This window comes from Balaenoptera ricei, chromosome 7 (genome assembly GCF_028023285.1).
Source record: "Balaenoptera ricei isolate mBalRic1 chromosome 7, mBalRic1.hap2, whole genome shotgun sequence".
NCBI classification, from domain to species: Eukaryota; Metazoa; Chordata; class Mammalia; order Artiodactyla; family Balaenopteridae; genus Balaenoptera; species Balaenoptera ricei.
Window position 1 is genome coordinate 35,407,073 of NC_082645.1, and position 72,089 is coordinate 35,479,161.

At 39.1% G+C, this 72,089-nt stretch overlaps 2 protein-coding genes, 1 long non-coding RNA gene and 1 pseudogene across 11 annotated transcripts in view; 2 read left to right on the forward strand and 2 right to left on the reverse strand.

Annotated features, from left to right (window-relative positions):
• The window catches only part of ZEB2 (zinc finger E-box binding homeobox 2), a 127,649-nt gene extending 126,961 nt beyond the window's left edge, over positions 1 to 688 (reverse strand). For 2 of the 4 annotated variants that reach the window (XM_059927793.1, XM_059927790.1), the window contains exon 1: positions 246 to 687. The gene's annotated coding sequence lies outside the window, so the exon portion shown is untranslated. Of the gene's footprint in view, positions 1 to 245 lie in introns of all 4 variants that reach the window. The other 2 variants (XM_059927791.1, XM_059927788.1) reach the window with 1 other exon arrangement.
• Positions 689 to 4,238: 3,550 nt separating this feature from the next.
• On the forward strand, positions 4,239 to 50,524 carry LOC132368477 (uncharacterized). Of its 6 annotated transcripts, XR_009504095.1 has the most exons (10): positions 4,857 to 4,903; positions 5,659 to 5,802; positions 8,183 to 8,260; positions 9,055 to 9,165; positions 12,692 to 12,879; positions 19,413 to 19,516; positions 40,304 to 40,480; positions 47,925 to 48,018; positions 48,878 to 49,015; positions 50,066 to 50,524. It is a non-coding gene; the product is annotated as an uncharacterized LOC132368477 (long non-coding RNA). The 6 variants fall into 6 exon arrangements; XR_009504093.1 differs by lacking the exons at positions 4,857 to 4,903; positions 5,659 to 5,802 and adding an exon at positions 4,239 to 4,540; XR_009504098.1 differs by lacking the exons at positions 4,857 to 4,903; positions 5,659 to 5,802 and adding an exon at positions 4,239 to 4,463.
• Positions 50,525 to 60,792: 10,268 nt separating this feature from the next.
• Positions 60,793 to 61,705, reverse strand: LOC132368476 (vacuolar-sorting protein SNF8). The gene has a single exon (XM_059927126.1). The coding sequence runs from the start codon at positions 61,668 to 61,670 to the stop codon at positions 60,894 to 60,896; it is 777 nt and encodes a 258-aa protein (XP_059783109.1). The 5' UTR covers positions 61,671 to 61,705; the 3' UTR covers positions 60,793 to 60,893.
• A 3,071-nt stretch (positions 61,706 to 64,776) lies between these two features.
• On the forward strand, positions 64,777 to 65,269 carry LOC132368425 (small ribosomal subunit protein uS12-like; annotated as a pseudogene).
• The last annotated feature ends 6,820 nt before the right edge of the window (positions 65,270 to 72,089 follow it).

Sequence of the window (72,089 nt, forward strand, 5' to 3'; positions counted from 1 at the left end):
GGGGGAGGAAAAAAGAGAAAAGGAAGGAGAGAGAGAGAGGGAGTGCAAGAGAAATCGAAGAAGTCACTCTTGGGAAAAGCTTGCCATAAAGGAGCTAAACCCACCTGAAATTCCTACCCACAGACACTCCTCCTCACTTCAGACTCACATCCCCACTTAAAAGGAGAAAATCGTAAAAGGAGGGTGGGGGATGACCATGCCGAAAAGGAATAAAAAGAGAGAAAAGGGGGAAAAAAAAAACCTACCTGCGAAGTCTTGTTTGTAGTTTTGGCCAGAAATGGTGAGAAGAAAAAGCATGAAGAAGCCGCGAAGTGTGGGGGAGAAAAAGGTGGAAGCGAAGAAACAGCTCCCGGAGCAAACTGTACAAAACCTCGCCAAGAGTGTCGGGAGGCAGGACCGTTATTCCTGCGGAGCAGGTTAGAACTGATCTCTTTCGGCCACTCCAGGAAACACAAACCTGGGGACGGACTGACGTGTTACGCCTCTTCTAATGACATTTTTTTCTTTTTCTTTTCTGTAGGAGAGAGAGAGACCCTGAAACACGCGCCACCTATCTTTGTGGGGAGGGATAATTGAAGCGCCCTGAGCGTGAGCATCATGTGAAAACGTGATCGCCAAGTTTCTCTCTGGGAAAGGATCTGGGATAGATTATACCTTGAAGTCTCCGCAAACGCTTTAGTGGAAGAAATGAAATTCCACCTCCCTCCCTTCCTCTCTCCCTCCCTCTCGCCTCCCTCCCTCCCTCCCTTCTCCACGCCCCCCCCCCCCCCCCCCCCCGTCAAGCCTTTGGCATCATTATCCTCATCACTAAATCCTACAGAGTACAGGGAGGAAAACGGTGCACACCATTCACAGAACTGGAGAACTCTACGGGGCGAAAGTTAAAGGGAAAGATCCCGGTTCCTCAATCCAGATCGCCTCTTCTTATACAGATGTCTCTAATGACCAGATTTGAGATGCACATTAAATTGTGTGGATTTCTCAGCACGGCTTCTGGAACTAAATTTTTTGCCCTTTCTCTTAATTTTTTTTTTCTTTTAAGATGCCAGAGCCAGAAAAAAAAAAAAAAATGCTGCATGTGAACTGCATTTTAGGGCGTGTGTGTTGCGGTGTGTGTGTGTGATGAATTTCTGGATTGGATCCCAATACTAAAAAGTGGTTTGGCATTTTTAAAAAGGGTCTCTAAGTAAATTAACATAGAGCGCTGAGTTGCTGAGTTGACCGATCTCTGAATCTCTCCACATCTCACGGAGACCTCACTACAAAGTGAGGGAGTGGGTGTAGGGAGGCAGGAGGAAAAGGAGAAAGGCCATAGAGGAACTTAGCAGCGAAGGAAGATCACCATATTAAACGGCATGGGGTCTAAGTTTTGGAGTATATATTTTTTGATATTGCAATTAAAGTAAAATTAAAAAGAAAAGACTCCACCTTTGCTCTGAAGGGATTGGTTATGTAAATATGGAAGGGATTTCCTGGAGAATACAGCTTTCTACTGTATGGTTAATTAAATAATCACTCAAAAGCTTCCAACGTGACGCTTCTGTCGTAATCCAATCAGGTTACATAGGTCCTAAACAAGAAAGATATTTTCCACATCTGGAAGTCAGCAATTTAGCAAGTACTGCACATTATTAACCAATTCAGAGCCCACTTCCCAGGGGAATTTTTTTTGAAGTTTAAGTGTTCTTAACCAATGCTCTGCTGTTTTGTTAATCAAAAAGCTGGTTTACACTGCACATAATTGGAACTAATATAGAAGTAAATAAAGACAGCCAAATTTGAGGATGCTGAGCACAGGCATTTATCGGAAAAGGAAGAAATCCCTTAGCCTCCAATGGTTCAGGCTCAATTTCTTAGAGAACTGTGAGGCTTTTTCTTCTTCTTCTTCTTCTTTTTTTTCTTTAAGAGTGAAAGTACTTGAGAACCTCAGAGCACAAATTAACTTTCAGTCCCACAGCCTTTGGGCTTCCTTGCAAAGGTAAAGGTGGAGGTGTCAAGAGGACTAAAGAACAGCCTCATGCCATTTTTTTCTGCTTTAATATTGTTAATATGTTACAGCCCCCTGTTTTCAGTCTGATGAAATCTGAAACAAATAAAACCCTGATCCAACACTAGACTTTTACTTATATGAAGATAAACTGCTTTGAACTGTGCTTTGAATGTGTGCCTAAAGCAAGACTTTGAATGCAAGAGTCATTGGCAATTGCACTCAAAGGAGGGAAAAGCCACCCATGGGTTACCACATCCACACTCCCAGAGGTGCACGGCTTTGTGTTTTGTATGTTTATTGGGGGGGGGGGGAGCAGTAGCCACCCAGCATGCCCACAACCAATTCTTCCTTTAGGATGCAAGGAAGTAAATTTTCACTCTTGGTACAGACTCACCTCTTTCCTACCTTAAGTATTTATTACAGTGAGAATCTTCTCCCCCACCCCATTCAGATAAATTACCTATAGAGGAGCATTCAAGACCATCAGTCTAAAATTTAATAATAAAAAAAGAAAATTAAAGATTTCCACCATGGGTCAGGCACATTCTCAGTTTTATGCTTTACATTGCTTTAATATTTCTATCTCTATAAATATATGACTTATCAAGTTCCTTCTCTGAGATTCATTTCTATTATTAATATCCTTTTTTTTTCTCTTCCCACTTTTCCCCACTTTTTTATTTAAAAAAAATCGAGTCCAGGTTTCTCTAGAAGTTTGCTTTTCAGCGTTTCCTCTCCCATTTCCAGGACAAAAGTGTCCCTTGCATGGAGTAATTCCAGGCAAGACCCCACCTCAGGACCCCAGGTAATCACTGGAGCTTACAGTCCAGACACACACTCACTGGCAAAACCTCAGGTCAAAGGATCCAATCAAACGGCTGACAAATCACTTCTCTTTATTATGTATATTAATGTCTGGTTACTTAGGATCTGACTTAAAAAAAAAAAAAAAGACAAGTATTTCCATGAAAAACACCTAATCATCTGATTACTCTGGGCTCAGTAATTGTTCAAGTGTCAGGAGACAGCCTCAACACTTAGCACTGGGAGTGCCGACGTGCAAGTATTTGAATTGGGGTAAAAAGCAATCTTCCAGGTTCCCATCAAGGTGGATATTTGGAGGGTGGCACGCGAAGCGTCCCCGCGAGGGGTGAGCGCGCCGGTGCGTTGCCCTCCGCCCCTGCCTGGCACGCCCCTGGCACTCCCCTCCCCATTTGACCGAGAGAGTTCACACCAAAGCAGAGGCGGTGGGATCGGAGGAAGCCAGAATATAAATTTGTACCGAACACTCTCTTAGTCCGAAGGCCAGGTCGGGGACAATGGGGATCGTGGGATCAGCGGGATGCAGGAGCGCAGGACGCAGGGAAAAGTCGAGAGAGGACTAGGAGCTGCTAGCTTTCGGCTCCTCACACAGCAAAGCAAGTCCTTGCAAATGAATCGCTCCTTCCCGGTCTTTCTTCCCCATTAGTAATCCATTTCGAGATTAGCGCAGACCAAGGGGATTAAAACAACAGATACATGCAAATGTGAAATAATATTGCAATCGACATTGAAGGGAGAAAAATAATTCTTTAGGGTTTCTTTGAGTAAAACAAACTGCCTCCCTCAGTATTCCCTCCACCCAGGCAGCGTATGAAGATGCACTTTTGTTTTCCAGTTCCCTCCAGCCAGGACCTGGTGCCTGTCCCCCCATTCACCTCTCAGTCTGTCAATTTCCTTAACTTTCACAGCCGCTCCCCCTTTCTCCCCTGCCCCCAGCTCCGCTTGCTGGCCCAGATGCCAGAAGAGATACAATGTTTCTGCCCTGAACACACAGCCTGTAGAAGGAATTCGAATTTGGCCACAGCTAATTTTTTTTTTTTAAAGCAAATTCTGTTTATTCTGTACCATGTGGAGAAAATAAAAAAAAGGAACCTATTCTCTTTTTGAAACGGAATTGATCTTTCATCTAGAGGAATTATTTCGACCCTGTGTTGTTACACAGAAGGTGGGAAACTTCTTCTAGAGTTGCAAGCAAAGGGTGATAAGGGGGACCCCTGCACTGGGGTGGGGGTGTGGACGGGGTGGGGGGCGGCAGGGGTCCAAGTCAAGCCAAACGGTTTTCTCACGTGCAAACTCGCAATCCAATCCATTCGGAGTTGAGCCTAGGATAGGAGGGGAAAGTCTATTAAAAAAAAAAAAAAAATCAGGAGCATCTCTCTGAGAAGCCCTTTCAAACAAAATCAAAACAGGACCAGAGAATCTCAGACCGTCTCTAATATCCCTGCTGCGAGGCCCGCGGGCTGTGGAATCTCGCACGTCACCTGGCCCCAGCAGGGCAGCCAGCTGAGAGTTCATTTTATTTTATTTTTATTTTATTTTTTGAAGTTAAGGCTGAATCTCGGCTTCAGTGCTTTTTGGCAACGTCTCCACTGACAGGAACCAGCAAACTTCAGGACTCAAATGAGCGTCTTAATTTATTGATGCAAAACAGGTCTGCTTGTCGCCCCCAGTTCTCGGCGCGCTCTGTCCCCCACGCCCCCAGCTTCGGTCCCTTCATTTGATCTCAGGGTAAGGCCCCCGCAGCACAGGCGGAGGAACACGTTGTGGGGGGGAGGGGTTCGGCCCCCGCCCACCGCCCCCCTCCCCCAGACCTATACCCGCCCGGGAACCCCGCGACCCCCGCCCCGCGGCCGGGTCAGCTGACCTGGCTCGCTCGCCGGCTCCCCGCCCGCCGCCTTGTTTCCGGTCCCCGGGGTCCGCGAGCTGCGCACGGAGCGGGAGCGGCCGCGGCCGCGAGGTGATGCTGGGGGCTGATTACCATGAGAAAGGCTGTGCCTGGAAAAGCCTCCTCCACGCGACTGTCAATCTCACTAAGGGGTGGGATGGGGGGGGACGGAAAGGGGCCCTGTAGGAGTCACCAGAAAACTTGGAGTAAGTTGGATGCGACGCAGGCCCGAGGAGGTGGCTTTCGCCTCAACTTGGAAGGCTGTGGCGTTAAGGGCGCGGACGCCAGCAGTCTCGCCAGGGAATTGAAAACCCCAAATCCTTCCTTCCCTCCTTTCCTCCCTCTTGCCCTCCTTTCAGCCCTCCCTGACCTTTATCCTTATTTTCTTGAAATTCTTTCCCAGTTGCCTTTCCTACATTATCCTTTCTTTCTATCTGATATCTCCCTTTTGCAAGCCCTTATTTTGTTTCCTAACATCTCCTCTTCTCTCTTGCTCTGATTCTTTTCTGCCTCCTTTATGTGTCCAGATTTATCATTTCGTTTTGAAAACACAATGTTTCATATGTAATTAATCTACCAGCAGGAGGTCAGGGACACCCTGACTAAAGTAACTCCCTTGGGTCATCAGAGAACAAGTTCGCCAGGTGTCAGTGAAAAGTAAAATAATAATAATAATAGTAATAAAATAAATATAAATCTATATCTCAGTGATCATAGTGGCTCCCTATTCTGAATTATCATATCGGCTCAAATTGACTTCCTTTTTTCTTAAAAGATATAATCTTCCTGGAAGAAAAATGAATAATACTTGTTCTAGGGAAATTCTATAGAATTAAAGCAATGTGAAAAATTTTCTCATTTATGGTGATATTTTAGCAGGGCTTAACAGACTTTAGAAATTACCATAGGTAATTTAAAGAAACTTAAACTGTGCTTTTTCTTTTAATGACTATTTGGAAAGTGTAAAAAATTCCTAAAGCACCCCTGCCCCACACGAATCAATTCAGAGAGAAACATCATGCCCTGTGTTCTGTACATGCTAAGCAAATTCACAGCTTGAGTTGCTGGGTTGTTTTCTTCGCCAGGTTGCCCTGTTGCCTAGCAGGTGAGTGAACACGGAGCTGCATATGTCATGAATGTGGCTATGGTTTTAGTTTTCCTTTTTTTTTTTCTGTCTTTCATTCATTTTGAGCATGTTGTTCTCCTATTAAAATTCAGAGTTTGCACTTGTTTGCAATTTGTTTACTTTGTTGGATTTTTAAAACTTGTTAGAAGTCAATTGAACATGTATATTAAGCCCTTTTTAGGCCAAGAAAAATAAAGATGCATTAGAAAGATGATTTTTATGCTTCATAATTATTAATTGACATTTTATGATGAATAATTAATCATTTGAATAATTTTGGTATCTCTGATCTGAACACATATTTGCATATCTAATGCTTGATTTTAACTGTGGTTTTTTTTTTTAATTCATTCTCTCAGGACGAAGAAACAAAGTAACATTTTAATGTAAAATTTCTCTCTGACACTTGGAAAAGTTTATTTATTGAGTAGTAGTATTCTTTCCAGATATCCATAAAACTTCTTAACAATTGTGAATCGTTTATGTAGCAGTCATATGCAAATATGTGACAGAACTACAATTAATGAGGAAAAACAATACCCTATGTAAAATCAAGTCACTCTCCTCCCCAAATGCAGAGATGTGCACTAATTATGCACCATTTTTTCTTATTGGAATTTGATCATTGAACTTTTTGGTTATGTCTATTTACACATGTCAAAAAGTGAAAATTGAGGTAATTGACAAATAATTCATACCTGAATTTAAGATAATTTTTTACTTTTACTTATTAATATATGGGCTGATTTAAAGTTATTTTAAAATGATCAAGCAAGCCTATCCCTGATATTTTTATACCCCTGTGTCAGTTGACGTCCAAAGAATCTATTTTGAATACTAACCCTGCAGGTTGCTACCTGTGTGATTACCGACAATCTACTCTAAATTTGTTTCCTTAGCTATGTTGTGGGTACACTAATAGTGCCCATTCTTTCGAGTTTTCTTGAGAACTAAATAAAGTAGTGCCTGAAACTTCACTATAGTGTAGCTTTATTATTGTAATGAAAGGTTGAAAAAATAACATGGAATATACGGATCAATTGAGGACAATTTAATTAATTTTGACTAGTTAAAAACAGCTATTTACCTTTTAGTATCATTCGTCATTTTTCTATTGAGAAGTGAGTGCTATGTTATTAAAGTGAAGAAATAAAACAGAAAGCATCATAGGATTTTTGGCTGGTTTACAGTTCTTTAGACCTCTTCAAAGAATTCGTAGCCACAGACATGAAAATAGTGTTTTTTTATTCTGTTAGTTAAGGAGTTAATTTGTCGTATTCAATATGGTCATAATTTGGTTATAAATATCAGATTTCTTTTAGTCCAAATGTATGAACTTGAAGTTTCTCATGTTCTTTAGTAACATATTGTCTTTGACTGTAAGGGTTAAATGTGCAGAAGCTCAGAAGCGGTCTTGAGTAAGACTTGTGAGAAAAAAAAAAGGGCAAACTTAACAAATTTGGAGACCAGGAATTTGGCTGTCAGAACAGTATTTGTTGTAAGACCATTCATAATGAGCTGAGTGAGCATTTCCTTTTGGAATTGTAGTTATCCTGGGGTTTGCACTAATTCTAAGTACCTATAGTGGGGGAGAAAATCAGTTTACTAATGGAAAATGAAATTCCTTAGTCTCTTAAACATCCAGAAGGCCAGATTTTCTTTTTGATGCAAAAGCGGAAAAGTCAATGCAAATGCTTATGGGAAAAAACTATTGCGATATTTAGTCCCAATACTGACTTCTTTTTCTTGTTGTTTTCCTTAAGACTCCTCAAAACACTTAAAGGGTCCCTTAATTGTTTCCTTTCTCAAAGGATCCATTCCATGCTTCTTTCACGTTGAAACTACCAAAAGGGCCATTTGGACATCAGCCTAGGGGCTCAGAGTGACCTGTACCTTTTTCTTTTTTTCCTTTGTAAAGGGCAATGGGACCAAAAACTGTTTGCACCTATAGATTGTTTAGTGACCTGGAAATAACTTCATGCTGCTTTGTGGTCTTCTTTAACAGTCCTTATTCTGTTAAAAGGTCAAATTATAAATCTTGGATGTTACTCAGTTCTAATTTTGCACCGTTCTAAAAGTGATTTTTTTTTTTTTTGCAGTCATGTTTCAGGTACTTAAATATAAAAACCTTACTCTCAAAAATTATTCTCTTCATGATAATCACAACTATGAAATAATAATAGCTAAGAAAAAAACCTGCTTTTCTAGGCCTGGCAGTGTAGATGTGACCTAGAGAGAATCAATGACTTTCTCCAGAATTCAAGTGTCTGGTACTTCACGGGCCTTTGAATCTGCCAGATCCATCCTCCCGGCAGACGCCACATACAGGTGACATCCAATGTCTTCTCACCTTTCGCAGACATCTTTCTGAACCACTTGTGCCCACCCACTCTGCACACTGCATTGTGACCCACTTCCAGACCTCCTGGATGACTTGGTTAGTACTTGTTTTTCCACGTGTGGCTTATTTTGCCTTTTGGATCTAGCACTTAGGCTCATTTTTCCAGTTACAGCATTGGCTCAGGTAGAATGGTTTCTCTGGCTTTGTAGCCTCTGGCTTCCCAGATAAAGTGTCTTTCCTAGTTCAGTCTTCTCACCAGGACCCTTGACTTAGGGACACTCCCATGGGCAAGTTCCTGCTCGCTCACATTGGCCCCAGTACTGGGCCTAAGCACAGGACAAGTTAGTGATGAAGGAGAGATCATGATACAGGCATATCTGGAAATTGTTTTTTTTCTTGTATAATTTTTAAATTGCTTGTTGACTGGGAACTGGACCTCAATGTGCTTGACACCAGATTCTTTACATTCTCCTCAATTACAGCATATTATAGTGACAAAGATATAGGCTTTGAAATTAGATGAACTGGATTTGACTCCCTGCTTTGTGAGTGCTAATTGTGTATTGAGGACAAGATATGAAGCCCCTGAGAACTTCATTTTTAAAATGAGCAAAAGAGGACTTAAATTTAAGCTGGCTGTGGTGAAAAAATATGACAATATATGTAAAATGTCTGCTACAGGGTAGGCATATCAATAAATAGGAATTCCTTCTCGTGAATTACCTGGAAAATACATGAAGTTAAATTACAGAAAACCAGAGTGAATGTAGCATGTATCTTAGATGATACTTATTTCATCATTTTTAATTATTTTAGTGCCATTTATTTAATTATTTTAATTACTTTATGATTTTATTAGGAATTGTTTAACTGGTTCTTGCATTTTACAGAAATCAATGCTTACTGAGAACAAAGTTGGAGAAGTAACATGGAATTTCTTAACTTGTAGCAGAAAAGGTGGAGTGCTCATGATTATAAGCATCACGATTCTAACCTCTGAGGTAAATAAATTTACTTTACAATTTCATTATGTATTTCACACTTCTGTTTACAATTGTAAGAAAAAATATTTTCCCACCTAATTCTCCTTATATGACCTGGCATAAGAGGAAGCACTCTGGCAGCCAGTTTGGTGTAGCCAAGAAGTGTCAAAGATCACTCATTCAAGGTAAAAAGAAGAGGCCCTTAATACTGTCCAAAGCTCTATACCTACTCTTAACTCAAACTTACGAAGTTTGAAGGAACTGAGAAGGGGGTAGAAGGGAAGGAATAGCACTGAGAAAGTTTGCCTGCAGTATCTTCTCCCCACCACTCCCCCAGGTTGAGTGCTGAAACATCTGCTTGAAAAAAAAAAGGTAAGAATATGTGTATACTAAAGACATTGCTACACTCTGCCGCCTGCAAATTCAGGAGTAGGGTTGTGTCAGCAGGCCCTGGCATGATCTACTGTGTATGTGACTTTTCTACCCTATGCCCTAGAAAGGAGGGTGTCAGGGGAGGACTGGCTTGTGGACACAGGGAGCACATTGTTCCAATGGTTCTGCTACAGTGCAAACCAGGCTTCTTTTTCTCTCTCTGGAAGTAACTTTGCTACACGCAAAAAAAAAAAAAATCGATTCCTATTAAGTTTTTCCTTGGCCACTGTGGAACCATAGGTATGGCTCCTGTGCAACGGGGTAATTTTTCTGGGTTGAGGGAGGCTGGCTTACCTATTGTTCTTGGCTCATGGCTAGCACCCTTCTAGACAAGAGAGACAGAACAAAGCTGAAAGTTCACAGACAATACGTGGCCTTTTAAAACAGGAATGGAAAACTAAAACCTTGTTCTTCTAAAGTTTAGTTTATCTATCTACTGTGTATTTGGAATTTCGTTTTAGAGAAATCAGCATGATCCTGAGCTATAGTATTACCTACCATCATTTAGCATTTATCTGGGATATTGAAAGCTTATTTACAATAATTTGCTGTAGTAGTTCTGTAGAGATGATCTCTATTGAGGTTTTGCTTCCATTGGTGAGGATTCTTGTGTAGTTGTGGAGTTCAAGGCTAGGTGAAATATGCTTGCGAAGGTCATTTGAAATCACATTGGACTTTGAATTGGGGGCAAAGTAATGCTTTTTATGATATTAAAGCAAAGTAACATCATTTGGAAATTTTTAAACCATTGCTTCATTTAGGATCTCTAAATAGTAATTTATTTGACGAAGGAAGGTGACCTCTCACCAATGTCTCTTTCCCAGTCCCCTGGACTAGTGCCTATTATATAGGAAATATTTGTTGTTGTGTGTGGAGTCTGCCATTCATTAAGAAGCTTTAAAGGGCTGTAAACTGATCTCCTGTTTCGCACTTGTAAAGGCCTGAGATAAGAATGAGGATAGTGGGAATTCCCTGGCGGTCCAGTGGTGCTTTCACTGTAGAGGGTGTGGGTTCAATCCCTGGTCGGGGAACTAAGATCCTGAAAGTCAAGCTGCCCGACTGAAAAGAATGTGAGGATAGATGAGCCTAGCAGGCAGGGACCATAGAACACTTAGACTGGCACAACCTCCTTTTCATCAAGTTATGTACCAGATTACATTATTAACACAAACTGTTTTATTCCCTTTCTTGTGTGTCAATTTTACACATGTTCTGAAAAAAAAATGAAGGAGCAAATGCAGAACTGTGTGTATATATTTGTCTTTCTCTTTAAATGGCTCTGATGAGTCTTTTCATGGTTTATTTTTAAGTAAATATATTAAAATTTAATAAGAGGTTTTCTCTGAAAAAGGAAAGAAATCATAAAGAAAAAATGGAGTAGATTAATAAAAGTATGGTTTGCTTAAGAAGGCAGGTGTGTAGTTGTAATTTAAGATAAATGATCCCCTCACCCTGTAATACCACACAATAGGTAAATAAAGAAAACAGAGACGATGGGGAATTTTGTTTTGTTTTTCCGTTGTTTTGGGCCATGCCTCGTGGCTTGTGGGATCTTAGTTCCTCGACCAGGTATTGAACCTGGGCCCTCGGCAGTAAAAGCGCTGAGTCCTAACCACCGGACCGCCAGGGAATTCCATCTCCTTCTTCAAATAGACAGGCTCCATCAGCCAGTGGGCTGGGTGTTTTTCCTGCCAGCAACTTCAGTTTCACGTAGACCAGTAACTGGTTGCCCAAAGATACTGAGGCAAAAAGTATTAAGTCCTGATTATAATACTTTCGCCTTCCCCTCTCTCTTCTTCCCTCTGCTTCAAGTCCTATTTCTCACTCAGGGCCCTTACCTCTTCTTATCTTTTCTTTCCATGCTTTCTATTCAGAGGAAAAACTACCTTTTAAAGATAGCCTTGTTCGTAACCTTCACAAGGCTTAGCTTTTAAATAATAAGATATGACCCTAGGATTTGAGATTTCCACTGTGCTGCAGAAAATTACCTGGAGGAAACAGAATGTTTACCTGAAATTCGTTATGAGGAAGGACAGTTCAATACTATTACTGTCTGCCCACTGCCTAGCATAGAGCTTGGAACATGAGAGGCACTGAATAATGTCTTTTGGATGAATGAATGCATGCATGCATGAATGCCATGTAAAAAAGCCAGACTTAAAACAACAGATGCCGTTTGTTCTTCATGGCAAATAAGAGTTAAAAGGCATTAATGTAGGTGCAAAAATCACTGTGGTCACAAACAGGATTTTGATATTATTTTTGAATTCTGAGTATAATATTTTACTTCCAAAATGAAATACCTAAATCATTTACCAAGCAATAGAGATATAACAGTCCCTCAGTCACTCACTTGCAAAGGAAATTTTCAATACAAATAAAATCATACATATTTATACTAGGGTAATTCAAAATAACTTCCTCACATAAGCACTGCTACGTTCAAATAAAATCTTGCCAACACTTCTGAGTACATTGCTTTAAAAAAAAAATGCTCCCTGTAGCGTCCGAACTATTTAAAAATTTTGCCAGCTTCTTCAACATACATCAGTTATCTCTCTTCAAATCACTGACAAGAATTTAAAAACTGCTTCATCAGAACAACTGTTACCCTTTCTCATACTCTAGTGAGAACCTGATCTTCTAAAAAGGACCATATTTACAGCTTCTTCTGAAATTTTGAAACCATTTGGCTGATATGTTTTTGCTACATTTTCTTTTCCTGATTTAATTACTGGGGACATTTGCATGAAAACAGGGGGATAGGGACATAAGATTTGTGTCTTATGAGTTCATCTGTTTCCGATGCTTATTCCCCACCTGAGATCAGTATCTATTTTATTACAATTGGGAGGCCAGGAACTAGATTGGAAAAGATGAAGAAGTTGTTGGAGATGAACTAAAGTTCAGAAATAGGGACTTAGGAGCTAAAGGATTGGTGGGTGATATGATAATGGATTTTCTTCTAGTTTACTTATTTACCCGCAGTCATCATGTCAGTCACACATGCTGTTCCACTGAAAAGATCAAAAAACTGGGGAACTGCACAGAACTGGTGGGTTGATTGATGCTTCTCTAAGAAAATGCCCAGGCAGTTACTACTCTGTCGTAGGGGTCGAGAGGCGTCAAAGAAAACAGTTTACGAGCTGAGACGAGGTCATGTATGAACTCTAGAGACGGCCACTGAAAGTTGTGAAGGAGACAAAGCAAAATGTCCCACTAATTTTGACCGCCTTCACGAGGAGAATCAGAGAAGACTATCGACGTGAATTCTGCGCATCTTCACCAGGAGATCCGTGGGTATGTAGAACTGTACATGTTCAAAACTGAAGCTGTAATCTTCTCCTAACTTCACTTTCTCCCATGTTCGCCAGCTTGCTAAAGGGCATCAATGTCCATCCAGTCTCCTGAGCCCAAACCCTGGGTTGACCTTTGACTCCTGTCTTTCTCTTAACTTCCATAGTGAATCACTAAGTGCTAACGACCTTACTTCCACAAGTTCCTCAAATGTGCTCAAATCCTCCCCACTTACATCCCTACCCTGTTTCAGCTACTCAGCATCTCTTTCCTGAAAGAGGAAATGCCCAGCTCCTAACGGACTTCCCATTTGTAGTCTTTCTTCCCTCATATCTATTCTTCATACCATCACCAGAGTGAGTGATTGATCTAGAACATAAATCTGACTGTGTCACTGCTGAGCATAAAAGCCATCAGCGATTCCCCATTACATACCAGCTGTGCATCTCCAACTCAGGTAACCCTAAGGATGTAACCCTAAGGATGGGTGTTTTAATATTTACAAAGAGTGTTTTGAAATAATACTACTTCAGCTTCAAGTTTGTTTCTTTCCCATAGTTTTGGGTAAAATTGAGGATCCAAGAAGCTGGGCCATGTTAATCTTGCCTGTCCCCAGGGTTTGAGTACCCTAGTGTGAGAAGCACAGTGCCAATGCGATAAACCACAAGTTCTTTAGAAAAGCACATGCGGTCCTCTTGGATGGAATGTTTTCTTTTCTTCATCCTCTTCTCCCACCACTCTTCAAATGGCACATTACACTTTTATAATATTGTTTGCATTTTCCCCTGAACAAACCATGCTGTTTCCAATGTTAGGGCCTTTACCTATACCGTTTACTCTACCAGGAATACTCCTTCCTGCTCCCTTTATTTGGCTGACTTCTCTGTTCATCCTTTAACTCAGCACACATGTCATCTCCTCCTGGCCCTTCTGTGTCCTCATAGCATTTAACACTCTGCACTGAGGTCCTTCCTTTATGTCTTCTTTCAACTGGAATAAGGCCTCCCTGAGGTCAGGGACACTGTCATCTTTGACTTTATACCCTATGATGGGCTGAATGTTGTGTCCCCCAAATTTAATTTATTAAAGCCCTAACCCCCAATGTGATGGTAATTGGAGGTGGGGCCTTTGGGAGGAAATTAGGTTTAGATGAGGTCATGAGGGTGGGGTACCCATGATGGGATTAGTGGTCTTGTAAGAAGAGGAACACAGAGATCATGCTCTCTCCTTGGGCATGCAACTGAAGAAAGGTTATGTGAGCACACAGCAAGAAGGTGGCTGTCCACGAGCCAGGAAGCCAATTCTCACTAGGAACTGAATCTGCTGGCACCTTGATCTTAGACTTCCCAGCTTTCAAACCCGTGAGAAATAAGTGTCTATTGTTTAAGTCACCCAGTCTATGGTATTTTGTTATAGCAGCCTTAGCTAAGTGTTCCCAACTCTTAGTAAGTATCTGGCAGATAGTGAACACTTAAGAATACTTTTTAAACTGAATATGAATGTCATGGTACAAACTAATTTTTATTACTGGACGAAGAACTCCAAGCACATGCTTTTTTTTTGTTTTTTTGTTTTCACATGCATGTTTTATTGATAATGCGTTTAGCCACCAGAAGACCTTCCATGCTTCATGTTAAGAGGAGACCCAAAAGATGGAAATTTCTCACTGCATTTTTGAATAACTTGCATTAGTTTAAACATGCATTTGCAAAAGTATTAAAATAACAAGACCTTTCACATGTAAACATTTTCAAATTTCAAAGCTTTTACATATGCATTATTTTACTTGATTCTTATAATAAACTTTCAAGGTTGGCAAATATTTTTATCCCTAATTTGGAAAAGCAGGAAATTAAGATTTTGATGGAGTAAGACAAAATAATCAAACCTATTTTGGGAGTCCCAAGAATGTTTCAGATATGGAAACATCTTTGGAAACTGGTAAAGGGCAAATCTTATTCTTATGTGACAGATGAGGAAATACGGTGTTGAAAGGACTGGCTCAGAGTCACATGGCACTACTGTCAAAGTAAAAATTGAACCCAGTGTCCTGTGACTCTGTTTGGTCCTGATACATACATATATATATATGTATTAGAAAGGAAGCCATGGTCTTAAGAGAACACTGGAAGGAATTTTTTTCTCTTCTTTTCCATAACTGGTCCGTTACTTTAGCACACAAAGACACCAAATCATAAACACAGTCATTCAGGAGAGTAGTTTGGAAGTGAAATTGGAAAATTAATTTGGCTTATTTGAGATAGGAGAGTAGGGGCAGCAGGGATCATATAGAGACTGAACATTTAAAAAATAATTTGTTCCCTTTGCCTTAAAGTCATAAACTTCTTAGTTTTAAGTAAACATAATGAAACTATCTGAATATATGTTACCTGCAATTTTCCGGAATTTTTTTCTGATAAATGTGAGTTCTAAGAAAATGTATATTTCTTAGAGTTCTGTTGTTGAATGAAGGGCTGCTTCCAGTGAGAGGCTGTCTTTCACTTCTCTTCACTCAGGATTTTATAAAGCAAATTTAGCGGATATTCTTTTGAAGGGAAAAAAATTTCTCAGAAGTTAAAATGGTAGATAAAAACATATTATTTGATATATTTGTGCTTTACAATATAAGTATGAAATAATGTAAATGTTCTGTCTAATGCATCAGTATTATTAGCCAATTAATAAATTCAAATATGTGATGAATCACGTCATTTCCTAAGCTAATGGATTGCTTGACAGTTGCATACATGTATCATATATGTGTTCATTGCAAATGCTTATTAATTTCTACTATGTGCTGGGCACCGTGCTAGGAATAAGGGTACAACAGTGATCAAGACAGACCTAATCCGGGACTTCCTTGGTGGTCCAGTGGTTAAGACTCTGCACTCCCGATGCAGGGGGTAATGGGTTCCATCCCTGGCCGGGGAACTAAGATCCCACATGCCACACAGCATGGCCAAAAAAAAAAATAATAATAATAATAGTAATAATAATAATAATGAAGAAAAAAAAGACAGACCTAATCCTCGCAGGCTGGCGGGGAGGACAGACTGTGTGTGATGAATGCCACTGGGAGCATAGAAGTCAGACCCATCTAGCCAAACGATGGCTACAAAATAAAGTGAAGGCGAGAGTAGATCTTCCTAATGCACAAAAGGTCAGGTCTTTAAAATCCATCAGCTACCACTGAAATTAGTTTAAATCACCTGTGACGTGTTTTAACTCTTCCAGGCTGGGCTAAAGGTATCTTGGGACCTTGGAGCAGGCTGGGAGGAAGAGGGGAGAAAGCCTAGTGTCAGAGCTTCAGGGAAGGAGACCGACGTTCCAATGACAATAGCTAGAGCGCTTTGGTGCCCAAAGCTCTCAGGAGAATGACCTCAGCATCCGGGGTTAATTCTGGTGGGGTGGTACTCTTCTTGCCAAGTATGAGGCAGTGTCTCTTCCTTTCTGGGGGTTCTGCTTCGGTTGTAATTGGACCCCAATCAGACCGATGTTGGGTCTCATGGACCAGCTCTGGCCCCTGACAGGAGGACATTATAGCAAGGGTTAGACAGGTTATCAGGGGAGTGGCCTCAAACTGGCGATCAGACCAGGGCACTTGTTTCAGGAGAGAACCAAATACAGGGACCACATCAGAAGGAACTGGGCATTTGGAGGCTGCTCCTTAGGGGGCTTTCGGGTTCCTGGATCCTCCCTAGGGGTCAGGCTCTGTGCAGCAGTCTCCCTCTCTCTTTCCTCAACACTCTCTTCCTGCCCCCACTGCCCCTCTCTTCGTCATCTATTTGTTTATATTCCAGTACTATATCTGTTATGCTCAAATGTTGACTAAGGCTTCTGTTTGCAACAACAGTTAATAGCTTTTGAATGTGGATTTGGCTTTCATTAGGAGAATATTATTTTCAGTAATTGTCAGTTCACTAGAATATAGGTAAGGCTTTGGAGTTTTGCTTTGAAAAGTATGATGCTTGAAGTTAAAACAAGTATAAACAAATAACATTAATATTTTGATTTATGTATTGATTTTCGTGGTTGTACATTTTTTAACCTAAAACAGAAAAAAAGATAACAAAACTATAAAGAAGTCTTTAGTTAATATATGAATTTGTTTCCTTAAGCGTCTTTACTCTTTACTTAAGATAACTAAGTAGCACACATACATTTGCTGTTACCATGTAATGGAATAGGTCTTTAGAAATGGACCCAAGTAGACATAAGCTCATCATTTGTTTATGTTTTTGCTCAACTTTATTTTTAAAAAAATTACATTAAAAATGGAGCTTTATTTTCTGTTTGAATTTAAGTTCTTTCTTTAACCTCTGTTTTAAGTCAGCTACTTACCACTTGGGCAAGTGATTTTGGCCAAGTCACTTAACTTCTTTGGGCCTTAGTTTCTACATCGATAAATATCAGATAATAGCACCAAGCTAATAGGATCATGAATTAGAGTGAACAAGACAGTGGGGATCCAAGTGCTTGTTAACTGTAAAGCGCTAATGCATGTGTTTGGTATTTATATTCAGATGCAGGTTATGCTTGCATCCTATAAATTAAAATTTGTTCTAAAACTCCACCAGTTCCTGAGGCAAGAAATGTGAAATGGCAACGACGAAAAGGGTCAGTGAAACTCTTGGCTTCTAACCAATCCTGTACAAAATCTTTCCTAACCACATATTTTAAAAGATGAGGAAAGATAAAGGAATGAAGAGAACTGCCCTTTTTCTCTAACCCTTAAAACATTTTTTCTTCCCAAGAAACTCAGTTATAGAAGCTTGAACCTAACTCAGTACTAAAGGTGGCCATTCAGAGGACTGTTTAGAATGTTGTATTAATGAAAGTGAGGTGCCATGAACATGTACTCTTATCAGACAGAGGTGGACATGATCAGAACAAGCTTGTTCACAAAGCCATTCCCTGTTGTTGGCCATGAGTCACAAAAATCTGATGTCTGGACATGAAATGAAATGCTTCCTTGAACCAAAGTTGAAATTTGTGTGTGTGTGTGTGTGTGTGTGTGTGTGTGTGTGTTTGTGTATTTAATATGTAAAGGAAGAATGAAATCAAGACATGAAACTCTTTCATTGACTCAAGTTTAGGGCCAAATTTTAATAACACAGCTGTCCGGATGTGAGACACTAACGAGAACATAAGGAATTCCTGGATAGAAAAGGGCTGGTTGGCCCAATGGCCTGTCTCCTTCAAGTTTATTGCAACACACCTCTCCGTGTTGTCAGCAAATCTTCCAACCCCTTTTGCCTACATAAACATGTCCCGCTGTCTCTTAAACTCATTTTTTCTTTATGTTTCACTCAATGGACTTACTCAGTAATTTGCAGTATTCTCCATATGCTGGGGGATCGCTGGATGAAGTAGTCTTACATTATCGCTACTTCTCAATTAATTACATAAAATACTCAAGAGTAAAATATTTTCAGCAGATAGCACTGGAAATTTGGAAGAAATCAACTGAAAAAACAAACTTACAATGCATTTAGAAAGAAACAACTGTTCTTTTGCTAATCTACGTTTTAATCTTAAAGATGTGAAGATGAAAGTGGAGAGTGATTAAGGTGGGCAAACATAAACACTTTCTTTTGCTGTATCAGCCTCATTAACAGATTTCTTAGAAAGAAGAAAATGCTAAGCTCAAATGATACAACAAAGAAAAGGACCTGATGTTTTATTTTGGTTTGGTTAAAGCCATATTCCAGATAATATTTTTATTTCCTTAATTATATCAATATTTCAGGCATAAATTTGACTTGAACTATTCAAAACATTGAATCGGTTCTCTGAATCAGTGTAGAAATGATTTTACATTAAAAACTTTTTTTTCCCCAAACTTTCTACATGCCTGAAGACCAATGAGCTTGGGGCAAGTTCTTCGGTTGACTGTGGGACCTTCTGATTGGAAAGTATCTTTGAAAACTTCCTTTAAGATTTGATCGGAGGGCAAGGAAGTGGAAATAACTAAAGGGTGCTGAGGAGAATAAATGATTAATGGTTTAGCTGAATATTTTACATTTTCATTTTTGAATGCCATTGTTTTAAAATTATTTCAACATAGGTGTGTTGATGTGTGTGTAGAGATTATACGTCGGTTTTAGTCTTTGGTTGATAAACACATAAGGTAACCATCTTGCCCTGGTTCGCCCTGGCATTTTCTGGTTTTAGCCCTGAAAGTCCCACTTCCTGTGAAATTTCTCAGCACCAAGCAAACAGGTAATTCACAAACACATATGAAAAAAATAAAAATAATTTGCTCCCAAGATTTGCTAAGCTTTTTGGTCTGCATACTCTTCAGACTGTGGGAACTCAAAAAGCAAAGTGCTACATTAGCATTAAGGATTTTGCTCTCTTGTTAAAACAGCCTACGCTCAGGTGTCAGCACCTTGGTGACTATGGTGAAAGATGATCCACTTGATTGTTTCTTTTAAATTGTTTCCAAGCTCAGATGCATGATAGCTTATTTAAAAAAAGAGCTGGAAAATATTTAAAAATCAAACCTATTTTCTTCCAAACTTTTCTCTTCCAAGTCCCTTGCTCTCCAGATGCGCTATAAGATACATCCTGCATCTAGCATGTTGAACGATCTCCAAAATCTCTGATGCCTAAGCCATGTCCTATTGTCCAGATTAAGGTAGGAAAAAATGATCTATGTTGACTTATTTTAATCTTCTGTGCCTCAATCAGAGGAATTCTGTAAGTATTTTGTGTAAGTATGTTGCTGATTTTAAATTTGTGGATGGTGACTTTTGAACTTTCTCAAGAAGGTCTCAATAAAGAACATGGCTGAATCCCCGTCTTAATGATTTTTAGCTTCAGCAAAGCCATTTACTGGATTCCCCTTCCTAACAACTGCTCTGCCAAGCATTGTATAAAATAGCATTCTTCATGGTTAGATGATCCTATGGAAGGTGAGCAAAAGATTTTAAACACAGAGGAATGTAACCAGCTACTCATTCAGAATTTCTCCATCTTTCACACGCATGCTGCGTCTCTGTGGTAGCATCTTGTTGTGTGCGTCTGCATGCATGTGCTTGCATGTGTAAACACATAGCATTTAGCTACAGAACATGTCACAGATTTCTTTCCTGGTCACCATGCTGCATGACTGATCCATTTCATATGATGTGTTTAGTATGGTTCATTGCCCACTGGTCTTATTATTTAACAATTTGCATTAAATTGAATTTTCTATTTACAGGTGTAAATGGAAATTTTGGCTCCTGAGAATTTATTATTTACTGGCTAGAATGTTCTTGCTTGAATTAGCTCTGCCAGTATTGGATTGTGTATACCTGGAATAAAGTTTGGGATATTTAATTAGAATATCATCGTAATAGGAACTTGTTATTTTTATGGCTAAGCTTGAGCTACTGAGGCCAGATCAGTACCATTAGTCTAGGAGACATTTACCATAATTCTCTAGAGTTTTTTTTTAAAACATGTATTTTTCTTGATGGATCAGAGGAAGTTAAATTAGTGGCAATGTGTATAAATTACTCAAAACTCAAAAAGCTTGAAACCTTTATCACCAGCTGTAACATTTTGTTGATAACTGGAAATTTCTCATTTTGAACTCTTTTAGCTTCCCAAAAGCTCAGGGCACTAACGCTTATTGACTGCATACTGTTTGCCAGGCTTTGACTATATGCTTTACCTATCTTGCTTCATTAAATCCTCAAAGTACAGTATCTTGTGAGGGGGGCATGGTGTTTATTCCCAATTTACAGGAAATGGATGCTTAAGAAAGATCACAAATTTGCTTGCACACATACCCAGTGAGTGATGGAATCACTCTGAAGCCTGCTTTCCAGGCCACTGCTATGTTCTGGGTCAACTACTCTCAACTCCATAGTGTTGCTCTCCTGCCACTGTCCTCACGTCCCAGCTCCCGCTCAACATCTCAGTGCTTCAGAACATGCTAGCACCATTCACTGCCTCAGGCTTTGGATGTGTTGTTCCATTCTTACCTTCTCTGCCTGACACACTCTTAATTTTGTTTATGTTTTCCTAAATCAGCTCCAGCATTGGAATGGTCACTAATTGAGACTATCCATAATGGATCTGGCAGAGTCTGTCCAAACACCTAGGACAGCGTGTGTGTGTTTTAATATTTTAATTTTTAGCTTCTCTCTCTCTCTCTTTTTAAAACAGCCTTATTGAGGTATAATTCACATACCATATAATTGACCCATTTAAAGCCAAGCCTACAATTCAATGGTTTTTAGTATATTCACAGATATGTGCAGCCATCACCCAAGTCAATTTAGAATATTTTCATCACTACAAAGAGAAATCTTGTACCCTTCAGCTATCATCCCTTTCCATCCACCCCTCCATTTCCCTCAGCCCTAATCAACCACAAATCTACTTTCTGTCTCCTTGGATTTTCCTCTTCTGGACATTTTATATAAATGGAATCACATCATACATGGTCTTTTGTCACTGGCTTCTTTCACGTAACATAATGTTTTCACAGTTCATCCCTGTTGTAGCATGCATCAATACTTCATTCCTTATCATGGCTAAATACTATTCCATTATGTGGATAGACCACCTTTGGCTTATCCATTCATCTATTGATGGACACTTAGGTTGTTTCCACCTTTTGGTGATTGTGAATAGTGCTGCTATGAACATGTGTGTATACAAGTTTTTGTTCAAAGACCTGTTTTCAGCTCTTTTGGGTATATACCTAGGAGTGAAATGGCTGGGTCTCAATTCTATGTCTCACTTTTTGAGGAACCGGCAAACTGTTTTCCATAGCTGTATTGTTTTATATTCCCATGAGCAATGCATGATGGTTCCAATTTCTCCACATCCTTGCCAACTACATGTTATTTTCTTTTTTTTTTTTTTAGCATCTTTATTGGAGTATAATTCCTTTACAATGCTGTATTAGTTTCTGCTTTATAACAAAGTGAATCAGTTGTACATATACATATGTTCCCATATCTCTTCCCTCTTGCGTCTCCCTCCCTCCCACCCTCCCTATCCCACCCCTCTAGGTGGTCACAAAGCACTGAGCTGATCTCCCTGTGCTATACGGCTGCTTCCCACTAGCTATCTAGTTTATGTTTGGTAGTGTATATATGTCCATGCCACTCTCTCACTTTGTCACAGCTTACCCTTCCCCCTCCCCATATCCTCAAGTCCATTCTCTAGTAGGTCTGTGTCTTTATTCCCGTCTTGCCCCTAGGTTCTTCATGACCTTTTTTTTTTTTTTTTTCTTAGATTCCATATATATGTGTTAGCATACAATGTTTGTTTTTCTCTTTCTGACTTACTTCACTCTGTATGACAGACTCTAGGTCCATCCACCTCAATTTCGTTTCTTTTTATGGCTGAGTAATATTCCATTGTATATATGTGCCACATCTTCTTTAGCCATTCATCTGTCAATGGACACTTAGGTTGCTTCCATGTCCTGGCTATTGTAAATAGAGCTACAATGAACATTTTGGTACATGACTCTTTTTGAATTATGGTTTTCTCAGGGTATATGCCCAGTAGTGGGATTGCTGGGTTGTATGGTAGTTCTATTTTTAGTTTTTTAAGGAACCTCCATACTGTTCTCCATAGTGGCTGTATCAACTTACATTCCCACCAACAGTGCAAGAGGGTTCCCTTTTCTCCACACCCTCCCCAGCATTTATTGTTTGTAGACATTTTGATGATGGCCATTCTGACCAGTGTGAGATGATATCTCATTGTAGTTTTGATTTGCATTTCTCTAATGATTAATGATGTTGAACATTCTTGCATGTGTTTGTTGGCAATCTGTATATCTTCTTTGGAGAAATGTCTATTTAGGTCTTCTGCCCATTTTTGGATTGGGTTGTTTGTTTATTTTGATATTGAGCTGCATGAGCTGCTTGTAAATTTTGGAGATTAATCCTTTGTCAGTTGCTTCATTTGCAAATATTTTCTCCCATTCTGAGGGTTGTCTTTTGGTCTTGTTTATGGTTTCCTTTGCTGTGCAAAAGCTTTTAAGTTTCATTAGGTCCCATTTGTTTATTTTTGTTTTTATTTCCATTTCTCTAGGAGGTGGGTCAAAAAGGATCCTCCTGTGATTTATGTCATAGAGTGTTCTGCCTATGTTTTCCTCTAAGAGTTTGACAGTGTCTGGCCTTACATTTAGGTCTTCAATCCATTTTGAGTTTATTTTTGTGTATGGTGTTAGGGAGTGTTCTAATCTCATACTTTTACATGTACCTGTCCAGTTTCCCCAGGGCCACTTATTGAAGAGGCTATCTTTTCTCCACTGTATATTCTTGCCTCCTTTATCAAAGATAAGGTGACCATATGTGCGTGGGTTTATCTCTGGGCTTTCTATCCTGTTCCATTGATCTATATTTCTGTTTTTGTGCCAGTACCATACTGTCTTGATTACTGTAGCTTTGTAGTATAGTCTGAAGTCAGGGCGCCTGATTCCTCCAGCTCTGTTTTTCTTTCTCAAGATTGCTTTGGCTATTCGGGGTCTTTTGTGTTTCCATACAAATTGTGAAATTTTTTGTTCTAGTTCTGTGAAAGATGCCAGTGGTAGTTTGATAGGGATTGCATTGAATGTGTAGATTGCTTTGGGTAGTACAGTCATTTTCACAATGTTAATTCTTCCAATCCAAGAACATGGTATAGCTCTCCATCTATTTGTATCATCTTTAATTTCTTTCATCAGTGTCTTATAATTTTCTGCATACAGGTCTTTTGTCTCCGTAGGTAGGTTTATTCCTAGGTATTTTATTCTTTTTGTTGCAATGGTAAATGGGAGTGTTTTCTTAATTTCACTTTCAGATTTTTCATCATTAGTGTATAGGAATGCCAGAGATTTCTGTGCATTAATTTTGTATCCTGCTACTTTACCAAATTCATTGATTAGCTCTAGTAGTTTTCTGGTAGCATCTTTAGGATTCTCTATGTATAGTATCATGTCATCTGCAAACAGTGACAGCTTTACTTCTTCTTTTCTGATTTGGATTCCTTTTATTTCTTTTTCTTCTCTGGTTGCTGTGGCTAAAACTTCCAAAACTTTGTTGAATAATCGTGGTGAGAGTGGGCAGCCTTGTTTTGTTCCTGATCTTAGTGGAAATGGTTTCAGTTTTTCACCATTGAGGACGATGTTGGCTGTGGGTTTGTCATATATGGCCTTTATTATGTTGAGGAAAGTTCCCTCTTTGCCTACTTTCTGCAGGGCTTTTGTCATAAATTGGTGTTGAATTTTGTCGAAAGCTTTCTCTGCATCGATTGAGTTGATCATATGGGTCTTCTTCAATTTGTTAATGTGGTGTATCACATTGATTAATTTGTGCGTATTGAAGAATCCTTGCATTCCTGTGATAAACCTCACTTGATCATGGTGTATGATCCTTTTAATATGCTACTGGATTCTGTTTGCTAGTATTTTGTTGAGGATTTTTGCATCTCTGTTCATCAGTGATATTGGCCTGTAGTTTTCTTTCTTTGTGACATCTTTGTCTGGTTTTGGTATCAGGGTGATGGTGGCCTCGTAGAATGAGTTTGGGAGTGTTCCTCTCTCTGCTATATTTTGGAAGAGTTTGAGAAGGATAGGTGTTAGCTCTTCTCTAAATGTTTGATAGAATTTGCCTGTGAAGCCATCTGGTCCTAGGCTTTTGTTTGTTGGAAGATTTTTAATCACAGTCTCAATTTCTGTGCTTGTGATTGGTCTGTTCATATTTTCTATTTCTTCCTGGTTCAGTCTCGGAAGGTTGTGCATTTCTAAGAATTTGTCCATTTCTTCCAGGTTGCCCATTTTATTGGCATATAGTTGCTTGTAGTAATCTCTCATGATCCTATGTATTTCTGCAGTGTCAGTTGTTACTTCTCCTTTTTAATTTCTAATTCTATTGATTTGAGTCCTCTCCCTTTTTTTCTTGATGAGTCTGGCTAATGGTTTATCAATTTTGTTTATCTTCTCAAAGAACCAGCTTTTAGTTTTATTGATCTTTGCTATCGTTTCCTTCATTTCTTTTTCATTTATTTCTGGTCTGATGTTTATGATTTCTTTCCTTCTGCGAACTTTGGGGTTTTTTTGTTCTTCTTTCTGTAATTGCTTTAGGTGTAAGGTTAGGTTGTTTATTTGAGATGTTTCTTGTTTCTTAAGGTAGGATTGTATTGCTATAAACTTCCCTCTTAGAACTGCTTTTGATGCATCCCATAGGTTTTGGGTCATCGTGTTTTCATTGTCATTTGTTTCTAGGAATTTTTTGATTTCCTCTTTGATCTCTTCAGTGATCTCTTGGTTATTAAGTAGTGTATTGTTTAACCTCCATGTGTTTGTATTTTTTACAGATTTTTTCCTGTAATTGATATCTAGTCTCATAGCGTGTGGTCGGAAAAGATACTTGATATGATTTCAATTTTCTTAAATTTACCAAGGCTTGATTTGTGACCCAAGATATGATCTATCCTGGAGAATGTTCCATGAGCACTTGAGAAGAATGTGTATTCTGTTGTCTTTGGATGGAATGTCCTATAAGTATCAATTAAGTCCATCTTGTTTAATGTATCATTTAAGGCTTGTGTTTCCTTATTTATTTTCATTTTGGATGATCTGTCCATTGGTGAAAGTGGGGTGTTAAAGTCCCCTGCTATGATTGTGTTACTGTCGATCTCCCCTTTTATGGCTGTTAGTATTTGCCTTATGTATTGAGGTGCTCCTATGTTGGGTGCATAAATATTTACAATTGTTATATCTTCTTCTTGGATAGATCCCTTGATCATTATGTACTGTCCTTCCTTGTCTCTTGTAACATTCTTTATTTTAAAGTCTCTTTTATCTGATATGAGAATTGCTACTCCAGCTTTCTTTTGATTTCCATTTGCATGGAATATCTTTTTCCATCCCCTCACTTTCAGTCTGTATGTGTCCCTAGGTCTGAAGTGGGTCTCTTGTAGACAGCATATATATGGGTCTTCTTTTTGTATCCATTCAGCCAGTCTATGTCTTTTGGTTGGAGCATTTAATCCATTTACATTTAAGGTAATTATCAATATGTATGTTCCTATTCCCATTTTCTTAATTGTTTGGGGTTTGTTATTGTAGGTCTTTTCCTTCTCTTGTGTTTCCTGCCTAGAGAAGTTCCTTTAGCATTTGTTGTAAAGCTGTTTTGGTGGTGCTGAATTCTCTTAGCTTTTGCTCATCTGTAAAGGTTTTAATTTCTCCGTCAAATCTGAATGAGATCCTTGCTGGGTAGAGTAATCTTGGTTGTAGGTTTTTCTCCTTCATCCCTTTAAATATGTCCTGCCACTCCCTTCTGGCTTGCAGCGTTTCTGATGAAAGATCAGGTGTTAACCTTATGGGGATTCCCTTGTGTGTTATTTTTTGTTTTTCCCTTGCTGCTTTTAATATTTTTTCTTTGTATTTAATTTTTGATAGTTTGATTAATATGTGTCTTGGCGTGTTTCTACCTTGGATTTATCCTGTATGGGACTCTCTGTTCTTCCTGGACTTGATTAACTATTTCCTTTCCCATATTAGGGAAGTTTTCAACTATAATCTCTTCAAATATTTTCTCAGCCCCTTTCTTTTTCTCTTCTTCTTCTGGGACCCCTATAATTCAAATGTTGGTGCGTTTAATGTTGTCCCAGAGGTCTCTGAGCCTGTCCTTAGTTCTTTTCATTCTTTTGTCTTTATTCTGCTCTGCAGTAGTTTTTTCCACTATTTTATCTTTCAGGTCACTTATCCGTTCTTCTGCCTCAGTTATTCTGCTATTGATCCCTTCTAGAGAATTTTTAATTTCATTTATTGTTTTGTTCATCACTGTTTGCTCTTTAGTTATTCTAGGTCCTTGTTAAACGTTTCTTGTATTTTCTCCATTCTATTTCCAAGATTTTGGATCATCATTACTATCATTATTCTGAATTCTTTTTCTAGTAGACTGCCTATTTCCTCTTCATTTGTTAGGTCTGGTGGGTTTTTACCTTGCTCCTTCATCTGCTGTGTGTTTTTCTGTCGTCTCATTTTGCTTAACTTACTGTGTTTGGGGTCTCCTTTTTGCAGTCTGCAGGTTCATAGTTCCCATTGTTTTTGGTGTCTGTCCCCAGTGGCTAAGGTTGGTTCAGTGGGTTGTGTAGGCTTCCTGGTGGAGAGGAGTAGTGCCTGTGTTCTGGAGGATGAGGCTGAATCTTGTCTTTCTGGTGGGCAGGTCCATGTCTGGTGGTGTATTTTGGGGTGTCTGTGGCCTTATTATGATTTTAGGCAGCCTCTCTGCTAATGGATGGGGCTGTGTTCCTGTCTTGCTAGTTGTTTGGCATAGGTTGTCCAGCACTGTAGCTTGCTGGTCGTTGAGTGAAGCTGGGTCTTGGCGCTGAGATGGAGATCTCTGGGAGATTTTCTCCATTTGATATTACATGGAGCTGGAAGGTCTCTTGTGGACCGTTGTCCTGAAGTTGGCTCTCCCACCTCAGAGGCACAGCCCTGATGCCTGGCTGGAGCACCAAGAGTCTTTCATCCACACGACTCAGAATAAAAGGGAGAAGAAATAGAAAGAAAGAAAGAAGATGAAATAAAATAAAGTAAAATAAAATAAAATAAAGTTATTAAAATAAAAAATAATTATTAAGAGAAAATTTTATAAAGTTAAAAAAAAAATGGACAGACAGAACCCTAGGACAAATGGTAAAAGCAAAGCTATACAGACAAAATCACACACAGAAGCATATACATACACACTCACAAAAAGGGAAAAAGGGGAAAAAAATATATATATCTTTGCTCCTGAAGTCCACCTCCTCAATTTGGGATGATTCGTTGTCTATTCAGGTATTCCACAGATGCAGGTACATGAAGTTGATCGTGGAGATTTAATCCGCTGCTCTGAGGCTGCTGGGAGAAATTTCCATTTCTCTTTGTTCGCACAGCTCCCGGGGTTCAGCTTTGGATTTGGACCCGCCTCTGCGTGTAGGTCGTCTGAGGGCGTCTGTTCTTCGCTCACACAGGACGGGGTTAAAGAAGCAGCTGATCTGGGGGCTCTGGCTCACTGAGGCCGGCGGGAGGGAGGGGCACGGATGCGGGGCAAGCCTGTGGCGGCAGAGGCCGACGTGACGTTGCAGCAGCCTGAGGCGCGCCGTGCGTTCTCCCGGGGAAGTTGTCCCTGGATCACGGGACCCTGGCAATGGCGGGCTGCACAGGCTTCCGGGAGGGGAGGTGTGGAGAGTGACCTGTGCTTGCACACAGGCTTTTTGGTGGCGGCAGCAGCAGCCTTAGCATCTCATGCCCGTCTCTGTGGTCCGCGCTGATAGCCGCCACTCGCGCCCGTCTCTGGAGCTCCTTTAAGTGGCGCTCTTAATCCCCTCTTCTCGCACACCAGGATACAAAGAGGCAAGAAAAAGTCTCTTGCCTCTTCGGCAGCTGCAGACTTTTTCCCGGACTCCCTCCCGGCTAGCTGTGGCGCACTAGCCCCTTCAGGCTGTGTTCACGCCGCCAACCCCAGTCCTCTCCCTGTGATCCGACCAAAGCCCGAGCCTCAGCTCCCAGCCCCGCCCGCCCCGGCGGGTGAGCAGACAAGCCTCTCGGGCTGGTGAGTGCTGCTCGGCGCCGAGCCTCTGTGCGGGAATCTCTCCGCTTTGCCCTCCGCACCCCTGTGGCTGCACTCTCCTCCGTGGCTCTGAAGCTTCCCCCCTCTGCCACCCACAGTCTCTGCCCGCGGAGGGCCTTCCTAGTGTGTGGACACCTTTCCTCCTTCACGGCTCCCTCCCACTGGTGCAGGCCCCGTCCCTATTCTTTTGTCTCTGTTTTTTCTTTTTTCTTTTGCCCTACCCAGGTACGTGGGGAGTTTCTTGCCTTTTTGGAGGTCTGAGTTCTTCTGCCAGCGTTCAGTAGGTGTTCTGTAGGAGTTGTTCCACGTGTAGATGTATTTCTGATGTATCTGTGGGGAGGAAGGCGGTCTCCGCGTCTTACTCTTCCGCCATCTTGAAGCTCCTCCACATGTGTTATTTTCTATTGCTGTTGTTGCTGTTTGGTTGTAGCCATTCTAGTGGGTGTTAAGTGGCCTAATTTTTATTATCGTTTTAAGACTTTTCAAGAAAGCTTTAGGCTTTTCTCATTTGTGCTCCCAAGCAGCGGTTTACACCTCCCTTAAATTATTTGCCACTACATCCTATAATCTCTTTCTCTGGCCCTTTACCCTCTTCTTGAAACCAGGATGGGCAGTCTTACTCCTTTTGTATTTGCAGGGCTCGGTAAGGCTTGTGAATGAATGAATAAAGGAATGAAGGGAGTTGTGGGGACGAGAAGTGTTGGGAACTGACATTTCTTTATGATTACTGCTGTTGTGCCAGGTACTGCATAGTGCTAACATACTATCTCATTTAATTTTTATAAGATTAGTAAGAATAAGGTGTTATGGTCTTCATTTTACAGAGGGAGAAATGAAACAAGAGGAAATATCTTGTCACCCAGTCACCAAGCATAGAGCCTGGCTTCAAACCCAATGCTCTCTGAATCCAAAACCTGTGTTGATTTCACAACAACATGCCACAATAGAAAAAAAAAAAAAAGACAATAGGGACCATTATTACTCTTATTACTACAACTATGACTACCTCCACTCATTGGATGCTTCCTGTGTGCCATATACCATGACGGCTATTTTTGAGCTACTATCTAATTTAATCATTTTAAGAATCTAGTGACTCAAACGTTATTATTGTTACAGACAAGTGAAATAGTCACTGAAAAGTTAAGTAATTTGTCCAAGATCAAACACCAGCTAATAAGCGATGAGCTCAAACCCAGGTCTAAGTGTAAAATGTTTGTACTTCTATCAATGTAGGGAAGAATGCATCAGAGATCTGAAAGTTTACCTGGTTATCTGACGGGATGGGAAGTCAGTCAGGTAACCAGGCAAGCAGAATTCCCAACAAATTTTTCCAAGTACTTTTGGTTTTCTTAATTGCCTCCAATCATGATTTTGGTGGTGTCAGTATTTGGTTAAATCTATGTATAATGAAAAAAGTACTCTGTAACCCTAAAAGAATCTTCTGTTCACTGACTTACTGTGTTTTAAATCATCTTACCTCTAATATATGTAAAGTATAGTACATCTGATTGACAATTTTTTTTAGATAGTAACAAATTGGCTACTCCTGCTTTTAACAATTTGGTCATCCATCCATCCATTCATTCAATATTTATGCTACATAGTCATTTTTTCTTTTATTGCATAAATTCTACCTTAGAGTTATGTGAAATACTGGTAAGAATTCATGGTAAAGATAAATGAGAGACATTATAATAAGTAGAGAAGATTTTAAAGAAATATACTCTGATTTTATACTGATTTATATACTCTGATTTCAGAGTATCTTTCCAGGATTTATAGTAGGTTATTAAATATTGGAAATCCTCTACATGGTCATGTTTTGGAGGCAGGTATAAGTGGAAAAGAAGATGCATCATATGACTTTAAACTTCAAATAATTTTAATCAATGTATTGATTAAAATTCTCAATATCCTATTTTGATGTTTCACCCATTCTTTTTGTGTCATGTTCCTCATTGCTCTTCATGCCTTTTTCAAGGTTTTTTGGTTTGTTTGTTTGTTTGTTTTGTTTTAGTTCAGTAGAGACCTGTGTTACCATTTGGCATATGTCTCCCTTGTTAGTGACATCTTGAAAATTAAAAAAAATAATACCTCCCTCGCCTGCATCCACTCAGGTTGGCTGCCTGTAACTGCCCCGTGCTTCAAAATATGTCACCTTATTAAATTCTGCAAATTGTTCTGAACATTGTCTCTATAAATGTTTTGGAAGGGCTTTACTGTCAGGTCAGCTTTCTAAGGGCTAGAAATATGTCAAACCTGGCAGCCTTACCTTTATTTAAGAGCCAAAATACAAATAAGTAGATTACAAAGCAATCAGTCAATACAGCATTGCAGGATGTTGCGGCTGGCATTGACCTCGAAGTTCGGCACCCTCATTTTACAGACGAGTAAGCTCATCCGTAAACTCTGCAGGAGCTGGGGTTTTGCCTTGACTCCGTTACAGCTGGCTGGGTAACCTCGGACATGCTGCTGTGCCTCAGTTTCCCCATGTGAAAGAGAAGCGCTTTCCCTTTCTTAGATAATCCCCAGGCATTTCCCCACTTCAAGTTTTTATGGTGCCACGACAAAGGTGATATATTGTATTTGATACATTTCTAGTTCTCAGAAAGCTTCTGACCTCACACAGAGCATTCCTCTCATATTTTATGGGCTCTCCTTATATATTCTTTAAAAATTGGGCACACTATCAGTCCATAGTTATTGGCAAAATCATAACTTTTATTCACTGTTGAAAGAGTAAACAGACAAAGATCTTTTCCCCATTCAGAGCATTTCTTCACTTTTTTCCCTTCCTGGTTTGTTGTTGTAGCGTTGCTTGGGGATATTAGGTTACTGACCTTTGTTTTTCTTTCTACAAGAAGCTTTCACTAAAGTATTTGGGGGAGGGGGTGGTCATATAAGAAACAATGACTCTCACATGCAAGTAATTAAATGGATGTAAGGCAAGAAAAAAGTGGCACAAATTTGAATTAATTTTCTTTCTGAAAACTTGTGGAGCCTAATCTGAAAGTTGTGTGCCAGAGTGCACAGGTTTTCTGAGAATATTACCTCTCTTTCGTTACATGGTTACATGGGTAAGTTTAGTAGTCTTGCAAGGCCTGGGCAGACAAGTTTGGCAAGCTTGGCAAACAATCTAATCTGATGTTATGCACGCTTTTCTACTCAACTGTAAAAATCTATTTCATTCAGATACCACCTGCTATTCTTACGGCAAGTCTTTGGAATAGAGATCCTAAATGTGTCTAAAATATGTAATATGTCTGTGATCGAAATAAATAGAGACTGGGGTGACTTAACAAACTTGCTTTTACATGTGCTGACCAGCACGTGCAGAATTCTCAAGTAGGTTATGTTAGCCTTCCCACTTTCAATGCCTTTATGGATGTGGTGTTTATATATCCTAGATTTTCCAGGGCAACCCTGGGTTGTAAATATTCTGTCCTGTTGTTCCCATAAGTACAATCATACTTGTCAAGCTATGTGTCATGAGTTTTGGTTTGGAAAATATGGATGCCGTATGTCCATCAGAGCCTGTTTTTTTCTGGCCTGATACCTTACGCTATTGCTCTACCATGCTCTACCCCTAGCCCACTTCCCATTCTCATCTGAGGCTTGTTTCTGCTTCAGTCCACTTGCTCTCTCTGCCTAGTGTCTAGGGGGCAATGTGAAGAGTAAACTAATCTGTGCTAATGGACAAGCAGGAGAAAACGGGGTCAGGAGAATCTACACATCTAGAGTGTTCTCTCTCCTTCCAGGTAGCAGAAGTGACACTCTGGAAATAGTGCCTTGGCTTTGCTTATCTGTAAGACAGAGTTGTTCTTTGGCTGGTTTGTGGGTGCAGCTTTCTTGGAGGAGACAGGACCCTCCTCATTTCACTGCAAGGTTGGCTTCCTACCCTGTCAATATCTTGGGCCAACTTTGCATATGTGTCCCAGATATGATTAGATCCCTATAACAGAAGGAGAGGGGTAAAAGGCCAGTGTGCCAACTTTACTTCTCTGCCCACAATTATCTCTTCTGGTATGTGTACACTGCTCACATGCTCTCTTTTATAAAGCTGGAAAGCAAAATTGTTTTATGACAATATTTGCTGAGACAGCAAGACAAATCTATGCCTCTCCATTGTTAAATCCCTGTCCCCACCCAACCCCGACTTAAAAGAAAATTTTTTTTTCTTTAATGAGGAGGCTAAGTTTAACATTTATAGAAAGATGTTTAGGATTATTTGAAATATTTTGTAGATTTCGTGTTCATTGCCTGCCATTTTCCTTTTAGGGTAACCTTGTTATTTCTGTTTATTTTATGTGATTTTATTAGGTAAACATAAAGATTTCCACTAACTGTCCAAACAGCTTGCTTTTAAAATCTCTGCTCAACCACTTTTATTTGTATCACCTTTTATTTTTCTTGTCTTGGTTTGGTACTTAACTGTGATAAATTTCATCTGAATTTCCTTTAACTCTTTAAAAACTAACTCCACATTCCTCTCTGTTAAGCAGTTTACCTTTCAGAAATTCAATCAGCATTTTTGGGGCACTTTGTATTATCTTAAAAAGCAACATTAGTACCTTGACTTTTCAGTGCTGAGAGCATTTGCTGAACCAGATGCTTTCAATACCATCTATTATTTTTAATCATACATGGTTAAGTCTCAAGATCAGTTTCTTCAGTTTGTGGACTATTTAGGAAACTAGAAGAGCAAGCAAGCACACAATGCTTTTAGAAACAGGATACACATTTAGTGTCATTATCCTAATCAGTATCTGAGTAATTTATCTGCTTTATTATCAAATCCAGGCTTTCCTTACCGTCTATTATCAGTTTGTTGTTCCTGATCTTTTTTTTTTTTTTTTTTAATTTCTTTATTATTTTTTTTATTTTTGGCTGCACCGGGGCTTCGTTGCTGCGCATGGGCTTTCTCTAGTTGTGGCGAGCGGGGGCTACTCTTCGTTGCTGTGCGTGGACTTCTCATTGCGGTGGCTTCTCTTGTTGCGGAGCACGGGCTCTAGGTGCACAGGATTCAGTAGTTGTGGCATGCGGCCCCAGTAGTTGTGGCCCACGGGCTCTAGAGCGCAGGCTCAGTAGTTGTGGCACACGGGCTTAGTAGCTCTGCGGCATGTGGGATCTTCCCGGACCAGGACTGGAACTTGTGTTCCCTGCATTGGCAGGCAGATTCTTAACCACTGCGCCACCAGGGAAGCCCGTTCCTGATCTTTTATATCCACATTCAGCTAATTTAGTGCTGATACTGTAGAGTCACCTGGTCTTTTTTGTTAACTGAAATCTTCTAATAATTGTATTTAACCGAGGCCTTGGTATGTATCAGATATGTTAACTTCTAAAATCTTAACAACAAATCTGAAAGATTGGTATAATTATCCCCATTTTACAGATAGGAACATAAGTTTAGAGTGAGTAAATCATAACTTTTCAGCCTCACAGCTAGTGAGAATGAGGCTTAAATTCAAACCAAAGTCTGTCTGACTTCAAAACCCCCATTTCTAACCACTGTGCTGTAGTACTTCCTGTTAACGATGGATAAAGGTGTCTGTTATGTAAATCAACATAGTCACTGATGATGGACTTCCTTCTTTTATGCTGAAATATCCATATCTGAAAGCATTTAATGTTAGCCTTGTCTGGCTTTCTTTTTTTATTTGAAAAATGCCAAAAGCACATCATATATTCATAAAATCACATAAAATAAGAACTGAAGAGACTTCCTCATCTTTCCAAGGTCTTACACTCCTTGGTGTGTATACTTTCAAAGTTCTCCTAGGCATATCTAGAGGTGACTCTATAGATACTTCCTTTTTAATTTTTCAAAGTCTTATCTTGAGGTTTATTACCAAAGTTACTATATCTTATTGCTTTCTGCTTGCATAGGGACCATATAAAAATTTATTCCTCAGGAAAATACTGTAAAATATCTTCATTTTTTTTCTTTTTTTATAAGGATTTTGAGAGTCAGAGTCTGTAAGCTGTGAATCAGTCAGGCAAATAGTTTTAAAATGTTGACTTTTCTCTTTTCTCCTGATATTTGCCCATTGTGAGACCATGGGGTGAGATATTTAGTCAAATACTTAATACTTCATACCATCTTTTTCTCTAAGTGGAGGGCTGGAGATTCTCAGACCCTTCCCTCTTTTAGATCAGAAACTTCTTTTAAAAACATATTTAATATTGGCTCTTTGATGCTTCCATCCTCTACTAAAAATGGGGGTATTTTCATAATGGCCAAGTCTGGGAGGCAAGGATGAAAGGGTAAAGGAAGGGCAGTCATCACTGCAGACATTCTAGGAGCACTTCTTTGGCTCCTTTGAATCCTTCAGAGTTGGTCTTTGGTAAAACTGCATAGAAGGTAGAGATTGCCTTTGTCCTTTTCTTAACGAGGGCATTCTCCTTTCTGCCTTTGGGCTCCAACTGAAGGCTGTAAACCTATTACACTTCCGGTTACATGCCAGGGCCTTTGTTTTCATGTCTTGTTTCTCTCTGCTGGACTATGTAAACCATGCGAGGCAGGGACCTTGTCTTTCTAACCCAGCATCTAGTTAGTTCTGAATCAATGGGTGTTAAATGAAGACAAACCCATATATGAGTGATTGGATGATGACGATTGATGTTTGGACTCCCTAGAATAAACCACAGGGATTTTCAGTGAGGTATTAACATTAGCCTGAGAAGCAGAGTGTGCTCCTGGACAGAACACAGGTTTGAAGTCATCACTCTCCCAAGCCCTCCACTTACCAGGAGTATGATCTTTGCTGAATTCTGAGGTTTTTGGTTTTAGCTGCTCTGTCTGTGACATGGGCATAACATCACTCATGGCCTGTGTTGCTGTCAAGATTCAACGATAAAATGATACAACCTGCCTGGTCCTGCTCTTCAGACTACATTGACTTATTTATTTATTTATTTACTTATTTCAATTTTTAAAAATACTTACTGATGGTAAAGTACCCATAACATAAAATCAACTATCTTAACCGTTTTTAAGTACACAGTTCAGGAGTGTTAAATACATTCACATTGTTGTGCAACAAATCTACTGATCTCTTTTCTTCTTGCAAAACTGAAACTAGATACCCATTAAGCTACAACTTCCCATTCTCCCCTACCCCTGGCTCTGGGAACTACCATTCTACTTTCTGTCTTTGTGAATTTGACTAGTCAAGGCACCTCATATAAGTGGGATCTTACAGTGTTTGTCTTTTTGTGACTGGCCTGTTGCACTTGGAATATTGTCTTCAAGGTTCATCCATGTCATAGTATGTGTCAGAATCTCCTTCGTTTTTAAGGCTGACTAATATTCCATTGTAAGTACATATAGACCACATTTTGTTCATCATTCATTCATCCCTGTACATTTGGGTTGCCTCCACCATTTGGCTATTATGGCTAATGCTGCTATGAACTTGGGTGTATAAATATCTCTTCAAGACCCTGCTTTCAATTCTTTTGGGCATGCACACACAGAAGTGAAATTGCTGGATCACATGGAAGTTCTATTTTTAATGTTTTGAGGAACTGACATGCTGTTTTCCATAGTGACTGCACCATTTTACATTCCCACTAGCGGTGCACAAGTGTTCCAATCTCTCCACAACCTCTTCAACGCTTGTTATTTTCTCTTTTTTTGATAGTATCTATCCTAAAGGGGTTGAAGTGGAATCTCATCGTGGTTTCTCTTTGTATTCTCCTAATATTAGTTATGTTGAGTATGTTTTTACGTGCTTTTTGGCCATTTGTATTTCTCCTGTGGCGAAATGTCTATTCAAGTCTTTTGCAGACAATATAGAATTTAAATTGATAGCAATAATAATATGACTACTACTGCTATGGATGATCATTCATTAATCTGATAATTTTTATGTGGCCTCATCTGTGCCAGAGCCCGCTCTAGGAATTAGAGATACAACAGAGGGAAAAATAGACAAAAATTCCTCCTCTCAAGGAGCTTATGTACAAAATAAATGAGTAAAAAATAGAATATATTAGGAAATGATAAGAGTAATGGAAAAACCGAAGTACAGAAGGAAGATAGGAATTGGATTTTAGATAGGGTGGCTAGGAAAAGCTTCCCTAAGAAGGTGCAGACAGTTTTGAAGAAAGTGAGGTAGTGAGTGGTAGCAGTATCCAAGGAAAGAAATTTCTAGACAGGAGACAACCAGCACAAAGCCCCAAGGCAGAAGTATGCCTGGTGTCAGTGTCAGTGCCATTGGGCTGGCGTCCAGGGAAAGGAAGGATAACAGGAGAGGAGGGCTGAGGTAGGTGTGTGTATGTGTGTGTGTGTGTGTGTGCATGTGTGCACATATGCCCAGTCAGGTAAATCCTTGTAAGATTTGCCAGATAAAATATAGATGCTCCATTAAATTTTAATTTCAGTTAAACAACAAATACTTTTTAAAAGTACAAGTATGTCCCAAATATTGTATGAAACATGCTTGCACTAAACATTATTCATTTAACTGGGCCCTTATATTTTTATTTGCTAAATCTGACGATGCTCCTCGTAGGCTATTGTAATGACTAGCTTTTACTCAGGGTCAGATGGGGAGTAACACCATCTGATTTAGCTTTAACAAGGTCACTTGCTGCTGTGTTGAGAATATACCCCAGGGAAGCAATAATAGAAACAGAGAGAGCATAGAGGAGGAGGTTGCATTAATCTACACAAGAGATGATAGTAGCTTGGACCAGAGTAGTAGCAGTAGAGGTGGTGATAAGGGGTCAGATTTTGAAGGTCGTTATCAATTTTATACATGTGCTTCTCCTTCTAGGAATTTTAAAAGAGAATATCCAAAGCAGGCAATGTTTTATCTAAAGGAATGACTCTTCATTCATCCAAAAAAACATTTATTTAGCATTTGTACTGTACTAGTACTGACACCGTACTAGCTGCACACAGTTAAATAAAAACCCAATCTCAGGACTCAAGGAATTTGTAGTGTAGCTGGCAGAATTCCGACTATGTGCTGTCTGGGTTAGGGGAAATACTCGAGGCAAACATGCTTGGTACCCAGAAGTCCTATCAAGTAGATGGCATCCATTATCTTATAAGAAGGGTGGCCATATAGTTTATCATCCAAACTGGGACACTTCTGAGACTGAAAGGTTGTGTTACTAATAATTACTCCAGGTAAAGAGCTGCAAATCAGCACTGTCCCAGGTGAGCTCAGATCTAAGGTCTTTGTACTCTTGAGGTCCACTCCAATAGTGGTTTTGAGTACAGGTGGTGAAAAAGGGGCGTAACATGTCACCGACTTTTAAACTTTTAAATGAATTCCCATGGTTTACCTATCAACCACAAGAAATAACATATTTATTATCTAAAAAATTAGGAATAACATGCAGGCAAAATAAAGGAATATTGACCACAGAGCAAGATGTTTGTATGTTTATCAGTTGGTTTGCCATAGATTATCTGGACGTGAATCTGTAGTTATCCTTATAACAAATGTTCTGTTCACTGTGTAGGGAGAAAGCGTGGTTAAGTGAAATTTGATCTGACTTCTTATAAAGAGTATAGAGAAAGCTCCTTATGCCTTCCTTTCTTTGGATGGTATTATTTTGGCTCGTCATGTCTTGCTTCTTGAAAAGTGCTTGTTATTCTTACTAAGTGACTTAAGGGTTTTTAGACATCACTATTATCCTTAGACCAATGAGGAAAAAGCATGTGAAGTATTTACAGCTTTATTGCAAGTTTTATGTGCTGGAAGTAAGGTATATATATCCTACCTTATGGAAGGAGTCTGTTTTCTGCTACTGAATCAGGCCTGGGGGCTTTTTGGTCACTGCAGTGAGAGTACTCATGAGTAAATGCAGATGCATTTTAGTGCACGGTAATGTGATTTTTAAAATTGTTCAAACAATCAATTTACTGTTGTCATCACATCTCTTCCGATTTTCCAGTGCAAATTTGACACCATTGTTCTTATTAACAATTAAAAAAAAAGTTTTGGCCCTCAAGTTTCCATTATAAGGGATGCATTCTTGAAGTTATCGTTACATTAAAATTCTTACTACAAATGAAGCCAGCTAAAAATGTTTACCAACTTGAATTGAGCTCATCATGTTTTGTTTGCTGAATAGTGTTTTGTGATTTCACTAACATAAGAATGAGTCTCCAAACTATTTTTAAAAGTAGAGCTTTTACTCTAAAGAAGTGCTTGCCTCATTTTCTTCGTGCTACTCCAAACAAGATGTTGTTTATTACTTTGAAACACTATATGTAAACCCCAGGAATATGTTAAATATGATTGAAGTCTTGGCTGTCTTTAACAAATTGAAGTTTCCAGAAATTTAGCTGTGTTTAAAAACCAAAGCCATGTTTTCAGGAAAGATTTCTATTTCCAAATATGTGGTTGCCCAAACCTTTTATATTTTCATGTCAAATTCAGCTGCCAAATAACACACACTGTACCTTAGCTATAATAGAAAAACACACATAGACTTCAGATTTTAAGAAGCACTGCAAGAACAACTCTGATCATATTTCTTGAACTTGTGCTATGCATATGCATAGAAGTGTGTTTTAGAGTAAGCTCTGTAAGGCACTGGTCACTTACACTGGTACAAATTGACATGCACAGCACAAGATTGGTACTGTGTGACAACTGATCTGGGAAAGTACAGGAATTCCTAGCCAGACCAAAATATGAGGTCAAGGAAGTCGCTTTTATAATAATAGTGGTTATCTGTTGAATGTGTGATCTGGCAGTGATATGATATTGACCATAGGCGATTATGCATATTTCTAAACTGGTTGTGATCAAGCCCGGAGTAAGAGAAATCCCCTAGTTTGTGATAAAAGGCTATTTATTGCCCTTTTATTTCCTTCATATGCTTTACTTAATCATTTATAAAAGACAAATTAATAGTGAATACTAATTTCGTGTTTTATTCTGTATTCATTCCTACACGTTAGGGATATCTATTAATACATGCTCTTAATAGTTTTGGCACAAGTTCAATGTCAACGAATGAATGAGGTACTCATTTTATAGTCTTCTTAAGGGACAATAATGTGGTTCAGTGACAATGTGTCTTTATTTCTTTGGGGGCAGGGTTCTCTGATGAGTCATAAGGGATAGAGACCTATTAGTTATTTTTTTCTCAGCTAGTGCAATGATGCAAAATTTTTGTTCCACTATGATGCATTTTCTTAGAATGGCATTATCAGGAATAGTATATAGATTAATGCCTGAGAAACTGGTTGATCACATGGGACTATATTTTCCTTTATCCCTTCAGTGTGACTGAAAACTCATATTCTATATTTTCATATCAATGACAATGTGATGACATAGGAAAGGAGTTATATTGGCTTGTTGCACACATCAACTGTAGTCTTCTTTTCTTTGTGGAAAAAATATGTTTATCTTGAACAAGAAAAAAGAAACTTGAGCGTTTTAAGTATCAGGAAGGCTACGTTAGAGAGGATAGTGATTGGCTGTTTTTTACCTACTCCATGGGCAGAACAAGGAGAAATGGGATTGAATTTTAGTAAGACGGGTTTAAATTAGCCATGCAGAAGCACTTACGTAACACACCACAGTGGGTTGCAATGGCTACCTTATTTATTCCCAGGGACTCCTTCTGCTGTATTCACCAGGGCTCAGCACGGTGCCTGGCACAGAGAAGGTGCTCAACTATTATCAAATGAATAAAGAGAAAGAAGGAATTAGGGAGATGCTTATTAAAAACATAATAAGGTATTAATTTTAAGGTTTAACAGTGCCATTGTTTTAGAACATCTGCAAGGAAATCAAAATTGTAAATATTGAAGAATCTCCCTGGAATTTTAAAATGATAACAATATGCCATATTTACCTACACAGTTTCCATTTTTTCCTCAGACATTTTTCCTTTAAAGCAGTACAGTATAAAGGATATGGGGCTGTCATATTGGCAGTAGTTGGCTAGGAGACTTCTGACCCCAGCACAATTCACTACTGGTGGAGAGCCAGGGCTATTAACTGCAGTGGTTGCCTTCAAGAAGCCCCTGAGATGGAATATTCTGGAGATGTTAAGAGGTATGCATTTTGTCTATTTCTGAAGGGTTTTTCCACTGAGTGATTTTTTTTTTTTTTTTTGTGGGTGAGAGGGAATGTGGTCAGTTATATGTTATTCTTTCTAACGTTCAGCTGGACCTCAAGAGAGGATTTTATTTGAAAGATGTAAAAAAAAGCCTTAAGCAAGGAGCCAAGTGTAGCCACCAGACATTGAGGAGTTCTGAGTGCTCAGAGAAGGTACCCCTTCCACCACATGTGGACTACTTGTCAGAGGGCCGGCCAGTGCCAGATTCCAACCAGAGAAGGCCAGTCAGCATTGCACAGTGCCCAACCCTTGGGTTGGGGTTTGGTGGCTCAGGCTCCAGGGACTTCTGTGCTAGGTTTCTGGTGAAGATGGTATCTGGGGCTGATACGGGTGGGGCCATCTCATTCATTAGGAGCTGAAGGCACTCCAGAGCTTACAAGTTTCATGGGCCTAGGAAAATATTTAAGGCTTGATCACAATTATATTGGTTGCAAATTACAAGAAATACAAAATCCAGACTAATAAATACAAGCAAAATGCAGCGTTATGTCAGCTTCGAAAAGAGTATCGTAAAAATATCATTATATTTGAAAACAGTTTTTAGGTTAAACATTTTCACTCTGCAAGCCTTCTTCTATGTGCTTGATGATGGGTTGAAAATAGTTGATTGTAAATTTAGCGTATCACTTGAGAAACAAAATTATAAAGATTCCTTGAAACAAAATTATAAACATTGCTTCAAAATTTTTACAGCAAAATGATTGTACTTAATGTGGAACGTGAGCATACTTTAATCTGTTTGATATAATTGCTCTCTAGAAGTAATGGTACATGGGGTCTGCAGAGCATTTAAGCAGCCTCAAATCTGGGAGACTGAGTGGGAAAAAGTATGAGGTTAGGTACATTTTAAAGGGTGCTAAGAGAACATTACATAGATGCCTAGCAATATTTCCTTATAAAGTGAAGTATCCAATGAGCCCCTTGCTTTCAATGAAATATTTTATGGCATGCAGACAGGTAACTTTGAAAGCGATGGATCTAATCCTTAAGTATATTCTACTTGATAGCCAACCTGGGTGAGGAGAAGGTGAGAATTTGACCTCGTGTAAATAATGCTGTGCAGTGCATCTTGTGATGTGTGCTTTTATGTTAAAATGCTTAAAATTGGTTTAATCTGTACAGCCAGGACAAATGCTCATTGTTTTCTAGTTGACTACACTCCTTTGGCATAGCTTGTGCGTTGGGGATGGGAGATGACAACTCCAGTTTCAGTTAGAGGAGTTGTCAGTGAATGTACAGCTCTCTCTGGAGTAGAGTTATTTCTTAGCATGCTCTGAGCTTTGCCTGATAATGTGAAATGACTATTTTAAAGTATGTTTTATTCCTTACATAACCACACTGTTTGCACATCAACAGATAAGAGTGTCCGGGTGCTTCCATTGCAGACTGCTCTTAATTATGTTTTTAACATCCTAGAAGGGCTATATTTGTCATTCAGTGAGTCCTTCAGTGCAGGCCATTAAATTTTATTAATTAATATAGTTGTCTAGTATTTAGAATAAATTACTCATTTTTTATTTCAGTATCTTGTATTCTTAACACATGCTTCTAGCTGTGACAGACACTCAGGTGTACTTATGTAATAACAGCTTTAAGTTTCATTTTATCAATGTGCACACGTTTTGGATGTCATATTTCTACAGTGTTTTTAGCTTTCGCACCTTACTCTTTTTTCCTTTCACAGAACGTTATGAAGTATTTGTTGCAAGTATTAGTTTCATTCTTGACAGATGAGGCAACTGAAGGCATGGACTGTTGAAACTAGTTGCAAAGCCACAGTCTTTAGTTAATCCCCAGGGAAGGGCTCTCTCCAGATTTCCAAAGGAATTCTCCCACAGCCTTTGATGAAAAAAGGCAGGATGTAGAGTTTTAGTGATTAATTCTCCAGCTCCATGCTCTTCCCTGGGTTAGCCCAATTCAAAGCGTCTTTAGGTAGAAGCTAACCCACAGGCCCCATTAGGAAGGGGCCCCGAATGTCTTGTCCACCTGTGTTTCCTGGGCACAAGATCATAATAATGATAATAAGCATTTGTTGACTCAGTGAATGAGTGAATAAATGAATGGGAGTAAAGGCTCCTAACAGAGGTTTGCCAGTGGCACCTGGCGCCCTCTGCAAAGCTCAGGAACAGTGGGCCTCTTATCTGACCAATGACATGGCACAACCTGTGAGGACACCACCGTCAAAATGGCTCTCTTGGCCTGGCTTTGTCCGCTCTGCCCGCTTCACTCGTTCCCCTCAGGGCATCTTGAGACCTGGGTCTGGTGCAGAGGCCACCAAGTTTTGATCTGTTCCTCTGCATCAGAAGAGGTTAGGGAGCGTGAATCCTTTTCAGATTGGACGAGGTAAGTGGAAGGGGGCTAAATGCCTCCCAGGTGGCGATGGGCTGGGCCTTACAGCAAAGGTATAGAGGGCGTTAGCCCTAGGGCTGTGTCTGTGCGGGACTTCTGCCCCGCATCTGCATGGTTCAGCATGCCTCTGCTTCGGTACCAACCTCTCCTTCCTTCTGACCTTTCCCGGAGACAGCTAGCATGCCGTCCCCGCAAAGCGGCCTTGACTGAATTCTGCTGGGTGCAATGCCGCTGCCCTAAGGGGGGTGCGATAAACAGCCCTATGCGGTGTCTCCGCGCTGCGTGCTGGGAGCACATTGCTGAGGTTACTGTTCCCTGGTCTCTACCGAGCCTTCCCGAGGAGGGGCACAGGGACAAATTTCTCCATGGTCTCATAACCAGGAATAATTGCGTCTCTCCTGAGCAAATGGCTTCTTCTTTGTTTTAGGGAGACTGCAATTCATGTAATGGGTCATGCTTCCCTCTTTATGTAGCCTGCCTGAAAGCTCAGGTTCAAATTTACAGCCTACCCCCCGGCAACTATGTAAGACTTCCTTGCAAGAATTTTGTCTTTCTTATTTTCACTGTGTTTTTCCTTAGGCTCATTTTATTCACCTATTTTAAATTTAGTTTATCTTATTGTATTGAATGCATTTTTGTCTCTTTGTATTTTGTTTGTTTGCTTTTTTTCATAAACCAACTTAAATTCTTTTAAGAAAAATAAAAAACAGGGTATAAAGAAATAAAAATGAAGACCAGTGAGTTCATGTAACACCTTTCAGTTTTTTAAAAAATTCCCCAGGCCTTAATTTCATACCTTTTCCTCCTCTGATCTCAACATCAGTCCATCACTGTCTAGTGTCATAATCCCTTCTGGAATTTTTTTTTAAGGAATTTGACCATTATATTAAAAGTAAGGTGTTAACAGCTGATCCCTACAGCTGCTACTTTCTAGAAATGTGAATTTAGCTAAATTATATAATCTTTTTCATTTGTAAGAAGAGTAATAATATTTATTTTGTCTGAAGGTTGTGAAGATTATGTGAAATACTGTTTGTAAAGTATCTAGTACCTTATTTGACACATAGTAAGCCTTTTGTTTAAAACAGTCTCATAAGTGGAAAGTGCACTGGACTTGGAATATAATGTCTCTGCTTTTTCACTCATTAGCTTATGACTTTGGGCAAATAAATTTTACTTTGAACCACATTTTAATCATATGTAATTTTATGGCATGGTTTAGAGAGTCCTTACGGTTCTGGCTTTACTATTATTCTTGGAATCTAAGGCTGGCCCTAAGTAACCTGTGAGAGTGTGTCCCCATTCTGTCCTCCCTAGAAATGGCATGGGTATATTCACCTGGGCAAAGAAATGTCTGGGGAAAAGGGATCCAGATCTGAAGCAGGGAAACAAAACGGCCCATTGTGCTGGTCTTTATGTTCTTCACTGGTGCTGATTATGATATTTGCAAGTGTAGTAGGGTCTTCTGGAATACCATGAATTGCTAGTGATTATAGTGCTGAATTCAAGTGGATTTCAAAATACATGCCATTATGGATGCTGCTCTCTGTAGTGAAATGGTGTGTAACCCAGTCGTTTGGTGAATACACGGAGAGGTAGCAGTGGAACAAAGGGAGCTACTGTTGCTGGTCAATGACCATGTTGGCCAACGACCACATTTGGTTCAGTCATGGAGTCAATCAAAACAAGTGTCTGTGTCCAAGATATGGTTTCTATTCAGGAACTAACGGGCAATAGGAGATCTCCAAAGCAAGAGGGAACTCATTTATCAAGAAGATAAATAAGAGTTCCGAATAGATAATGTAGAAAATAATCTACACTGAAATGAAGCTACACTCTTAACAATTCAAGGTGCAGGGGAGCTTTGTGGTTAAGAGCACAGAATTCTTTAGTGTGTGGTTTTGACCAAGTTACTTAATCTCTCAAAGCCTCAGTTTCCTCATATCTCAGAAGAATATTTGATACCTCATATGGTTGTTCTAAAGAGATAATATAAGCGCCAAGATATGTTACTCATTGGTAACTATTATTATTAAAACTATAAGTACTATTACAAACCTCAAATTCACACTGGACTTCAAGGTTTTGCTACCCCTAATCTAATAAACTATACACACTACAAGAATAAATGTTAAAAACAAACCATTAGGTGATCCAATGATTGGAGCAGAGTACATAATGCAGAGAAAAAAATTCTAATAAATGTTTGAATCAGTGTACCATGTCCATTAGTTTTTGTCTCTGGGATCTCACTTTAAAAAGGTCACCATCTACTTTTGCTTTTGGTTGATTTCATTCTGTGTGTATAAGTTGGGATTATAAAGTAAAGACAGTAGTTTCCATGAACTTCCCCCACTACTCTATAATCCCGTTTTTTTCTACTTCTTTTGAAGCTTTCATCTCCTACCTTTGTGTGGGATAAATGTAAATTAGCTCAGCTTGTTTTAAGAAACCATTATGACCCTGAATCCTGAAAACTCTTTATTTTGTAACATAACTTTAAAAATGGTAAAAAAATTAACCCAGAAGAAAGTGAATGTTAAGAGACTGTGGAACTACTGTTACAAAAACAGAGAAACCACTGAAAACTAGTCTGGTTTGGGTTCAAGTATTTTTGTCTCCATGAGCTTTAACTTTTGCTTGGTCCACTGAAAATTCAGAGAAATTTTGAGATTCTAAGTGGTAACAATGTGTGGTAGTTACAGCCTCAGAACAGAGCACCTGGGAGTGGTGGTTTTCTTGTGTATCACTGTTTGAATCTTTCAGAAGAGAAGTGAAATTCTATAATCCGAGTTTCATTGATTTATTTAATTTTGACCTTCATTTTTATGTGCAGTTTCTCCTATGTCAAGTCATATGCTGGTCCATTTGGATTTGAAAGTTTATAGATAATTTTGCAGGCAGTATTTTCATAGAAAAGAAATTAGAACTGAAACCTAGGATTTTGGCTGCCTGGCACTTAAAAATCAGGATACCCTTAATTCAGTTTTTAAAAGATGTTCCGTATTTATTTATTGATTATTGAATTAATGCACTAGTTTTTACAAGTAATTTCTCTGCATTATTTTTTTATTTAAAAACTTTTGAGATGTGGTTAAAAAACAGAAGATAAAATTTGCCATCTTAACCATTTTGAGTGTACAGTTCTGTAGTGTTAAGCACATTCACACTGTTGTGCAACAGAGTTCCAGAACTTTTTCATCTTGCAAAACCAAAACTCTAGACCCATTAAATAATTACTCCCCATTTCCTCCTCCCCAACCCCCATCAGTTCAGTTTTGAAGTGGGGTATGTATATGTTTTGTGATTAGGTCATTTAGGTGAATTGCAAACTGTAGGGTACTGTGTGCTTACTTGAAAGTATGGACAAGAGGCAGGCATGAGTGTTCTTAGTGGGTACTGCTATCTCAGAGCCTTCATTTACTAAATTGAAAGTGTTTAAATAATGCTCAGGGTCCTGGCTGGGAAATGAACATCATGGAAGAGGTTTAGGTGAAAGAAAGAACGAGTGAGGTCCTGACACCCTGGTACAGATCTCCTCCACTTACTTAAAAAGTCAAGATGATGAGATCAAGTCATCTCATTGGCTATCTACCATCACTACCTTCATAGCTACCATGTACTAACATGATGGGTGAAATATGGCAAGATAATAATGATGATGATGGTGTTGATATGACGGTGATCATGAGAATAGTGATCACTCAGACTCATGGATGTTCCATCCTTCTATCAGATCTCTTGCCTGATAATGTTCCAAAATTTGGAAACTGTGTTTGATGATACTCCTTTAGCCTCCACAAGGTTAAATTTATAGACCTCATGACCTAGAGTCACTTAAGACTTGGTTCTAGAGTGTTTCAGGTATGTTTTACATTGAACAAGTTTTTATGAGTCAATCTGGGAATTTAATTATCATTTAGAAACTTGTTCCCTTGCTAAAAATGTATTTTGAGTCCAAAACAAATAAATTAAAAATTTTAAGGAAACTATCCTTTAAAGTAGGAAATTATCTCAACTTGTTCTTGTAATTCTATATCAGCATTTAATAAAATATTTTAATTTGGTTTTGGAATGAAAGCTCTGGCTTGATTTTAATAATGGAGGAGAACAGTAGGATACCTAAAAAATGAACAGTATTGCGTATAAGTTCTTTGAATTAATTAAATACAAAGTCACTTATATTTAGTTATTTGACTTTGAAATATAGGGTAAGTTTTTAAACTTTGAATTTTTTAACGATGCTTTTCTTATTTTGATATTAACATGAACTTTTACATCTCTCAACTCACATATTTTGCCTACTCTTGGCTAATTCTGAGTGGTAGGGAGAGTTAACCTAAAATTAAAAGTGTGTTTCAGGCAATCTACAAATTAGTTGATCCAAGCACAGATAATCAAGTACAGATGGTATTAGTACTACTTAGGTAGTGACAGGCTACAGGAAAATAGAATGAGAGGAATATGCAGTTTTGGTGAGCTATTTAACTGAATCTGGGTGGCAATATGCTTCTGAGAGTTTTTTAAGATCTTTCCAGTGGTGGAGTATATAGAGATAACTCCAGTATTAATTATAACATTGGCGTACGAAAAAAAACCCCATATGCTACATCTCTTACCTCATTCATTGCTTGTACTGATGAGCTGATTTGGTCTCTAAGCGTGGGTTCTTTTTCTTTCTTTTTTTTAAAAATTAATTAATTAATTAATTAATTTTTGGCTGTGTTGGGTCTTCATTTCTGTGCGAGGGCTTTCTCTAGTTGCGGCGAGCGGGGGCCACTCTTCATCGCGGTGCGCGGGCCTCTCACTATCGCGGCCTCTCTTGCTGCGGAGCACAGGCTCCAGACGCGCAGGCTCAGTAGTTGTGGCTCACGGGCCCAGCTGCTCCGCGGCATGTGGGATCTTCCCAGACCAGGGCTCGAACCCGTGTCCCCTGCATTGGCAGGCAGATTCTTAACCACTGCGCCACCAGGGAAGCCCCTCTTTTCCTTTCTTGAAGCCCCATCTGATTCTCTCTCTCTTCGTTGATAGGGACACCCTTTCCGGTTGGAGGAAGACCATTTTTAAGACAAAAGAATATGGGTGGCTGCACTCCTCTGCTAGGACCTACACCAGAGTTAATACGGTGAGTGCACTCTGACCAGACTGTCATCTACAATTTGGGGACATTAACCAATATGGAAAGTGTCCAGGGATAAGTAGAAATGGCACCAGATTAGAACCCTAGGGGCCTTGTGGATAGGTTTAAGGAAACAATAATAATTTCATCAATATTTACCACCATTTGAATGTTTTCCATGTGCCAGGTGCTGTATGTATCATCTTGTTTAACCTTTACAAAACCTTATAAGGTAAATCTTCTGACTAATCCCATTTTGAGATTAAAAAACCCCCAGAGATTTAGAGAAGTTAAATCATGTTCCTCAAGCTTATGCAGGTGGTAAAAGATCTGGGATTCACCCAAAGATTGCCAGACCCAAACACAGATATGTCAGTTACCCTGCTAGGGCTGCTGCAGCGGTGGTGGGGATTTGAGACTTGGTTGCTGTACTTTGGGTGACCATTTTGCCTAGTTATGGCCAATTAGTTAAATTTGAAGTCCTTTACAAAGTTCTCCTTTGTTCTGCTTCCTTCCTCTTTCTTACGTCTGGTTATTTTCTTCCCTCTTCTCATATCGCTCTCAGATTGGACACAAAGGTCATGATTCCTGCTCATTCTCTTCCCTCACTGCAAAACCTGGATGAATTAAGACAGAGGAGCCAGAAATATGGTGACCAGTTAGTTTCTCTTCCTGTGCACTTTAGCCCAGCTCTCAGGATGAATTTAGATTAGGCATACTCAAGGATATACATGAGTAATAACTATAAGCTTTCTCATAGATAACTGTATTGGGTGTGTTTAAATGTACAACTCTGTTTTTCTATTATTATGTGATATTTCATGTTGACTTGTCAAACTGAAAAATACCCATATTGATTTTGCAGAAAGCTTCACATGTGAGATAAATGCCCTCCAAGACTCCTCACAAGTAGCTCTTTGGAGCTTCAGATGTGAAATGGATCATTCCTCAATCTGTAATAGACCCTTCTGTGAAGCTCTTCAATCAAACCTGAGAATTCAAGGTGAAATTGAGGGGAGGATGGGAAACCCCTACAGGGGGATTTGAGTAAAGTGGCTGTGCGAAAACCTGGGGTACTTGCTGAGTCTTTTCTTCATTTCTTTTCTTGAGCATAGGAAGACTGTCAATCACTGTGTGACCTTACATGCTGTATGTGTGTAATGCCTGGGTACAATGAGACAAGCTGTAGAGGACTCCCTCTACACATGCACCTTTGATTTCTTTCCATTTGTCGTTTTTTCCTGACAACCTTCAGGTTATTTTTAAAGTGGTTATTTTATACAGATTTATTATTTTATTATTAGAGTTTCTCTTTCCATGAAATTATTTATATTGTTATAGTTGATAGGATGAATTTTTTATCTTTTGAGAAAAGCATTAATAATCTTTTAAGAAAGTTAGTGATGAATGATAACTAGTTAGAAAGAATTGTCGTGTTTTGTTAAGTGATGATCCTGGTAAGTACATCTTATTTAGAACTCATGTTTGTAGATCATGTAATGACTTTTAATTAGTTTGTTCCCAGTAAAGCAATAAGACAGATTTACCCCTACTAAGGGAAACAGTATTCTTCTGAAATTAGTTTTTATGTCACATTTTTTATTTATTTGGGGGCACATTTTCAATTGGATATTTCTAGGTTAATCAAAAGAAACTCTAGAATTTTCAATGGGCTATTTAGTTTGGGGGAGCTGTGAATCCTGACACCAAACTGAGTAATAAGAACTATGCTTTGGAATTTATGCTCAAATATAGAATATGTTTGATAATAGTTTTTTGTGCTGCAGCTGCTGTGAAATGATTGCTCTCCCATATCTGTGTCATAGCTTTTCTAAGCCACAGACACGGTGTTGTTTGTAAAGCTCGAATATTAGTATCATCTTAAGAGCAGCACATTAATTGCCCGGGAGGTTTACATATTTGTTCTACACACGTGATTAAGGATCACGGCAGCTTTTACAGCATAATTGTAGAGATGGAGAAAATGACTATTGTTAATACTTGCTACTCTCAGTTTCCTCCACAGCAATGCCCTTACACCTTTCTTTTTCAGGCATTTTGTAGCATCCTAAACAGAAGGATATTGAAGGGAGCTGATTCTGCTTTGATCCTTGTGCTTGTTGTCAAAGCGCTTGGGATTGAAGAGACTGTTGGCTACAATTGACTGTGACAATTAGGAGATGATCAGAGCCCTAGAGTGGAGCACTTAAAGGGTAATTTACATGTCAGTTTGTCGAATAAAAAAAAAAAAAAAAGATATTCAGCTAAGATTTTTTTCCCTTCAGAGCCTTGTAAACTGCAATTTGTGCTCTGGTAAGAAAAACCTGGCAGAGGAGTTAGGATAGCCATTACCATTTGAAAAGAAGCAATCATAAGGCCGCTGCTGAGCCCTTTGTCCACTAAAAATGCTGATTTGCAGGCAGTGAGTGAAAAAGTGGAACCGTCACTAAATAAAACGTAGAGCTAGGTAACTACCCACTCCCCCCCCCCTTGGTGACTTTTTAATGTTGGTTAAAGGTGCTTTTTAAAAAACATATCTTAAATCCTACACTTACTATCGTTATAACATTGTTATTGGTCATGAATGTTCTTTCCTAAAAAAATAATAAAAGGATGCATTGAGGAAGTGGTAGGTGGAACACGCGCCAACAGTCATTTGAAAGGCTAAAGCTGGCTATCAGTTGTATCTTATTTTTTTCCCTTTTGTACACCATCACAATTTTCCTCTAGTCATCCTTTGCGCTATTTTCCCCCTACTGTATCAGTGTGCTCCTAGGTTTTTCCATTTTTATTTATACTCCAATTTTAAAGTAGGAACTGTATTTCTAACCTTCACATATTTAGCCTATTTGGGTGTATTTGGCTAAAAAATAATGTAGTTTCAGTCCATGATTTGCTATCCACATGTGGTCATCGCTATACTTTTCTATTAGGTAATCCATATAAACAAGTAAACAAAAATAGCTAGAAAGCTAAAAAAAAAAAATAATTGCCGGTACATATATGGTGATCCATTTAATTGTCAAATAGAATTTTAAAAATTAGTTACTTCAAAAGCTTTTTTGTCTCCCCTCACCCACTGGAAATCATTAATAATAAAAAATAACATATAGTTGTAAGATTTTCATTTGGATAATTGTCTGAAGAAAAAAGTTAATCTATCAACATAAGCATCCTATCCAGACATTTAAATTTGGTGTGTGTATTTAATTCAGATACATATTAACTTTCAATGGCAGATACATTTTATATTCCATTTTTTGGATACTCGGCTATGGTGAAGGGCATTTGCAGAAAGGCAGCAGAGGGTTAGAAATGAGTTTGTCTTTATTCTAAAACATTAGCCTTTATTGATGAGAGCTAGGAACATGCATGTCCTTCAAAAGCCAGAGTTTCCAGCAGCCAACTGCTGTTCTGGACACTGTACGTTGAGTTTTAAGGCTGCCCTTCCATTAAAGACGTTCACTACTTTCAAATAAGAGGGCTTTATTTCTCTTCATTTAGTCCAATACCTTAACAGCAACACATTTTTTTTTTTTTTTTTCCCAAGAGATGCCTTACAAAAGGAGTCACATTATACTTTTTGGAGTTTATGAAAATCACAATAGTCAATGTGGAGACAGGTTGAAAGAAGTCAGTAATTCAGAGGCAGATGTGGGGTCTCCTGTCTGCTTTGCAAGGAAGACCCTGAGCTTTTTTGTAAAGTTTTTCAACTCTCTAATTTTCCTGTGTGCATGGCTCCCCTTGCAAAGAAGAACACATAGCAAGACAAAAATAAAAAGTGAATAAGTGCATAGGTTATTAAGTACAAAAAGGATAATGAGAGAGGGAGTCAGAGAAGGGCTGGGTTTCCTTAGCATGTGTCTGGAGAAGGCAGGCAATGGTAAATTTGTATCAAAAATCCGGCACAGCAGGAGGTGTTCATCTCCCAGGTAATGGGTAAATGATGAGCAGATGAGCCATCCCTATATTGATGTAAGTATTTTGTTCCAGCCAGTCACAATTAACTTTGATTTGTTTTTACTTTCCTCGTATAGGTTTGCATTTAAAACACTCTTGGAGCACTAATTGTATAAAATTCTGGTAACTGCACATTTTCTTTTTAGAGAGGTAATGAGTGAATGAATGAAAAGGCAGGGATTATTTGCCATTCTAAACGGGGATTGTCAGAACATTTCTACTTGACTGAAATTGTTTTGGAAGGTGAGCTGGAACAAGAATTGTGCAACTAAAATGAAGTGACTCTGCATGTGGTTCTTGGGTGTTTCTCTTCATCAAAGAATTCCGCAGAACTGCTGAATTACAAGTTGATTTAAATTTTATTTATGAGAGAATATTTAGGTGAATCCAAAGAAAACATTTTAGAGTATGCATATTTGACTCTTAACAAGTAAATAGGAGTCTTTGAGAGCTCATTTGGAACTATTTGAAATGAGTTTTCCTAACACCAACATGGTGTTTTTTTCAATATACAAATTGCCATGTTCTGACAAAATAAATTATTGAAATGCTTTGAAAAGTTTTTGGAAATGTACCCAAGGAAACAATATGTAAATTGTTTGAGTTAATACACATGTCAATTTATCAAAATGCCACTGATGTAGAGAATGTACTTGAGGACACGGGGAGGGGGAAGGGTAAACTGGGACGAAGCCAGAGAGTGTCATGGACCTATATATACTACCAAACGTAAAATAGCTAGCTAGTGGGAAGCAGCCGCATAGCACAGGGAGATCAGCTCAGTACTTTGTGACCACCTAGAGGGGTGGGATAGGGAAGGTGGGAGGGAGATGCAAGAGGGAGGAGATATAGGGATATGTGTATATGTATAGCTGATTCACTTTGTTAAAAAGCAGAAACTAACACACCATTGTAAAGCAATTATACTCCAATAAAGTTGTTAAAAAAAAAAAGCAAAAAAGCAAATGCTGCCACTGAAAAGTCCTAGAACCTTTAGCATAACGTTCCAGAACATTTACTGCCTTGTTTAAAGGTGCAGCTCCTTCCTTGTACTTGTTTGAAGGTGGCAATAGTTACCAGGTTTAGCAAATAAAATTAAAGAATTCCTAGTTAAATTTGAATTTCTGATGAACAATGAATAATTTTTCAGTATAAATAGGTCCCATCACTATTTGCATTTTATCTGGCAACCCTAGGTGGCACTCTGATTAGACAGACATTGCAACCATGCACTGAATGGACAATTTAATTATTTATAAAATATAAAATGTCATTTATAAATCATTTTACCTTTCACTATCAGAATAGGCCAACAAACTTGCCCCTTTAACTAGAAACCAAAGGACTTTTAAACTCATCAATGCTGAGTTTAATATCCCCTGTCATTTTCCTAGGGCAAGCTGTGACTTGTCATTTCAAGCATATAGTCATTTCTGCCTGACTAATATCATGGAGGCTTCAGAGAAGCTGGCTGAGGAGTCTGGCTTACCTACATTGATCAGCTCTACAGAGAACTGAATGATGCAGTGGGGACATAGTATTTTTGCAAAGCCACATCTTTCCTTTTGTGGTAGGATTGTGACTGCATATACACGTACTTATGTTACGGACCCTCCCAAGTTGGTGCCCATCTAGATCCTTCTGCCTGGTGTCAAACGAGCCAATAGAATGAGACTAAGTTTGGCTCAGAAGCAAAGGAAAGCTTTATTCTTGGATCAGAGAATGGAGAGGCGTGCGCTCCCGCTCTAGAGCACACGCTTTCCCCTATCAGGTAGTGGGTGGGGCTGCTTTACAGGGTTCTCGTCAGTGGGAGGGGAGGGGGTTGAGTTCTCCCGGGGCGCGCAGCTGTGCTGCTCACGCTCCAGACGGCAGTGCCGGGCGCAGCGTCTCTGCACACGGCCCTCTGCCGCCATCTTGAATTGAGTGTCGGGCTCCGCGCCTGCGCGGGGTCTTGAGCTGAGGCGTGCAGTGCGGCCATTTTACTCTAGGAACCCCGGTCTGAGGGGACGGGCGGGAGGTCTCTGCGCACAGCCGCCTACGAGCAAGTGAAACTAGACCAAGGACAAAGGAAAAAAAAAAGGTTAGGCTTTATTTTATTATCCTCTATTTTTATTTCCGGGTGACACGTATGTATGTAAATATGTACGTATGACCAAGTTTGAAACTCTTGTAATTCTGATCCTGGTAGGATCTTCTGGGAAGGGAAAGAGTCAATGCTCTTTTATATTATTTCATTTAACTTTGTTCACCGTGACCTAGTTGCCATGAAAATAGCCAGGCGGGAACTTTACTCAGTGCTCTGTGGTGACCTAAACGGGAAGGAAATCTAAAAAAGCATGGATATATGTATATGTATAACTGATTCACTCTGCTGTACAGCAAGAAACTAACACAACATTGTAAAGTAGCTATATTCCGATAAAAATTAATAATAAATTTAAAAAACTAAGCTAAAACTTCCGGAAAATGAGATATCTGATTTATCTTTGGGGCCAGCATTTATTTTTGCTGGTATCATTTCTGTCATAGTTCAGGCTGCTGTGACAAACTTCCGTAGACTGTGTGGTTTGTAAACAACAGACATTTATTTCTCAGTTCTGGAGGCTGGGGGTCTGAGATCAGAGCGCCAGCATTGCCAGGTTTTGGTGGCAGCCCTCTTGCAGGCTGGCAAGGGGCCATCTTCTTCCTGTGTCTTTGCATTTTATTTTATTTATTTATTTATTTATTTGGCTGTGTTGGGTCTTCGTTTCTGTGCGAGGGCTTTCTCTAGTTGCAGAGAGCGGGGGCCACTCTTCATCGCGGTGCGCGGGCCTCTCACTGTCGCGGCCTCTCCCGTTGCGGAGCACAGGCTCCAGACGCGCGGGCTCAGTAGTTGTGGCTCAAGGGCCTAGTTGCTCCGTGGCATGTGGGATCTTCCCAGACCAGGGCTCGAACCCGTGTCCCCTGCATTGGCAGGCAGATTCCCAACCACTGCGCCACCAGGGAAGCCCGTGTGTCTTTGCATTTTAGAAGGTGGAGAATTCTGGTCTCTTCAGTCCCTAATAAAGGCACTAATAATCCCATTCATGAGGATGCCACCCTCAGGATACAATCACCTCCCAAAAGTTCTACCTCCTAACATCCTCACATCGGGGGTTAGGATTTCAGCATACGAATTTTGGGGGGACACATTCAGTCCATAACAATTTCAGACTGTCTTGATACTTTTTATGGTCTGTCAGAAGGACTATTTGTAGCAGAAAAGTTTGGAGCCCTGTTTCCTATCCTCCTAAGGCCCTTTCTAATTTCAATTATAGCTTCAGTGGACAGCTCCTCACAAGCCCAGGCCTCCAGAACATTTTTTGAGCCTTCCCAGTTTCTGCCTCAGAGCCTTCTCCAGAACTGCACAAGCGTGCTGGATGCTTCCTCAGGCTTAGCATGGAAACGTGGGGGAGTTAACACCCTCAAGGGCAGCTCGCAGCCGATGGGAGGCAGAAATCTGCGGAAAAAAGTTCCAGCTTCCTATCTTTTAGACAGGCAATTCTGAGAGGCACTCAGCATGCTTCTCAGAGGTTCCATCTTCAATAGCAGGGATCTTATATCCCCTCATGGCACATTATTTGGCTTTTCCCTCAACCCTGCTTCATCCTCTCCATTTCCTCGTCATTCCTAGGGATAACCAATATGCATCCATTCCTTGTCTCAAGGTCTGCTTTCAGAAGAACTCTAGCTAAGACATCTCTGATGCTCCTTTCCTCCCGGCCACCACAGTTCTCTCCTTGCTCTAGGTTCAGATATTTTGCTTCCTTAGGTTACATCAAGGCTTCCTTTTCTTATTTTCAGAGGAAGAGAGTTCTGCCACTGTACCTACCTCAAAAACTGTCCTATCGGTTACCAAGCACACATGCACATTTAACTCACCAGAACTCTCCTTTACAATAAAAACCACTTTTTATCAAACACCCACTACATGTGCGGGTATATGCTAAGGGGTTCTTGACTACTGTTTCATTTAGTCCTCAGCATGTTACCGAGAAGGAATCAGTATTTCTGTTTTACAAATGAAGAAACTGAGGTGGGGAAAAAAATTAAGGGATTTCTTTCAAGACCACAAAGAAGCTAGTAAGTGGTAGAATAAGCATTGTGTTCTGATCTATCTGACTTCAAAGCCCATTTTTTTTTTTTTTGGGCCACGCCATGTGGCTTGTGGGATCTTAGTTCCCTGACCAGGGATTGAACCTGGGCCCTCGGCAGTGAAAGCGCCGAGTCCTAACCACTGAATCACCAGGGAACTCCCCTTTTTTCTTTTAATTGAGGTTTAATTTACTTACAACATTCTATTGGTTTCATTTCATTAGATCATTTCAGGGAAATGATCACCACAAAAAATCTAGTCACTATCAGTCACCATATAAAGTTACAAAAAGTTTTTTTTTTGATGAGAATTTTCAAGATCTACTCTCTCAGGAACCTTTGAATATGCAGTACAATACCATTGACTCTAGTCACCATGGTACACACCACATCTCCATGACTTATTCATTTCGCAACTGGAAGTCTGTATCTCCCAACTTCCTTCACCCAGTTTTCCCACCTCCAACAACCCTCCCACCTGGTAGTCTCTACTGTTTTCCATATCTTCGGGTTTTGTTTTGTTTGCTCATTTGTTTTGTATTTTATATTCCACATGAAAGTGAGATCATACAGTATTTGTCTTTCTCTGTTGACTTATTTCACTTAGTATAATGCCCTCAAGGTCCATTCACATTATTGCAATGGCAAGATTTCATTCTTTTTTTATGGCAGAGTAGTATTCCAGTGTGTGTGTGTGTGTCTGTGTGTGTGTGTGTCTGTGTCTGTGTGTCTGTGTGTGTGTATCCCACATCTTCTTTATCCATTCATCCTTTGAAGGATTCTTAGGTTGTTTCCATATCTTGGCTATTGTAAATAAAGGTGCAGTGAGTGAATATACCTTTTCTACTTTAAGTAATGATGCAGTGACTATAGGGGTGCTTATATCTTTTCCAATTAGTGTTTTTGTATTCTTTGGATAAATACCCAGAAGGGGAATTGTTGTATTGTGTCATAATTCTATTTTTAATTTTTTGAGGAATGCTCATACTGTTTTCATAATGGCTGTACCAATTTATTTTCCCACAACAGTGCACAAGGGTCCCCTTTTCTCCACATCCTTGCCAACATGTGTTATTTCTTTTCTTTTTGAGAATAGTCATTCTAATAGGTGTGAGGTGATATCTCATTGTGGTTTTAATTTGCATTTCCTTGATGATTAGCCATGTTAAACATATTTTCATGTGTCTGTTGGCCATCTGAATGTCTTCTTTGGGAAAATTTCTATTCAGATTTTCTGACCGTTTTTTAATTGGATTTTTTTTTTGATATTGAGTTGTATGAGTCCTTTATACATTTTGATATTAACCCTTTATCAGGTATGATTTGCAAATATTTTCTCTCATTTCAGTAGGTTGCCTTTTCGTTTTGTTGATAATTTTCTTTGCTGTGCAAAATCTTTTTAGTTTGATATGTCCCACTTGTTCATTTTTGCTTTTGTGCCTTTGCTTTTGGAGTCATATCCAAAAAACACTGCTAGGACCTATGTCAAAGAGCCTACCATCTTTTTTTTCTTCTAGAGATTTTGTGGTTTCAGTTTTTGCATTCAAGTCTTCATTTAGAGTTAATTTTTGTGTATGATGTAAAACAGTAGTTTAGTTTTATTCTTTTGCATGTGGCTATCCAGTTTTCCCAACACCATTTATTAAAGGACTATCCTTTCCCCATTGTATATTCCTGCCCCCTTTGTCAAAAATTCATTGACTATATATGTTTGGATTTATTTCTGTGCTCTCTATTCTGTTCCATTTATCTATGTGTATGTTTTTATGCCAACACCATACTGTTTTGATTACTGTAGCTTTGTAATATAGTTCAAAATCAGGGCCCATGATGCCTCCAGCTTTATTCTTTGTCAAGATTACTTTGGCTATTCAGGGTCTTTTGCGGTTTCATAGAAATTTTAGGATTGTTTGTTCCATTTCTGTGAAAATTGCCATTGGAATTATGACAGGGATTTCATTTAATTTGTAGATTGCTTTGGGTAATATTGACATTTTAACAGTATTAATTCTTCTAATCCATGAGCATAAAATATCTTTTCATGTATTTGTGTGTTTTTCAGTTTCTTTCATCAATTTCTTGTAGTTTTTACTGCATAAGTTTTTCACCTCCTTGGTTAAATTTGTTCCTAGGTATTTTATTCTTTTTGGTGCAGTTGTAAATGGAATTGTTTTCTTAAGCTCTTGTTCCAATAGTTTCTTGTTAGTGTATAGAAATGCAACAGATTTTTGTATGTTGATTTTGTGCCCTAAAACTTTGCTGAATTTGTTTTATTTGCTCTAACACTTTTTTGGTGAAATCTTTAGAGTTTTCTATCTATAAAATTATGGCGTGTGCAAATAGTGACAGTTTTACTTCCTCCTTTCCAGTTTGGACATCTTTAATTTCTTTTTCTTGCCAAATTGCTCTGGCTAGGACTTCCGATACTATGTTGAATAAAAGTGGCAAGAGTGGGCATCTTCGTCTTGTTCCTGATCTTAGAGGGTAGGCTTTCAGCTTTTCACCATTGAGTATGATGTTAGCTGTGGCCCTGTCATATATGACCTTTATTATGTTGAGGTATATTCCCTTTATACCTACTTTATTGAGAGTTTTTTATCATAAATGGATGTTGAATATTGCTGAATGCTTTTTTCTGCATCTATTGAGATGGTCATATAATTTTTATCCTTCATTTTGTTAATATGGTGTATCACTTTGATTGATTTGCTAATATTGAGCCATCCTTGCATCCTGGAATAAATCCCACTTGATCATGGTGTATGATCCATTTAGTGTATTGTTGAAATTGGTTTGCTAATATTTTGTTGAGGATTTCTGCATCTATGTTCATCAGGGATATTGGCCTTTAATTTTCTTTTTTTTCCCCTTTTTTTGTGGTGTTTTTGTCTGGTTTTTATGTCAGGGTAATGATAGCTTCATAAAATGAGTTTGGAAGTGTTACCTACTCTTCAATTTTTTGGAAGAGTTTGAGAAGGATATGTATTAAATCTTTAAGTGCTTGGTAGAATTCACCAGTGAAGGCATCTGGTCCTGGACTTTTGTTTTTGGGGAGGTTTTTAATTACTGATTCAACCTCCTTACTAGAAATTGGTCTATTCAGATATTCTATTTCTTCCTCATTCAGTTTTGGAATATTCTAGGAATTTATTCCTTTTTTTCTAGGTTGTCCAGTTTGTTGGTGTATAATTGTTCATAGTAGTCTCTTGTGACCCTTTGTATTTCTGTGATACCAGTTGTAATTTCTCCTCTTTCTTTTTTTTTTTTTTTTAAATGATCACTTTTTGTTTTTTTTGAATTTATTTATTTATTTATTTATTTTTGGCTGTGTTGGGTCTTCGTTTCTGTGCGAAGGCCCTCTAGTTGCGGCAAGCGGGGGCCACTCTTCATCGCGGTGCGCGGACCTTTCACCGTCGCGGCCTCTCTTGTTGCAGGGCAGAGGCTCCAGACGCGCAGGCTCAGCAGTTGTGGCTCACGGGCCCAGCTCCTGCGCGGCACGTGGGATCTTCCCAGACCAGGGCTCGAACCCATGTCTCCTGCATTGGCAGGCAGATTCTCAACCACTGCGCCACCAGGGAAGCCCTCTCCTCTTTCTTTTCTGATTTTATTTATTTGAGCCCTCTCTCTTTTTTCTTGGTGAGTTTAGCTAGAGTTTTGCTGATTTTGTTTACCTTTTCAAAGATCATTTCTATTGTTTTTTTAGTCACTATCTCATTTATTTCTGCTCTGAGTTTGTTTTTCCTTCCTTCTACTAATTTGTGCATTGTTTATTCTTTTATTTCTAGTTCCTTTAGGTGGAAAATTAGATTGTTTATTTGAGATTTTTTTTTTTGTTTCTTGAGGTAGGACTGTATTGCTATGAACTTTCCTCTTAGAACTGCTTTTGCTGCATCCCATAGAATTTGGTAAGTTGTATTTCCATTTTCATTTGTCTCAAGTATTTAAAAAAAAATTCTCAATTTCTTCATTGACCCATTGGTTTTTTGGTAGCCTGTTATTTAATCTCCACATATTTGTGATTTTTTTCCAGTTTTCTTCTTGTAATTGATTTCTAGTTTTATATCATTGTGGTCAGAAAAGATGCTTGATGTGTTTTTAATCTTCTTGAACTTATTGAGACTTGTTTTGTGGCCTAACATATGATCTACCCTGGAGAATGTTCCATGTGCATTTGAGAAGAATGTGTATTCTGCTGCTTTTGGATGGAATGTTCTGCATATATCTATTTCTGTGTATATCTATCAAGCCTGTCTGGTCTAATGTGTTGTTTAAGGCTGATATTTCCTTATTGATTTTTTATTTGGATGATCAATTCATTGATTTAAGTAGCATATTAAAGTTCTCTGCTATTATTGTATTCCTCTCAATTTCTCCCTTTAGGTCTCTTAATATTTGCTTTATATATTTAGGTGCTCCTATGTTGGGTGAATAAATATTTGCAATTGTTATATCCTCTTGTTGAATTGAACCTTTTATCATTATGTAATGCCCTTCTTTGTCATTTATTACAGACTTTGTTTTAAGATCTATTTTATCTAAGTATAGCTACTGCAGCTTTCTTTTGGTTTCCATTTGCATGGAAAATCTTTGTCCTTTTCTTCACTTTCAGTCTGTGTTCTTATATCTGAAATGAGTCTCTTGTAGGTAGCATATAGATGGGTCTTTTTTTAAAAAAATCCATTCAGCCACTCTGTGTCTTTTTTTTTTTTTTTTGGTTCTTTTTTAAAACAAAGTTGTCCAGGTTTTATTCACCACCAGCTCCTCCCTCTTCTCCCTGCCTGCTGCTGTGCCCCGTTCCGCATTCCCAGTCAGGGGAGGGCTTCTCTGGCCTCCTCAGCTGTAATCTCCTGGGAGTAGAGATCAGTGAAGAGAGCTGGCAGCCAGTAGTGGGCCTCCCCTGGGGCCTGCAGGTCCAGCCAAGCCAGCCCTTCCTTCAGCAGGTGTTCCAGCACTTGCCGCGCTCGCTCCGTCTCCCATTTAAGACTGGCTTTGATGTCACTGACAGTCACATAGCCATTTTTCTCTGCCAGCTGCAGCACCACAGTGTGATCCATATTAAGCTCAGCTGGAACAGACTGAATGAGGTAAGTGCCGCCCACAGGGATGATGCCGAAGCCAGTGCCCAGTGCCTTTAGTTTCTTGATGGCCCTGATCAGGTCGTCTTGGCTGACATCCTGGGCGAATTTGCCCCTTCCTTTTAACACCTGTTGATGTAGTTCCTCCAGAGTTATCAGACCTCCATTCCGGTGTTTCAGGGCCAGGCACACTTCGATAATCTGGACACCCAGCTCGTAATAGAAGTCTCCCACGCCTAGCATCTCAGACCAAAATCCTTTTCCAGAGGCCAGAGGATCCACCCCAATGGTGGCACACATGTCCTGGAACTGCACCCGGAACTCAGGATTCTTCCGGATCTCCTGCTTGTGCTTGCTGGCAAATTCTTCCAGGTTGGTCTTGAACATGTCCAACTGCTTTGACATCTGGGCCAGCTGGTCCTCAGCCAAGACAGTCCCTCGCTCCTTATACTTGGCCTCCGCAAGCTTCTTCTTGGCGATGGCGCCGGCTCCCACTCCGCGGCGGTGCATCCCCACCGTGGCCCGCGGGCCGCCCCGCTACCGGGACGCCCCACTCTGTGTCTTTTGAATGGAGAATTTAGTCCATTTGCATTTAAAGTGATTATTGATAGGTATGTACTTATTGTTACATTTTGTTAATTGTGTTCTGGCTGTTTTGTATTTCCTCTCTATTCCTTTCTTCTTCTCTTGCTATTTTCCCTTGTGGTTTGATGACTTTCTTTAGTGTTATGCTTAGATATTTTTCTTAATATCTATTGTGTATCTACTTTAGTTTTCTGCTTTGTGGTTACCACGTGGTTCACATATAACTGCTTATGTATATAACAGTCTCTTTTAAGTTGGTAGCAACTTAAGTTTGAACGGATTCTAAAACTCTACACTTTTACCAACCCCCTCCACGTTTTATGTTTTTGATGTTACATTTTACATCTTTTTATTTTGTGTATCCCTTAACTGATTATTGTAGTTATAGTTATTTTTAATCCTTTTGTTTTTAACCTCCACACTAGCTTTGTAAGTGCTTAATCTACTACCTTTATGATATGTTTACCTTTGCTAGTGAGATTTACACTTTCATATGTTTTCATGTTAATAATTAATGCCCTCTATTTTCAGCTTAAAGAAGTCCCTTTAGCATTTCTTATAAGGCCAGTTTAGTGGTGATGAACTCCTTTAGCTTTTGCTTGTCTGGAAAACTCTTTATCTCTTCTTCAATTCTGCATGATAACTTGCCATGTAGAGTGTTCTTGGTTGGAGTTTATTCCCTTTCAGTATTTTGAATATATCATGTCACTCCCTTCTGGCCTGCAGAGTTTCTGCTGAAAAATCTTGTGATAGTCTTATGGTGATTCCCTTATATGTAACATTTTTTTTTTCTTGTTGCTTTTAAGTTTCTCTTCTTATATTTAACTTTTGACATTTTAATTGTAATGTGTCTTGGTATGGATCTTTTTAGGTTCATCTTTTTTTAGAATTTTATTGGCTTCCTGGATCTGGATGTCAGTTTTCCTACCTAGGTTAGGGATGTTTTCAGTCATTATTTCTTCAAAGTTTTCTGCCCCTTTTTCTCTCTTCTTCTGGAACTCTTATAACACAAATGTTATTTCACTTGATTTTGTCCCATAGGTCTCTAAAGATATCTTCACTTTGTAAAATTCTTTTTTTCTTTTTGTTCCTCTGTTGGGTGAGTTCCACTGCCTTGTATTCTAGGTCACTGATTCTTTCTGTTGCTTCATCTAGTCTGCTGTTGAATATCTCTAGTGTATATTTCAGGTTAGTTATTATACTCTTCAGCTCTGTGAGTTCTATTTGGTACTTTCTGTATCTTTGTTGAAGTTCTTACTGTGTTCATCCATTCTTCCAAGTTTCATGAGCCTTTTTATGACCATTACTGTATACTCTTTAATATGTAAATTACTTATCTCCATTTCATTAAGGTTTTTTCCTTAGGTTTTATCTTGTTCTTTCACTTGGAAAATATTCCTCTGTTTCCTCATTTTGGTTGACTCTGGTTTGTTTCTATATATTAGTTAAAACAGATATCTCTCCCAGTCTTGAAGGAGTGGCCTTGTGGAGGAGATGAAACTTATCTTTCAACCTTGCCCTAGCTCTTGGTTGCCTTTTGAACCTTTGTGATTGTCTAAGTAGCCTGATTTGTTTTTGATAGGTCCCAGTTGTTGAAGGTGTGCCAAGACCTGTCAGTGTTCCAAGAAGAGGAATCCCAGTCAGCACCTAGTTTCAGGCTGATTGGAAGCCAGACTGCCAGGCAGCAGCATTTAAAGTATGCTAATATATGCACTCCTGTGGGACAACAATCGTAAATCCTGCTGGCCTCCAGTCCATGTGATCAGGTGTTCCCTGGGCAACACTTGCAAAAATTAGGGCTTCAGATGAGTATATAAGCTCTTTTCTGGGAGGTACCAGCAAGCTGTAGTGAGGCTGAGGGAAAGTACAAAGATGGTGTTCCCCAGCCTACATTTCCTGAGTGCACCTCTGTGGCCTCTAGATGCGTGGCAAATCTGAAGCCTGCGCCCCAGGCTGAAGCTCCAGGACAAGTAAATAAGCCCTTTTCACAGAAGGGATGGGGGTGTGTTTCAGTCTGCTCTCTGTGCAGTGCCCTGGGGGTGGTCGCCTGCCAAGAACTGTCTTCTCTGATTGTTACAGAGAGCGTCCCGTGGGACCCAGGAATGCAGTCCCCCCTGGCCACCAAAGCTAGATGATCAAGGAGCATCTCTTGTGTGAACTGTGTTTGCCTGCCAGCTTTAGCAAGCTAGTGGGAGATCATAGGACCAGGGCATACCTGCTAGCTTTTGCAGGGCTGCTAGAGAGCACAGGGTCAGGATGTGTCTGCTGGCGCTACTCAAGGTAGAGGAAGAGCACAAAAATGGTACCTACCAGCTCCTCCATCCCCAGAGAGAGAGTCCCAACAGGGCCCTGCTCCCCTAGAAGATACTTTAGGATTATCAAATGAATCTCCTTAACGTATATTGTAGGCACTTTTCAAACTGTTGCTTTTGTGCTGGTCCCCAGAGCAAGCCCTTTAGGAGAAATATCTCAGTTTCCTACAGCTTTGGTTTTCAAATCCAGGCATTTTGGGGGCTCATCTCTCCATTGCAGGTCCCAGTGGTTGGGGTACCTGGAGTGGGGCATGAACCCCTTGCTCCTCAGAGAGAAGCTCCAGATTTGTGAGATCCCTCCTGACTGTGGGTCACCAAGCTGGGCATGGGGTTTTTGGTGAGACTTCGTCTCTGCCTCTCCTACCCATCTCCATGTGGCCCTTTTACTGTTTGTTGTGAAGGAACTGTTTAGCTAGTTTTCAAGTCTTTTCAGAGGGTATTTTTCCATATGTAATTGTAGATTCGTTATGTCCATGGGAAGAGGTGAGTTCAGGATCTTCCTACGCTGCCATCTTCAAAGCCCATTATTTTAACCATTACACTATAGAGCTCACCATATAAGTCTCTTAGAAGTTAAAATTTCTTTATCAAATACCAATATGAGTGGCTAAAGAGATAATTGGTTAGGAAGTAGAGATGAGAGAATTGGTTTATATCAAATAAGGCACAATCTTTTTAAAAGCTTCTGCTCTTTTGTTCAGGCTTTTTGTGCTAGCAGGATGAGCAAGTGTCATGGTTTTTATACTGCCAGGAAGCTCTGGGGCCACGGATGAGATCAGAAGTGTCATGATAAACAGTACAAGAAAGCGCATTTGGGCATAACCCTGAAGGCCAACCCTTTCGGAGGTGCTTTTCATGCAAAGGAAATTGTCCTGGAGAAAGTAGGAGTTGAAACCAAACAGCCAAATGCTGCCATCAGAAAGTGTTTCAGGTCCAGCTGATTAAGAACAGCAAGAAAAAAAATCATCTTTTTACCCAATGATGGTTGCTTAAATTTTATTGAGGAAAATGATTTCTGGTTGCTGGATTTGGTTGCAAAGGTCATGCTCTCCTTGGCAACATGGAGTTCGCATTGTCAAAGTTGCCAGTTTCTCTCTTTTGGCCCTCTGTGAAGGCAGAAAGGAAAAACTAAGTTTTGATGGTGAAAACATGGTAGTAATAAATTTTCATATGCCAAAAAACCCCAAAAAAGCTTCATATATTAACATATAATTGAACAAAAATTTTGAAGTACTGGTTCCACTATGAGACCTGAGGCTCCATAAATTTATGTCTATTTTGATTTACAGTGCTTTACACATGGTAGGACTTGGTAAATATGCATTAAATGAATTAATTGGAATATTGTAGAATATAGTTTAAATTGACTTCAATGAACTCAAATTCTTAGTGGTCCACTTTATTAAACAATTGACTTTAGCATCTTTTAAGATGATTTGTTACTTGAAAAAAATTAAAATTCTAGTAGTATATAATTTAAGACAAATTGTTTAGAACAATGTTATAACATGGTTCTCAATGAAATATGGTGACTCCAGTTAATTTAAAACTCTTGGAGGCAAAGGGAAGTGAAAGGATTCCATCTGATGTTACAATAGGCACATAATTAGAGGTCTGGGAGTGTTAGAGTGCAAAGGTCACATGTAGTAAACATGACTTTCTGTGGCGACAGGAGAGGCCACAGAAAAGCCACACAACATCTATTCTCCACTTGGATAAGGATGGGAGAGTTAGTAACCCTTTTTTACAACTTAGCTGGAGGGGAATGAGGACCCATGGCAGGTCTTCTGTGTCTGACTACCTATTTGACAAAATAATGTATTTAATAAATATTAGAATTTTGAATTCCTTAGGAACTGACTACATTTTGGGATCAATTCTATAAACTCCGCATGTTAATCCTGTTGTGTCCTTTGATGTAGAGGTAGGAGCTTACCCATGCAAATTTTCCCTGACTTTTTATTGACAGAACTCCAAATTCTTTTCCAATTTCCATGCAGTTAGGGATCCAACTATATGACAGTTTCTAAAACCTTCATGATGTTGTTAGTTTCACAGAATGAGAAAGATGAGCATATGCAAAAGATGAGATTGTGCTTTGCTGGTTACTGTTGGTTTCTTAAGGCAACTATAAAAACTGGTAGCCCCTGAAGAGTGGAAGTAGAAACTACTGCAATCCTAGTGTTATTACCACTGGCAGAATTAGCTACACCAATGAAAAATAACAACATCAGATGTAACTCGATCTTTCCTTGGTCAGCAATGGGAGCTAGGTAATAAGCAAAAGTAAGTTTTGTCTATTGGATTTCAGGACTGTAAAAAGAAGTCTAATATTCTGCCATTCAATATGCTGGATGGGAATACTGTAAGACAAATTCAGTACAAACTAAAGGAACTTCAACATGTGTATAAATGTCTAAAATTCTACCCAAAAGATATTTTTAAAATTCTTTTTACATGAGAACCAAACTTCTCCTTGCCTACAGGTTATGTTACTTTGATTGGCTAAAATTTTTTTTTTTTTTTGCCATGCCCCACAGCTTGTGGGATCCTAGTTCCCCAACTAGGGATTGAACCCGGGCCCTCAGCAGTGAAAGCGCAGAGTACTAACCTCTGGACCACCAGGGAATTTCTCTGATTGGCTGAATTTTAATGGATAATTATAAATAACAGAAAAGAACATGATTATTACATATTTAGTTATATACCAATTACTATGTCTGAATCCTAATTAGGATTAGGATATATGAATCACTACAGCTAATACATGGATAAACATAAACTAGCCAACTGACCCAGTTAGAAAAATTAGACTCACATACACCTTTACATAACTAATGCTAACAGTGGGAACAGACTCCATCCAGAACATTTCTTAGAACAAATTTAGGAAAGTCCAGGGTATCTTCCTTCAAAATGCCTAAAGCCGTATCTGATACTCAGTGTCCCTATATTTAAGCTGTTATTTGGTTAACAGCACTCAGCCAGCTTGGAGGTGTTGGATAAATATCTTAAGTTGTAAAGATGTACATGTGAACTAAGAAGTATTCAGTATCATCGTTAGGCAGACATCTGTGACTTTTAACTTTCATTGGTGGAAGAATTCCCTTCTTTGTACTAAAGACAGTCTGATGAATGTATGCCCTTTCATAGCAGAGAGAAACATATTTTCTTCTTACACATATATCACCTATAATTGTTGGCAGAGTTGTGACTACTGCCAGAAATTAGGGATAGAGGTGACAAGCCATGGATTCCCACCAGCTACTATTCAGATACCCATGATCCCTTTGGGAATTAGTCCAACATGCTTGTGAGATAGCCATGCTTTCTCACATTTAAATCTGGGGCTCAGGAAAACTGCTTCAGCTCTGTGTGGCAAGGATGACTTAACTTGGGAATATTCACTGTTCTCCCCATTTGGAAGCATATCTGGAAGATAATAGTGGATAATAAACTTCAAGCTTGAAAAGGTTGCCCTTTGGACTACCTTGCGTATCAATATTGACTTTGATGTAGAAAAGCTCTCTGGTTCTTCCGTATATGAACGTTAAGTGGCATGATCAGGATTACAGTGAGTGTTCTGTCCCTGGATCTCTCTGCTAAAGAGACAGGCAGGGACCAGAGTAACATACAAGGTCCCTATATTTAAGCTGTTCTTTGGTTAAGTAGCACCCTTACATAACTTCTGCTTGGCAGCGGGGACCTGATTGTATTATCACATAATTAACTTATTGACTAATAGTCTAGTGATCTTAAACAGGTGTTGAGTTTATATGCAGGCAGCAATTTAGGCATTGGGAGAATCTATTTTATTAATTGTATTTTATTATTCACTTATTCCCTAAGTGTGATGTTCTCTAAACACTGTATTATTGTATAATATGCTACTTAATATAGTACTTAGTGAGTAAATGACTAATAACATAAAATTAGTACACTATAATTAAATATTACAAAATTTGCAAACAGAATGGTTTGGTAGAATAAAGCAAGCCTCATAAAACATGATTTCCAGGAATACTCTAGTTATGTGAACTTGAATAGTCATAATGCCTCTCGGACCTCCTTTTCCTAATATTTTAAATAAAGAAATTGAAACAAATGATTTTAATTTTTTCCATAGATCTTTATGTTCTATGCATTTGTTGAACGATGATTAGAACATAACTATGTAATAAGTGCTAAAATTGGGAGGATATACTTTCATTTTTCTTGACTGTTCCAACGTTCAATAAGTTTGATTTAGATAGAGTACTAAAATTTTCTGTGGAACTCTAAGAATACATTAAAGCCTTTGACTAAAACTTTTGTTTTTTTGATGGATAGGCAAAAAATAATCAAGAATTTATAAAATGTTTTGGCCTTATTCACATGTGTCAAAAATCCAGCAATAAAAATGAAAACTTGCTTTATTTAGAGAAGAGTACACAGGCTTTTGTTAGTTCCAGGATGATAACAAGGTGTTAGAATCACAGAATGTAGAACTGCAGATTTATGTTTGGTACACTGCCAGAAACTACAGGGTTGAAAGAACATGTCGATTTATATATATTCTCAAGATTTTATTATCCAGTCTCAGGCTGTTTGACGGTTTGCTGGGATTCATATTCTCTTTCTAATTCTTAACCTCAAACTAATTCTTAGAAGAAAAACATGATTGACTAAAGGTTAGCTGTGGAATTCAGTAGGTTCTGAATATAGATGGTAAGAAAGGTAAAAAATCAGGAAAAGTTAATTTGTCTGACCAAAACTAAGAAAAAATTAATTTCAGTATGTCATATATTTTTTGGAACACTTAAAAAAACATACTCATTCAAGTGAAAATGTGCTCAGAATTTATTTTAAATGATCAAACTATTAGCTTTTATATTTCGCATCCATATCTTCTTCATTGTTTTACAGTCTCTACATCTTTGAGGTGAGTCACTTTTATCAATATTTCATACTTGAAATGGCAAGTTAATATTATTGATGGTGGCAATAAGTTGAGTTGATTATCCTGATATCTCCTACTGAGCAGATTTACAATGCTATTAATAATGTTCTTTTGTAGTTAAATGTTTTAGATTATCTTCTTATAAATACATATCCTATACATATTGTACATTTCCAGGTTATCCTAATTTATAACTATAAACTATTTATCACTATAATGTATCAATAATAAGGCAACAACTAGTGTTTATACTATGCTAAGTGTTTGCATTTTCCAGAGGTTCAAATACCTAAGGGATCCAAGGTGGGACCAAAAGAAGGAATAAAGGAGACAGTTCTAGACTCTAAGTAGAAAACATTCAAAAATTGCTCTGATATCACATTTAAGGAGAAAATATGCCAATAAGAAAATGCATTTTTTTCAGGATTAAATCGGCATTTGTTACTTAATAGCATTTGTCATTTTCTAATTTTTTCATATGTAGCAAATTAATTTCAAATCATTTTGCTCTTCCAAATGCCTTTGTGTATTGTGTTTCTTTTTTCATATTCTTTTGGATAACATTTGAGAAAAAATAAGACTACAACAGTCATTGATTACAGTCAGGATGGAAGACATTTGTAAGACCAACGAACAGGTGGGGTATGTATGATGGGAATATTCACTTTTTTGTGCCACCATTTTGTAGCTGTATAAAAAAAAATTAGCAAATGGTGGATATTGTTTCTTTACAAAAAATGGTTCTGTACTGGATCCATCTGCGAAGTATAAACATGTCATCAGCACTCATTTTCCATCTCCAAAAAACATTCCCCATGTCCATATTTGATTTTCAAGTGCATCTGTGCACTGATGGAAACCCTCCCAACATGCTGCCACACAATTGCAAAACCCACACGTTTCTGTCTTTGAATCAAGCTTTCACGAGAGCCTGGCCTCCCCTGGGTATAAGCTTGTTTTGAAGTTGCAGAGGTCCCCTGGGTGACCCCAATGAAAGAAACTTCAATGTCCATGGTAAGGTTAAGTTATTCCTTTTAGGAAGATAATCTTGTCCATGAAGTTTTTTTCAACTTTGTTCCAAAATTTTTTTTGTACCTTAGAATCTCTCTTTTTGTGCCCACACTATACTTACCTAATGATTAGCACTTGCACGAATGAGTTTCTCAATGACTAAATTCACATTTAAGAAAGTAAGTGACGATCTCAATATTAGTTTGATTATTCAGAAACTTTAAGCAGAACAAGCAGGGAGTTCATCTCAGAAAGTTGAAGGACAAGCATCCTGAATTCTATGAGTCCCTAATGTTATTGATAATCACATAACCTGAAAGCATTTAAAACTTCACTGGAAAAATTTAGTCTCTTCATAAACACACATTCAGAAGTGAACTCCTTGATAAAGAAGGAAATTTTATTTTACCTCATTATTTTCCCAGTGCAGGACCAGAGTTACCTTCGCTATAGAGCAATGGAGTAAGCCTTGCCTGTCATTTTTAATCAGGTTGTTTTAGGTAATTTTTGTTATGCTCCTCATTACTGAATTGTTTATCAATAGGTGCAGCAAGTGTCACTAGCTTTTCTCATCAAACCAGGTCTGACAAAGCAGCACAGTGCATGGGAAAGAGGCAGCTAGGTGAAACTAATGCCATAGATGTTTGATTCATTAGGAGCTTATTGTTAACGGGGATGTCTGATTGTAAAGGATCAGTCAAGCAAAAGAGTGCAGAGTAATCAGTCGGATTTATAGTTTGCAGGGCTCAGAAAAAAATCAACATAAACCTTGGATATAGTAGAAACAGAAAAATCCCCTTTGGGCAGCCCTAACCTGGAACCAGCCAAATAAGGTCATTCTACATGAAGGTTTCCTGTTAGGTGATGGGAGATAGAGGCGGATTAGAGCCATATGGCATGGCCTATCATACCTTCTGACTTAAGATAACAAAGCCAAGCTTTGTGCTTAGCTGTTTTTGACTGACATCATCAATTTTATTTTATGTTGGTCACCTCCGGTAACAGGAAAAAATGGCCTAGGGTTGATAACACATGCTTTTTTTCCCCTTTTAGTATTAAGATGCCTAGAAGCTAGTTTTGTGCTGTTAAAAATTTCAAAGAATTAGTAGCTTACTCTTCTATCACCCATCCTCCAGCAACTGTCAGCCCCCCTCCCCCTTGTTTTCAGTTTGTACCTTGCAAATGAGAGGCAGCCTTATTCAGAACCAGATGTAAGGCTCCTAGAGAATGAGCATAAGCTGGTGTACTTTAAGCCTAATGGGAAGTTTTATATGCAAGGGCCTTGAACTGATTAGTATAATTCCCTCTTTAATACAGCTGTCCCTCCAGATTAAGGTAAACCAAATGTTGCAATCAGAGATTAGTGTACCTTGCCAGTTATTAACATCCCCGGTGCTCAGCAAGCACGTCAGACGCTAATACTGTGTATTTATTTGCCACTTCCCCACTGTAACTTGAACTTCTGCACCTGTCAAAGCATTCCAGTGAAGAGAGGGGCATTATTGGAAAGTAAAAGTTTTATACCTGTACACCTGTTTTGTTTTGTCACAGCTTAGATTTTCTTTTGGCTTGCCAAGACTGCCAGGTGCTTTAATCTGCTACTCTTCTGGTTTTGTAAAGAAAGACTTTGTGTGCTAAATCGCATTTGTTACTTTCATATGCTTGCTTTTATGCCACTGGAGAGCTGCTCACCTAGACTGGGGGCATGTGTGTGTCTGTGCATGTGCCTGTGTGTCTGTGTGTATGTGTGTGTGTGTGTGTGTGTGTGTGTGTATGCTTTCTTTTACAAAAGAGTAAATGGGTGAGGTTTCTTTCTCAGAAACACACACCTGTGTTCTCTCTGTGCTCCTCAGCTTCTGCAGTGTCTTAAGTCACAAGGTGGGTCTCATGGCTGTAATATATTTGGCAGGATATCCTGCCTTCTTGCAACCCAGATATCAAGAAAGACAAAGTCCTGCTGTCTCAGAAAGATCTGGCTGTGTTTCTTTCTCTCGTCAGCCCCCACCTGGGGCTTGCTTGGACTCCAGGGCCAAGCGTGTACAGTGAAAGCACTAGAGAAGCTTGGGACAGTACCCAGCTTGT

Bases quoted from the DNA above. Each gene is read 5' to 3' on its own strand.
- LOC132368476 (XM_059927126.1), bottom strand. From the start codon at position 61,670: ATGCACCGCCGCGGAGTGGGAGCCGGCGCCATCGCCAAGAAGAAGCTT.